The sequence below is a fragment of the Sebastes fasciatus genome, chromosome 15 (genome assembly GCF_043250625.1).
Source record: "Sebastes fasciatus isolate fSebFas1 chromosome 15, fSebFas1.pri, whole genome shotgun sequence".
NCBI lineage: Eukaryota > Metazoa > Chordata > Actinopteri > Perciformes > Sebastidae > Sebastes > Sebastes fasciatus.
The window spans coordinates 23,748,554-23,811,482 of record NC_133809.1 but is presented as its reverse complement, the minus strand read 5'-3'; the positions used below and the strand labels follow the sequence as shown (position 1 = coordinate 23,811,482).

General features: G+C 40.8%; 4 protein-coding genes across 7 annotated transcripts; all 4 read left to right on the top strand.

The window, feature by feature from the left end:
* Nucleotides 1-783: 783 nt before the first annotated feature.
* On the top strand, nucleotides 784-7,125 carry LOC141783114 (alcohol dehydrogenase 1-like). The gene is made up of 9 exons (XM_074660130.1): nucleotides 784-929; nucleotides 2,095-2,196; nucleotides 3,256-3,397; nucleotides 3,587-3,674; nucleotides 3,982-4,201; nucleotides 4,337-4,597; nucleotides 4,673-4,805; nucleotides 6,494-6,632; nucleotides 6,746-7,125. The coding sequence occupies exons 1-9, from the start codon at nucleotides 912-914 to the stop codon at nucleotides 6,777-6,779; spliced, it is 1,137 nt and encodes a 378-aa protein (XP_074516231.1). The 5' UTR covers nucleotides 784-911; the 3' UTR covers nucleotides 6,780-7,125.
* A 2,842-nt stretch (nucleotides 7,126-9,967) lies between these two features.
* On the top strand, nucleotides 9,968-17,321 carry LOC141783116 (alcohol dehydrogenase 1-like). The gene is made up of 9 exons (XM_074660133.1): nucleotides 9,968-10,114; nucleotides 12,504-12,605; nucleotides 13,399-13,540; nucleotides 14,846-14,933; nucleotides 15,307-15,520; nucleotides 16,043-16,303; nucleotides 16,548-16,680; nucleotides 16,807-16,945; nucleotides 17,045-17,321. The coding sequence occupies exons 1-9, from the start codon at nucleotides 10,097-10,099 to the stop codon at nucleotides 17,076-17,078; spliced, it is 1,131 nt and encodes a 376-aa protein (XP_074516234.1). The 5' UTR covers nucleotides 9,968-10,096; the 3' UTR covers nucleotides 17,079-17,321.
* A 2,414-nt stretch (nucleotides 17,322-19,735) lies between these two features.
* Nucleotides 19,736-44,256, top strand: LOC141783117 (alcohol dehydrogenase 1-like). Of its 3 annotated transcripts, none has more exons than XM_074660136.1 (10): nucleotides 19,736-19,804; nucleotides 19,915-20,114; nucleotides 21,481-21,582; nucleotides 23,618-23,759; nucleotides 24,167-24,254; nucleotides 24,486-24,681; nucleotides 24,942-25,202; nucleotides 25,428-25,560; nucleotides 43,491-43,629; nucleotides 43,725-44,256. In XM_074660136.1, the coding sequence occupies exons 2-10, from the start codon at nucleotides 20,097-20,099 to the stop codon at nucleotides 43,756-43,758; spliced, it is 1,113 nt and encodes a 370-aa protein (XP_074516237.1). In that variant the 5' UTR covers nucleotides 19,736-19,804; nucleotides 19,915-20,096; the 3' UTR covers nucleotides 43,759-44,256. The 3 variants fall into 3 exon arrangements, with proteins under 3 accessions (XP_074516237.1, XP_074516236.1, XP_074516235.1); XM_074660135.1 differs by lacking the exon at nucleotides 43,491-43,629 and adding an exon at nucleotides 26,930-27,068 and having other exon boundaries at nucleotides 19,787-19,804; XM_074660134.1 differs by lacking the exons at nucleotides 43,491-43,629; nucleotides 43,725-44,256 and adding exons at nucleotides 26,930-27,068; nucleotides 27,169-27,351 and having other exon boundaries at nucleotides 19,789-19,804.
* Nucleotides 44,257-51,719: 7,463 nt separating this feature from the next.
* On the top strand, nucleotides 51,720-57,626 carry LOC141783115 (alcohol dehydrogenase 1-like). Of its 2 annotated transcripts, none has more exons than XM_074660131.1 (9): nucleotides 51,720-51,957; nucleotides 53,791-53,892; nucleotides 55,148-55,289; nucleotides 55,392-55,479; nucleotides 55,731-55,950; nucleotides 56,170-56,430; nucleotides 56,590-56,722; nucleotides 56,861-56,999; nucleotides 57,095-57,626. In XM_074660131.1, exons 1-9 carry the CDS (start codon nucleotides 51,940-51,942, stop codon nucleotides 57,126-57,128), a joined length of 1,137 nt encoding a protein of 378 aa, XP_074516232.1. In that variant the 5' UTR covers nucleotides 51,720-51,939; the 3' UTR covers nucleotides 57,129-57,626. The 2 variants fall into 2 exon arrangements, with proteins under 2 accessions (XP_074516232.1, XP_074516233.1); XM_074660132.1 differs by lacking the exon at nucleotides 51,720-51,957 and adding an exon at nucleotides 52,032-52,084.
* The last annotated feature ends 5,303 nt before the right edge of the window (nucleotides 57,627-62,929 follow it).

The window sequence follows — 62,929 nt, the reverse complement described above, 5'->3', positions numbered from 1 at the left end:
GTCTAAAAAAACACAAAAGTCATGTAACTGGTTGATACCTACAGCACCATTTACATTACATTATACATATTGAGCATAATACAAGACAAGTTTCTCTTATTCTCAGGTATAACACCCAAAAAGGACACATGAAACAACTTATTTATGACAGATATGATTTTTTAAAGCCTGAAAACAGAGCCATGAGGAGGTGCAGAAGTCTAGTTTTCTCTCAAAACACTTGAATTACAATATGCTGAAAGGTTATTATGGAATTTTTGTCCAATGATGCCAAAAAATATTCTGCCTACTGCAGGTTTAAGTTAAGATAAGATAGGATAGGACACACCTGTGAGTTTAGGACTTGCTTATGTAATAGGAAGATCCTATCTTTAAAACTTAAATTAAACAGGGAAAGCAATTAGGGCATTTTTCTGTAATAAGGCCACAGGGTCGGAGTAGGTGGAGGGGACTTTTACCTTAGAGTTGAGGGTGGGTATAAAGTCATGAGAGTAATTTAATATTAATATAAAAATAATTAATAGTCATTGTTTTAATCAAGAAAATGTCATCTTAAAAGGGTATTTGTGTGATTTACAGGCATCATCTACAGTGATTGCTGTTTTTTAGTGCCAACTCATTTCTATACAGCCTCCACATACAGTATATACTGTATGTGGCCTAGTTTTGAGTGTCAAGAACTGGTAACATGGCTGCAAAAGGTATTTTTCTTCTTCTTTTTTTACAGTTATTGATAACCAATGACTCAAAGTACGACCAATCCCTGCCCATCAGGATGTTTGCATAACTGCCTTTTCTTCCAGCAGTATTTAAACCTCAAATCCAAGGTTTCTCCTCCCCACTCTTCGGTCTGGCAGCTCTTTGGTTCACGACTCCCTCCTCGCTTTCTGACAATCAGCTTTGCTGCAAAAATGGCCACAGTTGGTAAGGTAGGTAAATAATTCAATATGTGAGTACTCTTATGGACAAATGTGATGTTTTGATGAGTTTTTCAGAGTATAGTAGTATGGTCAAGTACTGTATAGACGGTATAGGAAAACAAAACATCAGACAACAATGCAACTAACTTTATAATAATATATTTTACTTGGATATTATGAGATTTTTAAGTGATTGTCAGCTATCAGCTTGATTTATTCCACCCATCCACATTATATGAAAACATTACAAAGTGTTTCAGACACATTATGTCCTGTATGAATCTAGAGAAAATCCTTTATACTACCTGGAGAAGAGTAAATTTTACAGTGTGTGGCCCCTTTTTGACATTTTTTGAGAAACCCACTACAGTAATCTCTGATTAGCCAGTAGTAGTATCTTCTTTTTATTTTATTTTATTTTATTTTTATTTATACAAAATTAGTATATTATATTTGTATTATTTCCTGACTTATTTGTAGATATTCTCCCTGTATTTTCTACAATTAGAATTTTATGTATCCATGATTGAGAATCAGTTGTCTTGTGTTGTGTTGTGTCACGGGTGAGTGTTGTTAAGAAAGAAAAAAAAAACATTCCCTGTATAGTGATATTATTTTTACTACAATAAAACATGTATAATAATGCAGTAAAATATTGTTCTCTTTCTGTCCTCATCTGCCTCAGTGAAATACTGCATGTCCTTTTTTGACCTGGTTCACAGTTCCAAACTTTCCAGACGTTTTTTGCGCAACTGTGGATATTGGCAAAGATGAGGGAGTAGTCAGCCAAAAAAGATCCCAGTGGAAATCCAAGAATTCATTGCGGTTCCACAATGGGACTTAAAAAAAACAGACCACAACGTTTATCAAGTGTGACAACAAGTGGTTTTCCAAAAACCTTGTGTGAACTTTATCAGAGAAATGGAAACCACCTGTGAACCTATGTGTAAACCCCTTTGTTAAGTTTGTTTTCCATGGTCAATTTGGTGCATCTAGATTAATGTTGGCCTTGAAATCATAGTACAGAGAATAGTAGCATTTAATCTATTGCTCAACCAGTCGTAGTGAAATACAGGGCTTGAAGGGGTTTCCGGGAACTGCCATAGCTCCTTTCCACGTAACTGTGGCAGTGCCCATTAATGTGAGTTTTCATCCTGGTGTCACTGCCCTGTAGGTCATCAAGTGCAAGGCAGCAGTGGCCTGGGAGCCCAACAAGCCTTTGGTGATGGAGGAGATTGAGGTAGCCCCACCCCAGGCCAACGAGGTCCGCATCAAGGTGAGAGGCGTCCACTTTCAAGACTTACACGTGTAAATATACAAGGGGTGTCTTACTCCACTTTAGAGTGAGGGATAGAGAATGAATGTAGTTTGTAGTAGTGAGAAGTTGATGATTTTTAGGACTTCACCAACCAGAAATCCATAGTGATATCATCTTCTGGATGTGCAGTGGAGAGGGTAAATAGGATGGCTCTCCAAAAGTGTTCATAACCGGCCCAAGTACAGCACTTCATAAGTGATCTTTATTTTTGTGTTTTTGGTCATAAACCTTAACAGCCATAACCTTAGCCAAGAAAATAATGGCTAAATGTAGGTAAACAAGTACTATTTAAGAGCTTAAAGGCATAATTTGTCGGTTAGGGTGCTCACCAGTGGTCGAAAGACAACCTCAGATTCATTCCCGTTTTGGAACGAGCTTTGTCCGCTTGCTGTTTTGCCTGTTTACGATCTGGCAACTGGTCGTTTTTCTGGAGGTTGACGCCCAAAAACATCCCAAACACAGGAAAATAAGAAAATTGTTCCAAGTCAATCTATTCCTAAACCTAACTAAGTAGTTTTATTTTGAAAAGACTGGAGCAAAAATTGACACGTGCGTCACATGCTGCACAAATCTCAGTCAGGTAAAAGGATCAATGAAGTCAGGCAGACTAGACTACCATATTCAACTAAACAACCCCTCTGCCCCTGCATGCTCTCTGCTATTAGGGCATGGAGAGTGGGGATGGCAGGTAAACAAGGGGGAGACGCATTTTGGGCATTTTGCTAACAGAAGGGATGGCATTCCATCCTCAAATCGCCGACTGGTTAGAGCAGATAACACACAGTTACATCTATTCCTTAAACTTTCGCTCTTGTTTTGGAAAGATATATCACCTTCCAAAGTTCCATAGAGAAAGAGGTTTTGCTTTCAATCAAGCTCCATGCCCACTGCTTCAGCATGTGGAGAAATCCAAAGCGTGACAGGCCTGCTGTGCCCACAGGCTGCTTTGCTATAATTTCAATACACAACTGTTCAAAAGAAACAGTGTTCATTGTGTGGTCGTTGTCTTCGGTGCAGATTGTGGCAACCGGCGTGTGCCACACGGACCTGTATCATCTGTTCGAGGGTATGCACAAAGACGGCTTCCCAGCAGTCCTCGGCCACGAGGGAGCCGGCATCGTAGAGAGCGTCGGGCCTGGAGTCACTGAGTTCCACATAGGTCAGTTAAAGCTTACAACCCAAACAGCTCATGTTTTTTTTCCCTGTCAGACTCCCTGTTGCAGCAATAGCAACGGGTACACCAAGGCATATTTGTGCCATTCATGACAACAAACCTGTTTTTACATTTGATTTTTTTAAGTTGGATTAAAATTCTTTTGATATAGCAACATTGTTTTTTGTCTTTCAGGTGACCATGTCATCCCTCTGTTCATCTCCCAGTGTGGAGAATGTCGCTTCTGTAAGAGTCCCAAAACCAACGAGTGTGACAAAGGATGGTGAGTTCATCTTAATTGAATCAATCCAAGATGTGTTCAGGTTCATTAGGTTATAGACCCATTAGAGGGTGCATTAACATTTTGTGTCTCTACGTTTGTCATAGTGCCCACATTGTCAGAAGAGCAACTTTAGGTGTTAGGTGTGATGATGACACAGAATAGATCGTTGGGGTCTTTGGTAATCTTTTGGAAAATTATTATGAATGAATACAACGAATGTCCGTTGCACCCTCTAACTAACAGAACAGGAGCAATGCAAAAATTGAGTGTCAAGTTCTATTCTCATTTGAATAAATCCTCCATCCAGGGCTGCTTCTGCTGCTGATGTGATGTCAGACCCAGACTCCAGGTTCACCTGTAAGGGGAAGAAGGTGCTGCAATTTATGGGAACCAGTACCTTCTCTGAGTACACTGTGGTTAACCAGATTGCCGTGGCTAAGATCGACAAGGCTGCACCTCTGGACAAAGTCTGTCTTCTTGGGTGTGGGGTCTGCACAGGATATGGAGCAGCAGTTAATACTGCTAAGGTGTGTATGTTTGACTGTTGGATAGTCCAACGTGTTTGGTTTGGGCTAATACTTGCTGGTATGAATTCACAGTATTTAGGGAGAAATAGTGTTTTAAGAATTGGGCCATTTTGACCAAAGCATGTTGTACTTTAGGTGGAACCGGGCTCCACATGTGCTGTGTTCGGCCTGGGAGCTGTGGGTTTGGCTGCAGTCATGGGCTGCAAGGCTGCAGGAGCCAAGAGGATTATCGCTGTTGACATCAATCCAGAGAAGTTTGAGAAGGCCAAGGTGTTCGGCGCGACCGAATTCGTCAACCCCAAGGATCACAGTAAACCCATCAACCAAGTGCTGTCTGACATGACCGGCGGAGGAGTGGACTTCTCCCTGGAATGTGTCGGGAATGTGGGAGTCATGGTGATTATTTTCTTTGCAGATTTGATACCCTATACATTTACAAGTCCACTGACTTTGTGCTGTTTCTCCATCTAGCGCAGTGCCTTGGAGTCTTGCGTGAAAGGTTGGGGTGTCAGCGTGCTGGTTGGTTGGACAGACATGCACGACGTTGCCACCCGACCCATTCAGCTCATCGGTGGACGTACTTGGAAGGGTTCCCTGTTTGGAGGTGAGACGCATGCCAGTCAAATATGACCATCCCTACTAACTAATGACACTACTATAACTGTCACAGTAACAGGTTGTCATTTGTGATTGGTTGTCAATCTCAAAAGGCCGGAACTTAATAGTAATAATATGTAGTAGTAGTAATATGAGCAACAAAGTGAGTCCATCTCAAAAGGGTTTCAGGTAAGGCCTGCATCCTTTTCTTGTTGACTGGCAACCAAAGGCATTTCTCGTATGTACGGCCTGTTAGTAGCTGGTACAGCCATAACTCATGATGCTAATTAAATCCCCTCATTTTACCACCATTACCTGTTACATGACCGTAACCAAAAGGCTGTACGCTTGATCTCTGCTATCGTTGCTAGACCTATGAAAAGTAATGCACTTTAATTAATATATATCCCATAAAATCAATTTGTATGTAATCCACGTAATCGTGAACCAGGAAGTATAAAGAATGACAAATTCTGCGTAGTGAGGTGGTTAGGGTGGATGGGTGGGTAAAAAAATACCGGACTTTCGCCCAGAAGACTGGTGTTCGTATCCTGTGTGAAATCAGAAGACAACATTGATTTATTTGTCACGTAACTTCCGTACTTACGTAATGCCACTAAAGTAGTTATTTTAACCGAAACGTTGATTTGTTTGTCACGTAACTTCCGTACTTAAGTACCGCCACTTATGTAGTTATTTTAACCCAAACGTTGATCATTTGTCACCTAACTTCCGTACTTAAGTAATGCCACTTACGTAATTATTTCAGCCCAGATGTTGATTTATTTGTCACATAAATACCATACTTCGGAAACACCACTTGCATTGTTATTTTAAGCCAAACGTTGATTTATTTATCACATAACTTCCTTACTTAAGTAATGCCACTTACGTAGTTATTTGAACCAAAACGTTGATTTATTTGTCACGTAACTTCCATACTAAGTAACGCAACTTACGCAGTTATTTTAAAAGGGACCTATGATGCTTATTTTCAAGTGCATACTTTATTTGGGGTTTCTACTACAGCATGTGTGCATGAGCTGCAGCACCCTCTGTCTGAAACGCTGTTTGAACTCCAGCCCCGCCCTCTCGGAAAGCCCAGTTTGCTTTGATAGGTCAGCTGGCCCACTGTTATGATCGGTCAACCGTATCAAACACTTTGGACTACGCTTCAGCTCCGCTAAAACTAGCTTCGTTTGAGGGCATGCCAAACTAGCTTTATGCAAATGTGTTACTTGGTGACATCACCGCATTACAGAAGAAAAGGCAGGACTTCAAGCAATGCATTTCAGGCAGTTCAGGAGCAGTGTTTCTGTGGAAAATCAACTCTGTTTGGCGTGGACTTTGTAACTTTGCAGACCTTTTACATGCACAAAAAATATATAACACACAAAAGACGATGCACAAAAGCATAATAGGTCCCCTTTAACCCAAACCATGATCTTTTCCTAAACCTAACTAAGTAGTATTGTTGACTAAACCTAACCAAATTGTTTCCTGTGAAGACGGAAGTTCAATTTGAATGCATGTAATGAGCGGAAATTGACACGTGTTGCTGGACATTTGTAGGAAAACACACAAAAAATGAGGAATAACTTTTCGTAAGATACCAACCGTTGTATGAGGAAACGTTGAATGAGATAAGACTCTATTTGATCTTATTTTATTATGTGTGTGTTCTCTGTGGCTCAGGATTTAAGAGTAAGGATGGCGTGCCTCGGATGGTTAGAGCCTACCAGGACAAGAAGGTGAAACTGGACGAGTTCATCACTCACAACATGACTTTGGCCCAGGTCAACGATGCCATTGAACTGATGAAGCGTGGCGAATGGTAGATTTACACTCCTATACTTTCTCCACCATTCATGATTTACTAACCAGCTACACAGATGAAGACTTAATCAGTGCAAATCCTCTAAATGTTGCTATGTTTTTGCTCCACAGCATCCGGACGGTCCTGAGTGTTTCTCCACAATAAGACTGCGATGACACAAGAATCAGTTAATGGCCGGCAGCTATGTTATACCCAATCTCAATACAGTATTCATACACACAATACAATGCACATAATAAAGAAATCTATCAAACTATACACACTATATGTGCTTGACCTTGAAGACTCAACACTAGTCAGTGGATTACATGCAGATTGTGAGAATCATGTGCGGTGTTCACATAAGCAGATGGGATATTTCACCTGCCCAGGGAGACTACAGATGGAAATTAGCTAGTACATCTGCTACAAAGCATCTTTTCTCTTTTTTGAGATTAATGTTTTTTTGTACGTGGTCCCTGATACATTTAATAAATTAAACTACACTAAACTTGTTTATGTTCTGCATTATGTCATTGTGTTGTTTGTCATTACTGTCTGAGCAGACGGTAACACACAGCCATACACTGCTACACAACATAGACTTTGAACAACTAAGCTAATAATCTACAGAATTGAATGATCAACTCCTATAAATAAATGTATATATGGTCAGTTTTTCCTTGGGTAACATATTTACAGTCCAACGCTATCATGTACTTTGCACTCTTAGTTATTCCTAGTCACATATTTCCATTACATTGTGCAAGAATGACTTGCATTTTGACTTGAGCAAAATGTTTACGTACAATCTGTTGCACTTGAATTCCCCCCCGTTCATCCTCGTCAATGTAAAAAAAAAAAAATAGCATCAGCAGTTTAACGGATTCAGTATTAATCAGATCACAGTGCTTTGTTTCAGATTGGGGCTGCGGGGATGTGTCACACTGACACCGAGAATCCCAAAACCAACACTCTACAAACACCAATTTATATTCTTTGGCAAGAATAAAGATTACAACGTTTTGGGACTTATATTCTAAATTATTAATTTAAAGATTGTTTTTAGTTATTATTAAAGGAAAAAAGAAAATGTAGTTGTGCCAGCAAACCCAACTGTTCTCCTCCTCCTTCGTAACATATTCACTGTAATTTATTGCAAAGTACTTTATGTTCCTTAGTAGTAGAAAGCTGGATAATCATCTTTCAGAGTGTAGCAGAGAGTTTGTATAATCATTAACCTTTAACCTTAAAATGGACTCTTTGTAACTTCTTACACTTACACTCTTATAAATCATTGCGGGTCGGTGTTTCCTATGCGAGAAGCTTCGCGTGTGGCTATGCTGTTCCAACACAAACTACACAGAAGCAGAAGAAGAACACGGTCGGGAGGCTGAAGCAGGACAACACAGTATCAGAATCGATTCATGGAGAGACCTTCCTCTGGTCAGCTAACATTACTGCTATGTAGGTTAAATATAGAGTGATATTGTGGTTAAAGCTGACGTGTGTCGCCTACCTGTGTTGATCAATGCTCGTTCATGTCGCGAGCAACAGGACGCTGACTTTCGTTGACTTAACGGCCACAGGTGTCGCTGTTAACAAACAATTTCTAATTCTTACACAGAGTCCCTTTAACCTTTTTCATTAACTGTTCAACGTATTCTCCAACAACGGCTCATATGATATCTTACGGAAAAATTATTCCTCCTTTTTCGTTTGTTTTCCAACGAATGTCCAGCAACACGTATCAGTTTCCGCTCATAACATGGATACAGTATTTTCAAAATAAACTTCCGTCTTTGCGGGAAACAACTTCATTAGGTTTAGGCAACAAAACTACTTCGTTTGGTTTAGAAAAAGATCGACTTGGTTAGGATTAGAATATGTGGTATATTTTCAGGTCTTGTACCGGACAAAGAGGCCCCTAATTGTAAACATATGTGAAAGAAGCAGGGCAAAGGTCAGGGGCTGAAAAATAACATGTAGGGAATACCTAAGGCATGAGTTCATATCTTAGCTCAGAGATTGGACGACCTGAACCCGATATAAGGGGGTGCGAGGGACCCAAAGGGCAGGACTTTCAGATTCGACTTGAGACCTCCGGGCGCTCTAGACGCCCGTATGACATGTGTGGCTTGTTTGTAATAAACTCTATTTTACCAGCAAGAACAGTGTCCTCGGAGCATCCTTCATCATCACTTCAACAGCACTGTCGCAGAAAAGATACGACAGCAACAAAACTACTTAGTTGGGTTTAGGAAAAGATCGTGGTTTGAAATAACTCTGGAATCACTACTTCTCTCTACTAAATAAATGAACTCATTTTCACCCATGTTACAAGAGTGATGGCAGAGTTCCCAAACTTGTGGAGAAGTACATGAACAAGAATCCGAGAGTGGATCAATTTGTGACTCACACTCGGCCCTTTGAGAATATCACTGATGGTTTTGATCACACAAAGACTGGAAAATGCCTCAACATTTTGAAGTTGTGTGTTACGTTAACGTGCGTCGTGGTCTAGTGTCCCTCAGCGTTCGGTCTGTAGCAGGCATTGTGCGTCGTCCCCGCTGCCCTCGGTCGAGGACAAAGCTGAGATATGATGAGAGGTGTGAGTCATGATTTTACAATCATTTGTAAAATAAATGCAACAACTGCAAATGGCTCGCTAGATTACCCGGTTCGAACCCGGATGCGCCCGAAGACAATGCAGGTTATGTAAAAGTTCACTTGTAGTCGAGAACAATAAACAAAGTAAGGCAAGGGTGAATGAAAGGCTGGAAAGTGATAAGAGAAAGTGAGACCGCGTGAGCTGGAAAGGGTTTACTGCGGGACATGAGGGAGTGGCTAAAGAGACAGTGAGCAAGTTTACAGAAGCAATACAACACCTCTCAAACACTGAGGCAATTCAGAATGCTTTACACAATACAAAAAAACATTTCAAAGACAATGAAAGGAAAATAAAACCGACTGGAAAAAATAAACGTCCTGTAATAAGACACTGACGAACAATGAGTCTGATCTAGACAAGATAATCTATAACGCTCTCACATCTGTACAGTATGTAGCAAGAGCCAGCAGCAAGAAAGTGGATGAGCATATTTCCCAACATGTCGAACTATTCCTTTAAAGCCTTTCTCTTCCACTTCTCTTTCAATAAGTCCATAAGTCTCAATAGCTAATTGAAGCATGAGGGTGTTTTGGAAGATTAGATAGAAAAAATTGTTTTGGTGTAAAAGGATATTTAAATTCAGTTATTGTGGTTGCTGCTTGTTTATTCCTCACATCAGGCTCCAGATCTGTTGGCTTGATTTTGGTACAAGGGAACTCAAGGAAGTCCATGCCCATTTTAATATCATACTGTTTACTGATGCAATATATAAACCAAAAGTCCAGGGTTGTCTCCTCCCCACTTCTGTCCTGTAGCCGCACTCCTCTCCTAGCTCCTTTCTCACTTGTTTACTTTGATCTTTGCAGCAAAAATGGCCACAGCTGGTAAGGTAAGTATAATCCAACATGTGGGATTCATCATATTTATGTGATGTTTCAATCGTTTTCTTGTTGTTGTTTTTTGCAATATGTACATTGATATGTCCTACGTCACATGATATGTTTGACACACCTGTGTATTTATGCACATACATTAAACTGAGGGCGCTATCCACGGTATTTAAACAAAACATCAAAAAGCAATGAAACAGTACCTCATTAATGTAGTTTATGATCATTTATCATGTGGATATTGTTCATTTGAATGTACTTCTGTATGGTGTGCAGTTCACATTTGTGTATATGTGGCTTATTCAGAGGTTGGAGTGTGCTTTCCTGTGCAATATTTGACTGCATATCTGGTTACAGATTTGTAATATACTGTATGTCAATGATTCTCAAAGTGGGGTCCGTTGCACTCTGTCAGGGGGGCCGCAAAATAATGAGCTATGAATTATAACATTCTGCTGTGTCATTAAGAAGTGCAGTAAAAAGTACTAAAAGTCAGCTTTAAACTGGTAAGTTTAAATATCTGGATTTATTCTGACTATGCCAGTCAGGCTACTGTTCCTTTTCTGAAAGTTTTTAAGATCAATCACTTGAAAAGTGCTGTCAGGTTGAGTCCAAATGCAATTTGAATAAAATGACCCTTTGTTTAAAAGTATGTATGTGATTAATAGAATTCAAATTGAAATGTGTTTCTCTTCATCACTATGAAACAGGTTTGAAGTATTTATGTTAAAAAGTTTCAGAATTCTAATAGTTCCAATGGCATTTAAGACTTCAAATGGTATAGCAAAATGCTTAATCAGTGTTACAATTAAGAGGGGTGTATGATAGAATGTGTGTGTTATTAGAAATCCGTAAGTGTGGCAGCAAACGCTTCAGGGTGTCGGGTCAGGACACTATTTAGTGCTCAGGTGTGATTTCAGATGAATAAGAGATGCAGTCCAAGTGTATGGTAATGGCTGTTTATCAGCAGATAAAGTAAACAAAACAATGGTTTCTGTGTGGTCTGTAACAACAAAAACACAACAGTACAGAGTGATTAGAATTACTAGTGTATAAACATTAGCAACAAAAAGTGAGCCTAAAATAACACAGGCATTTTACAAAGAAAAAGGCTTAAATACAGATTTACTAATTATTATTATGCCAGTCTAATATAAATACATTAAACATAACACAACTCACATTTTGCATGGACGCACACGAAAAAAGGAATGTCCAAAAGTCCAACTGTCCTCTCCTTAACTGTGTTTTACTCTGCCATGCTGTATTGGGGAGCCTGTTCAGTGCAGGCACACTGGTGACACATGCCCAGCGCATGATCGGGCACAGGTGATTGGAGGAGGAGACATTCACACTGGTGACACATGTACAGCGCATGCTCACGAACAGGAGATAGTAGGAGGAGGCATGCGCAGAGGCATGGCCTTTTTTACAAGGGGGTTCTTGGAAAATGTTCTCCCCTGTAAGGGGTCCCTGGCCCCAAAAAGTTTGAGAACCCCTGGTAGATGTAATAGCTATGTTTCAGGGTATATTCACCTTAAAACACCCTGTCTTTCCATGTCTTACTTTCTACCTCTATCTCTCTATCTGTCTCTCTGTCCTCTCTGCCTCAGTGACTTATCTCATCCTGTTTGACTTGGTGCACAGTTTGAAACTATCAAAGTAGTCCGTTTTGTGGAACTGTTGATATTGGCAACGCTGAGGGGACAGTGGAAGCCCGAGATTTAATCATATTTCCACCGTGGATTTCCAATTTGATTTATCAAAACTGAAACAACTGATTTATTCAGTGGTTTATTTGCTGACCCAACATGAACTGATACTGTTCGGATAAAAAAATAGATTTTTGTTCTTGTTTGTTCGTCAAATAACTCAAGAGTGGACTTTAAACTGTTACTTTTCATGTTTGCTTTTGCCAGGAGCTGCTGTATCAGAGCCATTTAAACCACCTCACTTGCTGTTAACATTCATAAGTAATAAAGTAATAAAAAAGAAATGCAGGGAAGATGTGAAACCCATTTCTTTGCTTGATATGAAACTATTTTAGCGTGGGTTTTCTCCAGGTTCTCCGGCTTCCTCCCACAGTCCACAGTCATGCAGGTTAGGCTCATTGTTGACTCTAGATGAGTGTTTGCGTTGAATTATAGTACAAAGGATTGCAGCATTATATCCCAGTTCTTGCTGATGTAGCATGTTGCCTTTTACAGTATAACAATATGTTGCTTCACTTATCCCCGTCTTCACTCAGAGTACATTAAGGGTTCAGAGTTCAACAAAGGCAATGTGGCTTTTTTTTTGAGAAACCCTTCCTAATATGGTTTAACAGTCCCCAGTAATATTTGTCATATCTCATGTTGGGTAATTCCATGTGGTGTCACTGCCCTCTAGGTCATCAAATGCAAGGCAGCAGTGGCCTGGGAGCCCAACCAGCCTTTGGTGATTGAGGACATCGAGGTAGCCCCGCCCCAGGAGAATGAGGTCCGCATCAAGGTCAGAGACGTCCACTATCACAACAAAACACCTGGACACACATGTCAGTGGAGCAAAATCTAATTAGAATCTAAGACATAAAATAGTGCAGTAGCTAAAATATAGGAACCGTGATGTAAACAGGCTGTTCAGTAATATAGTATGTACATACATAATGAGAACAGAAGTAATAAATATACATGTTGCAGGGCAAACTGCTGGCCATTGGAGTGCCCCAAGCGTAATTGCTTTGAGGTGCGTGAAACCATGATTAAGAGCTACAACTTAAACCTTAGACCTTAAATTCCTTGATCTAAACAAAACATAATCAATGATAGATCAATTAAAAATGCATACAAACCTATATACAAATTTGTTATGAAAATAAAACATTTCAATTGTCTTCTAAAATACCACTACTCTAAAGAAAAATCAGAGAAACACAAATTGCAATTGCATTGCAGCACACTGTACAGTTGCTTAAGCTACAAATAGATTTCAAAATGATGCAGATAGAATCCAGCAACAAAATGAAAGTTCAGTTTGTTATACATCTACATGAATGAAGTTATTCTACGGTACCACATCAGCTGGTTCATCATGACATTGCCACTCTCTCAGTCATATAAGATCCTGCTTAGTTGAACTTACAAGGTCCATTTAGTGATATGGTTGATCTTAACATTTAAAAAAGTGTCAATATAATGTGAAAGTGTTGCTGGTACTGCCAAACCCACTGAGAGTGAACCCTCTCCTTAGCCTGCCCCTTGCCCGTCTTCGTGTTTTCATTGTTTGGTTATTGTCTTTGGTGCAGATTGTGGCGACTGCTGTGTGCCATTCGGACCTGCACCACCTTTTGGAGAGAATGGATAAAGACGGCTTCCCAGTAGTCGTCGGCCACGAGGCAGCCGGCATCGTAGAGAGCGTCGGGCCTGGAGTCACTGAATATCAGCCAGGTCAGTTTCGATTGGTACAACAGTTTTGACTATACTGTATGCTTATTTGCTTTCTTTCCGAAAGTAAGATGAGGAGATTGGTATGTATCATCTCTGTGTGTTGAGTACGGAGCCGGGACGTGTTCGGCTTAGCTTAGCTTAGCGTAAAGACTGGAAACAGCTAGCGTAACCAGAGCCTAGTCCGGCACAGGGGCAGGGCAGACGGGCAAAATCGAAATAGCCGTCGGCGAGGGCAGGACTGCTCTGGAAGGCATCGGCGAAAGCAGAGGCGCAAAGGCGGAACCCCTCTCGAGGTTGAGCAGGAGGTTGGCCATAGAGACGGGACCCCTCAGGTGGATGATGACTGTGAAGGAACCACACTGGAACACGTCCACGGAGACTTGAGGCCAGAGAGGGCATCCAGCAACTGATGACCTAACTAGTAGGACCGTTGGAGAGCAGAACAGGGACAGGGGGCTGCTGTGGCCCTGCAGGAACAGGTGTCGACCGGATCCCCAACAGGATACGTCGAGCAGGTGTTGTCTGGACCGCTGACAGGGAACCAAGAGATGGGGTCGGCCGGACCCCCGACAGGACAAGTGGAGCTCAGGTCGGTCGGACCAGCGATAGAGAACCAGGAGCTGGGATTGGCTGGACCGCCGTCAGGGGACGAGGAACAAGTGTTGGCCAGACCGCTGACGGGACACAAGGTGCAGGGGTCGGCCGGACCGCCGACAGGATACGTGGAGCAGGGGTTGGCCGGATTGATGAGGTCAGCTGGGACCCCCGACACAGGAACATGCTTGGCGTCAGCCTGGACCCCCTACTCAAGAACAGACTTGAAGTTGGCTGAGACCCCCAACACAGAAACTGGCGAGACGTCGGCTAGGCCACAGGGCAGCTGAGGCTCGGCATCTCTGGGCAGCTTAAGGGACCCACGCTTCCTTCTGGGGACCACAATCCCAAGAAGCCTCGGGGAGATAGCAATGTGAGTTCCCCAGAAAGGGGACTGTTCAAAGTGTGAGCCAAACCGGGACATAGTGACCAATATGACTGTCACATTTGATTCAAAATTCTAACTTTTTGAGTTTTTGGAAAAGTGACAGCCCTAGTGACCAAAACCTCTCAAGCTCACTACTAAGAAGTTGTATCTTGTTAATTTAATCAGTACACTAACAGAACACACATAAACGTCAATTTGGGGTATTTGGGATGTAAACTGAGGCCTATGTGTGCCATTTCGCCAATATTTCTCTTTACACCATTATAAAAGTGGGCCTAAATTAATTTGACTGTGACATGGCAACACTGTTTTTTTTCTTTCAGGAGACAGTGTTATCCCTCTGTTCTTCCCCCAGTGTAGAGAATGTCGCTTCTGTAAGAGCCCGAAGACACACCAGTGTGAAAAAATAATGTGAGCTCGATAAACCCTCATATTCTGTCTTCCACTCCATTTTCTCTTCAGCCTTTTGATTTCATTCCTCTTGAGTGTGTTCATACAGTTATAAACAGAAACATAGTATTCAATTTGTATTTTGTGTCTGACAATACCACAGTGCAGATAATTTAGACCTTTGCTTTTTTTTCTCATTCTAAGCATATTGCTAGTATTCAGTAAACCCTCTAATGTGATAAAAGTAGCGCTTCAATTTTGATTCTGGATTTTAACGTACAAAAACGTTGTTTTTTAATTCTTACAAATATTTGTTCCACCCTCTACAAAACAATGCAAAATTCAAAAATTAAGTCTGACGTTTTATTTTCATTTCAATAAATTCTCTATTCAGGGACCCTGATCGTCTCAAAGTGTCAGAAAAATCCAGGCTCACCTGTAAGGGGAAGAAGTTGCTGCAGTTTATGGGAACCAGTACCTTCTCTGAGTACACTGTGGTTAACCAGATTTCTGTGGCTAAGATCGACCCCGCTGCACCTCTGGACAAAGTCTGTCTCCTTGGGTGTGGGATCTGCACAGGATATGGAGCAGCGGTTAACACTGCTAAGGTGTGTATGTTTGACTGTTGTAGATTGCCTACATCATTATTTTAGGAATGAGACATTTTTTCTTAAAGGCAGGGTTGGTGAACATTTTAGAAACACTTTTGTTATATTAGTTTAATTCTCATCAGTAGCAGGACTGTCATTAACCCATCCAAATCATGTCATTCAGCCCGAATGTCATGATTGGATGAGCTACCTGCTTGTCTACCTTCGTGCACTCTGTCATCGGAGTCTTCCATTATGATAATATTGGGGGAGTGGCTATTGGTTGGATCATTTTTTAAAAATCTATTGTACTCTTGCTGGTTTCTCAAGATCACCAACCCTGTTTTTAAGTGCCTATAAATTTGACAATTTCCATGACACAAAAGTCCATTAAAATTCTTGCCCAGATTGCAAAACCTCTGAAAGAGTAATCAGTTCACTCATTGTGGGACACTAAACTTTTCCATTGGTTATTACTGTATAGAGCATTAACAAGTCTGACCTAAAGAGCCATGTTGACCAAAGCGTGTTGTACTTTAGGTGGAACCGGGCTCCACATGTGCTGTGTTCGGCCTTGGAGCTGTGGGTATGGCTGCACTCATGGGCTGCAAGGCTGCAGGAGCCAAGAGGATTATCGCTGTTGACATCAATCCAGAGAAGTTTGAGAAGGCCAAGGTGTTCGGTGCGACGGAATTCGTGAACCCCAAGGATCACAGTAAACCCATCAACCAGGTGCTGTCTGACATGACCGGAGGCGGAGTGGACTTCTCCCTGGAATGTGTCGGGAGTGTGACAGTCATGGTAGGGAGATTTCATTTAATCTGGTTCAAGAATATAATGAAGAGGTGGGACCTAACTAGTAAAACAATGACCTTTAATCTGAACAATGTCAACTGAGCTCACTTGCTCTTTCTCAGCAGTAGTTATTGGAGAAGAGCTGAGTGTCATTCGATAAATTACCCAACCTTAATTTCCCTCAGCTAGTCCAGAGGTTTGGACCCTTCTGGTTACAAGCCCACTGACTTTGTGCTGTTTCTCCATCTAGCGCAGTGCCTTGGAGTCCTGTGTGATGGGTTGGGGTGTCAGTGTGCTGGTTGGCTGGTCAACAATGTACGACGTTGCTACCCGACCCATTCAGCTCATGAGTGGACGCACATGGACGGGCTCAACGTTTGGAGGTGAGACACCACTGACTAATGAATCTCTGGTAACTAAATGGTTGTGGGTGTATGTTCTGAAACTCTCTAGCTAGTTGTATTCTGGATGAAGACTCCATGCTCTTATTATGTGATTTTGTGGCTCAGGCTTTAAGGGTAGGGATGACGTGCCTCAGATGGTTAAAGCCTACATGGACAAGAAGTTGATGGTGGACGAGTTCATCACTCACAACATGACTTTGGACCAGGTCAATGATGCCATTGAGCTAATGAAGCATGGAAAATGGTAGATTAACACTCCTTTACCTTCTCCACCATTCATGACTCAACGACAACAACATAGATAAATTAATATGCTCATTTCTCTTTTACTTTTGTTTCACAGCATCCGGACGGTCCTGCATGTTTCTCCACAATAAGGCTGCTGTGTTGCTTTCAATGACCACAAAGCAATTGAATAATTCACCAGTATGTTTTATAAAATCTCAGGATATTACTGACACAATTAATACAATGCACATAATACAGAGATCACTCAAAACGACACTCAATACAATTCAGTGGATTACGTGCAGATTGTGAGAATCATCTGCAGTGTTCGTATAAGCGAAAGCTATACATGCTGAACGTGTTTATAGAGCAAAATAAATGGTCTCAACAGATGCGGTCTGTGGTTTACTTGTTTGTGTTGTGATTTTGTTATGTTGTGTCATTTATGTATTTCACTGTGTTTAGTGGGACAAAAGAGTTTTAGGTCAGATTTAAGCTGGGTACACACTGTACGATTTTAGCCCGTTTCTGACCCGAATTTTGAGTCCCACGACTCAATTTAGAGTCGTACTGAATTTCAGCTTCGCTGGCGTCATTTTCCATGCAGTGTACAGACATGTCAGAAATTGTAGCTACCAAGATAACAATGTACAATAGATATAGTAATACCTCCAGTTCTCTCTGCAAAATGGACAAGCCATACTTTCCGTGTCTTCCTAACCACCTGCGAGTCTATATACGCCAACGCCTCTTTTTTTAAATGTTTCAGCAGGCAGGATGGCTCAGATGATCAAGGCAGCACATATCTGCCTTGTTAGCATTGCAACCCATACAGACCTCTGCTTGCAAGCAAACTTTACCTGCCTCCGAGCTTTCAAACAAATCTCTGTTGACAACTGTCAACAGCCAGAACGACGCGCAGGGGCTGCGTACAGTGTGAGCACTCAGGTCGTGGCTGACGATCGGACCGTACAATGTGAGCACAAGCTTTGGTTTTACATCGCAAACTTGTATACCCAGCTTTACTCATTCCAGCTTAGTTGTATCGATTTTTCAATTGCTAAAACCCTAAATTGACACATAAAGCACACTTATTGAAACTGTCACTCAGAGAGTAAAACCTCTTTCTGCTTTGCACCCAATTTGCAATTCAACATGGCACGTTTTGCAACATACTGCGCACGGTTCTCTACATAAGACACAGGACATCTGACATAAATTCAGTTGTTTGCCATTTCAAAACACTACCATTCAAAATGACACACCCATGGACCAATTGGCCAATGCATGTGCCACCTGGCCGAACACCTAATTGCTTGATTGTCGGCTCATCAATCAGAATATAAGCACTACAAAAAGACAACAGCCACTCCCTCCTGTCCTTCAATAAACCCAGTCTAACTTTCCCTTATCACTTTACTGTTCTCCCTACCTGACCTAGGTTTTTGATCACGACTACATGTAAACTTTTACATAACCGTTACAGAACAAAATGGTAATCTCCATATCCTTTGACCACCAGTGGTTGTATACTGCTGCTGAGCAGCACTCCAGTTCGCTTGTGCCATTTTTCTCCAGTAGGCCTACAATTCCAATCCACCCCCCTACACCTGCCTACCCACTTCCACTCCGTTTGCACGTTCACATAGAGGGTCCGCCATATTACGTGTCATCCCAAACCAATAACAGTAGCGGGGAGCGGAAGTGGGTTATAAAACCCTCCAACAGCGAGCCTGCATCGATGCCTACTTAACCAGCTGACCTTACTGACGATGTGCAACGCCATTTTTTATGTTCGTCATGGAACATGCTCCAATGTCAGTTCCGTGCGACTACTGGTACAAACATTTACTCATAAACTGCTCAAACTAAGATAGACATTTAATTTATTCTACTTCATTGTCATACAGACATTATAAAGTTGAAATAAATAGATTGTAGGATCAAATATACTCAAATATACTCTATACAAATATACTGAGCGTTGTATATTTATACATACATACAACATATTTATTATTTTTTTATCCCTATCAGCAGCTATAACCCCATCATTTATAATATCATCAACTGTGCAATACTGACTTAACAGTGCAATAATTTTGTGCGATAATTCAGCTGTGCAATAATCTGGTTTACTCTGGCATTAACACTGCATTTATTTATGCAGTACATTTAAATGAACATTTTTACACACTTAATGATAGATCCTATTTTTCAGCATTATGCATTAATATTTACGCTGTTATACTTATTTCTTATCTATTAATTTTAAATTATAATAATATAAGATATAATTAAAAAATAAAATAATAATGAAAAATAAATAAAAAAAATAACATTATGTAATTTTTTTATTATGATTTTTTTTTTTTATAAAATTATTATAAAAATAAATAAAACAAATAACATAATTTATATATATGTATATATATATATATATATGTATATATATATATACATATATATATATATATAAATATAAATGTTATTTTTTTATTTATTTGTATTATAATTTTATTTTTATAAATATATATATATATATATATATTTTTTTAGATTCAGATTTTTATTTATAGTTTCCTTGCCAGAGAGAGGGAAGTTCGTCCTGAAGTGGCCACTATACCTACACCTTAAAGAAGGGTGCTTCATTGAGCTGTGAGTCTGACTACAAATTGAGCTTACTCCATCACGGAGTGGGAGGGTGTAGGTGCCAAATTGGAATTGGGCCGTAGATTTGCCTCCCACTTCTCAACCTGACCTCTCAGCTCCCTCCTCCCAGATCTCAGATCCCTCCTCCCACCTCACTCCTCCCACCTCTTAGCTCCCAGCCCTGCCCACTCTAGGAGCTGTTTTCATCTTCTCGTCTAACTCAGTAAGAAACTGAATAACACAGTAAGTCACTTGAAAATGATTGTTTAATCAAAAAGGTGTAAAAAGAGATTTCAGTTGCGGTTGTGGTTGCTGCTTGTTTATTCAACACAGGCTCCAGATCTGTTGAAGAGATTTGCTTATCTGGGAACTCAAGGAAGTGAAAGCAAGTCCCCGCCCTTCTGAATGTCAACTGAATCATGAGTCCAGGGTTGTCTCCTCCCCACTCCCGTCCTGCAGCGGCACTCCTCTCTTAACTCCTCTCTCGCTTCTTTATTCTGATCTTTGCAGCAAAAATGGCCACAGCTGGTAAGGTAAATAACCTAATATGTGGACACTCATATTAATGTGTTTTTCTTCTTCTTCTTCTTCTTGTTTAAGAATATTGTCTATATGTCACATGGTGACAAATATGTGTAAATGCACACACACACACTAGAAAATGAAAGTGCTGGACACAATAGTGAAACAAAACATCAATGAAACAGTATCCCATTAATGTAGTTAATGACAATTTATTACATGAATATTATTCATTTGAATGTGCTTCTGTACAATGTGCAGTTCCTGTTTTTCTGTATACTGTATGAGGCTGATTCAGTGAGACACTATAAATAAGTGTTCCAATGCTTTCCTTTGCTGTATTATACTGCTGCAATACACTGATAATCACATGCAGTTTGGGGCAAGTCATAGTAAAGTCAGCACACTGACACACCATGTCCATGTTATGATTTGAGCATATTTTTTTATGCTAAATGCACTACCTATGAAGGTTTCTGAACAATATTTGTAATTTTTTTCTGTTTTGTTAATTGATTTACAATAAGAAATATATACATACATTTGCAGAAAGCAACCATATTTGCCCACTTCCATGTTGTTGGTGTACAATTCATTATTTTGATAATAAATAACAATTCACTAAATTTATATCTATGTATTTATTTAAGTTAGGAAAGCAATGTTTAAGCCAAGCCGGATGTTGCCTTACACATAACAAAATGAGCCCGGTCACTTCCACACAGTGAGGCATACAGCTTATTAATTAAAGACTGGTATCGGATCGGGACTTGATATCGGCTGATACCGAAAATCCCAGGTATCGCTAACGGTATTGGGACTGAAAAAGTCGGATCGGTGCATCCCTATAAAAAATACTCATGAATTCAAGACAAACCATTTGATCTATCAAAACTGAAACAACTGATTTTTACTCAGTGGTTTATTTACTGACCCTAAATTAACTTTTACTGATCTAATAATAAAAATTTGTTTTTGTGGACTTTAAACCATTGTTCTTCATGTTTGCTTTTGCCAGGAGCAGCTGTATCAGAGATATAGAAACCACTTGCTGTTAACCACTAATAAAGTAATAAAAAAATGTAGGGAGGATGTGAACCGCATTTGTTTGCTTAATATGATACTCTCTTGCGATGTGGCAGTCAGTCGATTTGACATTGAAATGGGCCTCTAGATGAGTATTTGCCTTGAATTATAGCACAAAGGATTGCAACATTATATCTTGCTAATGTAGCATGTTGCCTTTTTTATGTTAAGTGTTCAAAGTTCAACAAAGGGTTGTGGCACTGCGGCTCTTCCCTATATGGTTTAACAGTCCCCAGTAGTATTTGTTATATCTCATGCTGGGTAATTTCATGTGGTGTCACTGCCCTGTAGATCATTAAGTGCAAGGCAGCAGTGGCCTGGGAGCCCAACCAGCCTTTGGTGATTGAGGACATTGAGGTAGCCCCGCCCCAGGAGGACGAGGTCCGCATCAAGGTGAGAGACGTCCACTATCACAACACACACCTGGACACACACGGTTCAAGTTAAGGTTATTTTATTTATTAGTTTGTTAGGGACAATTCTAAAAACATTCTAACAGGTGATACATGAAACATATGTGTTGCATATAGGAAGGCTAACTTGCGACCCCTATCCCTGGTTTGGCTTTTCTGCTTAAAGTGGTCATAACATCATCATCACTGCCAAGAGTATTATCTATTTAATAAGTTAAATTGGGCACATAATAAATAGTGACATTCTCATGACATGATCATATAAAAATGTAAATACTCACATCACATTACAATAATTGTACATGTGTTGGATATGTGTATGTAATTTATGGCAATATGTGTGGATGTGCATAATTTATGTGTGTGTCCGTGTGCATGTATGCACGTTGTCTTTATGAGTGTGTTTGTATGTTTAGCCATGTGTGCCTGTGTGTATAGGTGTTGTTGGAGAAATTATCTAATAAACAGTCTCTGGTCATTAAGTTAAGAAGCAAATACCATTTATTAAGCAAATGCATTTGGGTTCATACAACAGACAAGTCAGTGTACAAAGACCAAGAGCTCCCTCACTACATCATTCTTTATAATCTTGGTTTAGCCTTCCCCCCTTGTAGCCCACACCTTCCACCCTGCTTCTGAGTGAAAGCATTGTCTATTGTTAAAAAGAGTGACCTGTGATTAGCTAGTTTTAGCAGAGTGCAGAGGCGAGGATGATAAGTAATGTATCTAAACTAGTACAGTATCTACTAGTCTGTGCTTTCCCAGGGTATTCAGATTTATATGAGTACACAAATTCTACACAAAGGGACATGGTATTTTCTCTCACAGTGTGCACAACTGCATGATGAGAGATCAGTGATCGCAGGTTTGGTATTGTTTCAACCAGTGCTTCACCTTTTCATTAATCATGTTCAGATCAGTTTGTGTTTTTTGATTTCCGTTGGTAGGGTATTCCAAAAATGCATTCCTTTTACTGCGAATGACTGACCAAAAGTAGATTTGTGCTGTGCCACCCTGTAGTTGCAGTTTGCCGATCCCCTCTATGTAGGCTGTCTCATCGCTGTTGGTGTTGGTGATCAAGCCGATGACGGTCGTGTTGTCAGCAAACTTAATGATGGTGTTGGAGCTGTGGGTGGCCACACAATTATGCTTGAACATGGAGTACAGAAGAGGGCTGAGGACGCAGCCCTGAGGTGCGCCAGTTTTCAAAGTCAGGATGGAGGATGTGGTGGTGCCTGTCATCACAGCCTGGTGTCTGCCCATCAGGAAATTCAGGACCCGGTCACATAGTGTTGATTCCCAGGTCTCTGAGCTTGATGACGAGCTTGGAGGGCACTATGGTACTGAATGCTGAACTATAGTCAATGAACAGCATTCTCCCAGGTGGCAGAAGGCAGTGTGGAGGGCCATTCCCACTCCCATTACTTTGGAGCGCATACTTGGACTTCCTGTATTCGTCCAAATCGCCAAAGTTGTAAGCATCAGTCCATGCTTTAAATTTGGTACGGACATCCCCATTAACCCAGAGATTCTGATTTGGGAATGTCCGTACAGTAATTGTTGGTACAACCTTATCGATGTATTTGCAGATGTAGCCCAATGACCGCATCCATGTACTGTTTGTGCTAATGTTGTTGTCCTGAAACACATGCTACTCCATAGTGCTGAAGCAGTGAGCGCTCAATGTTCCTTGTAAAATGTGTTTCATATACCTATAGGCAGGCAGAAGCTGAAGAATATTATCGTACAGACACGATAATTATCATACATTTGGCAACGCTGGTTACTACCAATGTGTGACAAAGGTTCAGCTGCTGCAGAAGTGTATTGTTACATACAAATTCTCCTTAGTGCTTAACTAATAAGATCCATTTATTGATTTGTTTAACACTAAATAAAAGTATCAATATACTATGAAAGCATTGCTAGTACTGCTGAACCCACTGAGAGTGAACACAACCAGTCCCCTTAATCGTCTTTCAGCTTTCATTGTTTGGTTACTTTCTTTGGTACAGATTGTGGCGACTGCGGTGTGCCACACGGACCTGTACCAGCTGTTTGAGAACACTCAAAAAGACAACTTCCCAGTAGTCCTTGGACACGAGGGAGCCGGCATTGTAGAGAGCGTCGGGCCTGGAGTCACTGAATACCAGCCAGGTCAGTTTCGATTGGTACAACATGTCTGTGTATTGAGTAGCCTACGGAGCTGGGAAGTACTTAGTTTAGCTAAGCTTAGCGAAAAGAATGGACACAGCTAGCCTGGCTCTGTCCAAAGTTCAGAATTATGGCTGTCACTTTTTATTCGAAATTCACATTTTTTGACTTTTTGGAAAGTGACATCCCCAGTGACCAAAACCTCTAAAGCTCAGTACTAACAAGTTGTGTCTTCTTAACTTAATCTGTGCATGAACAGAAATGTAGAAACGACTATTTGGGGAATTAGTCAAGGTGTTTGAGGGATGTAAACTCTGCGCCATTCAGCGAATATTTATTTTTGCACCATTACAAAAGTTTACCAAAGATTAGTGTGACTGTCACATGGTAACATTGTTTTTGTCTTTCAGGAGACAAGGTCATCCCTCTGACCATCGGCCAGTGTAGAGAATGTCGCTTCTGTAAGAGTCCAAAGACGAACCAATGTGACAAAGGATGGTGAGCTTAATAAACGCTCATATCCTTCCTTCCACTCCATTGTCTCAACTTTTCGTTTCATTCAACACTTCCTTATCAGTGTAGCAACTTTTGGTGCTGTCTGACGACACCACAGGACAGAATGTTTAGATAAATAGTATATTGCAAGTTTTTGGTGAACCCTCTAATAGGACAAGAGCAGCACTCATATATAGTTTCAGGTTTCTTATGTCTTATGATTATCTTGTTCAGGTTACCCCCAGTATCCAGGTTTACCTGTAAGGGGAAGAAGGTGCTCCAGTTTGTAGGAACCAGTACCTTCTCTGAGTACACTGTGGTTAACCAGTTGGCTGTGGCTAAGATCGACCCCGCTGCCCCTCTGGACAAAGTCTGTCTCATTGGCTGTGGGATCTGCACAGGATATGGAGCAGCAGTTAATAATGCTAAGGTGTGTATGTGTGACTGTTGTAGATTGCTTACATCATTATACTAGATTAAAACAATGGAATGAGACATTCAGGGTTAAATGCCTATAAATTTGACAATTTGTATGACTTTTTCACTTAATATTCTTGCCCAGATGGGAAAGCCTTTGAAAGAGTTATCACTCATTATGGGACGCAATACTTTTCCATTGATTATTACTAAATAGAGCATCATCAATTCTGACCTTAAGAGCCACGTTGACCAAAGTCTTTTGTACTTTAGGTGGAACCGGGTTCCACATGTGCTGTGTTCGGCCTTGGAGCTGTGGGTTTGGCTGCAGTCATGGGCTGTAAGGATGCAGGAGCCAAGAGGATTATCGCTGTTGACACCAATCCAGAGAAGTTTGAGAAAGCCAAGGAGTTCGGCGCGACAGAATTCGTGAACCCCAAGGATCACAGTAAACCCATCAGCGAAGTGCTGTCTGACATGACTGACGGAGGAGTGGACTTCTCCCTGGAATGTGTCGGGAATGTGGAAGTCATGGTAGGGAAATTTAATTTAATCTGGTTCAAGAATATAATGAAGAGGTGGGACCTAACTAGTAAAACAATGACCTTTAATCTGAATAATGTCAACTGAGCTCACTTGTATTGGAGAAGAGCTGAGTGTCATTCATTAAGTTTCCCAGCCTTCATTTCCTCTGCTAGTCTAGAAATTTGGACCCTTCTGATAACAAGCCCACTGACTTTGTGTTGTTTCTCCATCTAGCGCAGTGCCTTGGAGTCTTGTGTGAAAGGTTGGGGCGTCAGCGTGATTGTCGGCTGGACAGAATTGGAAGACTTTTCTGCTCGACCCGTTCAGCTCATCGCTGGACGCACATGGAAGGGCTCTGTGTTTGGAGGTGAGACAAATATGGCCATCACCACTAACTAATGAATCTATGGTAACTTAAGGGCTTATGTAGGACTGGGCGATAAAACAGTCTTGATAACGATAACGATGATAAATTCATGCGATATATTTTTCGCTAAAGTTATTTTTTTATCTTTTTTCCTCGAGCTACAAACACTATGAACGGCCAATATATCATACTGCAACTGTTGCGGCTGTAAAACGGTAGTTAAATTGTTCTGAGTGAGTGAAATGACTTGTTTCACAATCAGCATTTGGTCAATTTGGTTGGATAAGATTTGGAAAGTTTAAAAGAGCTGCACAATGGAATTATCTATCTATCCATTATCTGTAACCGCTTATCCTATTCAGGGTCGTGTGGGGCGGGAGGGGGGGGCTGGAGCCGATCCCAGCAGACATTGGGCAAAGGCGGGGTACACCCGGGACAGGTCGCCAGACTATCACAGGGCTGATACATAGAGACAGACCATTCACGCTCACATTCACACCAAGGGCAATTTAGAGCCAATAACTAACCTGACCTGCATGTCTTTGGACTGTGGGAAGAGACCTGAGAACCCGGAGAAAACCCACGCTAACACAGGGAGAACATGCAAAAACTCCACACAGAAGAGCCCCAAGCCAGATTTGAACCTAAAACCCTCTTGCCGTGCTAACCTCTGCACCACCGTGCCGCCACTTGATTGAATTATCTTATCCCAATTCAAATCAGCATAGGTCTAACCGGAAGTTAGCCAGCTTGGTTGGCGGAAGTCTCTGGTGCGCATGCTCAATAGTAGCGTGCAGCAGTGAGAAGGCCAACAAGAAGTATCATACTGTAGATACTGTACATAATCAACCCGCAACAACCTGATTGATCCATTCTCATAAAATATAATTGTATATTATAAACTATAATTAACCTTCTGGTGTGTTTAGGAGTAAACTATTAAAACTGTAAACCACAACATTTATTTTTGTGTGTTCATCCCATGTCACTGTGTGACTGTAAATGTATTTACATTTATAATGCATATATGATTACCTTAGTGAATACATGTAGCTGTGTTATGTATTGTCAACACAATATTTCAGTTATTTTCATATGTAATGTCTCCTCCATAATGAATGCAAAAGTGGGACAAAAAGGTAAACCAATAAAATTGTTGTCACAAAAAAAAACTCTAAATTGAGCATGATTATTATTATTATTTTTAATGAATATATATTGTGATAATTATCGACATCGATCAATATAAAAAAACATATTGTGATAACGTTTTTTATCGTCCAGCCCTAGGCGTATGTTCTACAACTCTCTAGCTAGTTGTATTCTGGATGAAGACTCCATGCTCTTTTTATGTGATTTTGTGGCTCAGGATATAAGGGTAGGGATGCCGTGCCTCAGATGGTTAAAGCCTACCTGGACAAGAAGTTGAAGGTGGACGAGTTCATCACTCACAACATGACTTTGGACCAGGTCAATGATGCCATTGAACTGATGAAGCATGGGAAATGGTAGATTTACACACCTATACTTTCTCCACCATTCATAACTCAACAACAACAACACAGATAAATTGCTCTGCTAATTTCTATTTTATATTTGTTTTTACAGCATCCGGACGGTCCTGAATGTCTCTCCAAAATAACACCACTGTGTTGCTACACTCAAATAATGCAATGCACATACTAAAGAGATCTTTCAAATGATGCACACTGTACATGCTGAACAGTGTTCATATGAGCAAAAGCTAAACACGTCAGGTGTTTACAGAGCAAAATAAATGGTCTCAACAGACTTCTTTGTGTTGTGATTTTGTTGTGTTGTATGTCACTGGAACTGCAAAACTATCTATGAGAATCAAAAAAACATATATTGCTAAGAAGTGAATTCAAGTCAATTGTTCATTCCATTGCAACGTCAGCCATTTACAGTCCAAATTGGCCACCGCAGCGCCATCTAGCGGCCATTGTCAAAAAAGCAAAGTATTTCACAGAGTATTTCTGGCTGCAGGACGGTGTATGTGGGGTTGAGTCAAAATCGACTATGTGTGTTCCCGGTAATGAAGGATCATGTCAACCAATGCAACAGTGTGTCTGTCATGATCTGCCCTTTGTGTCGTGTCATTCATTCATGTTTCCTGTTTTATTTTGTTACTCACCTCTCCTCTCACTTCAGATCACTTCACTTCCTGTCTTTGTGTGTTTTCCCGCCAGTTTTGATTGTGTGCTCCGCCCTGATTAGTTTCACCTGTCCCTCATTAGTCGCCTCACGTCCTGCTCACCTGTTCTCACTTCACCCAATCAGTCATACATACACTATATATACCAGTCCAGTTCCTTTGTTTCTTGCCAGTTTGTTGTTGTTGTTTTTGGCCTCCGGTGTTTAGCATTCCAGCCTTTCTAGCGTGGGTAAGTAAGAACAAATTAATGCTGAACATTTCTAAAAACAAAACGGATGGTGACCTAGACATATGATGGTCAGTGATCCTCAACTAGGCTCATCACTTGGCGGAAAGCCAGTAAAACAAGTTAAAAAGACTAAGCATTGTGTTGGATGCCAGACTTAGGTGGACTGAACACATTGATAATATCGTAACTAAAATGGGTAAGAGCATTGCTGTGACCAGGAAATGATCTGAGTATGTAACATCAAGCACTCTGAACCAGGTGATCCAAGCTTTAGTTTTGTCACACCTTTACTGTCCAGTCATTTGGTCATCCGCATCTAAGAAAGATCTTAAAAAAAACTCAAAATTGCCCAAAGCGGAGCCACCAGATTAGTTCTCCATTGTTCAATGCACACAAATGTTTTTCAAATACACTGTAATCTCTCATGGTTTCCTGTACAGAACAGATTTCAATACAGTCTTCTGATCTTCTTCAGGAATGTTTTGCATGATAGGAAGCCACATTGATTTACTGACCAAGTAGTGTACACCAGTGGAGAACATAATTATCTGATAAGACAGGCCAGTGCAGGATATCTCTTACCACCTAGACCAAGGGTCTGCAACCTGCAGCTCCGTAGCCACATGTGGCTGTTTAGCCCCTCTCCAGTGGCTCCCTGTGGATTTTTAAAAATAGAAATGAATAACTGTTTATTGTTTACATTTTCATTTCATTGTTGTAGATCTATGGTACGACGGAGTATTAGGGCCACATTGAGGAAAAAAAATAAATCTGATTTTTTAAGAATAAAGTCATATTACGAGACAAAAGTCTTAGGTTTACGAGAAGAAGTCGGAATATTATGAGAATAAAGTCAGAAGTTTGAGAAAAAAGTCATATGAGAATAAAGTCATATTATAAAGTAGTCATTTTATGTGATTCTTTTTTTTCTCGTAAAGTTATGACTTGATTCTCGTAATATTACGACTTTTATTCTCGTAATATTATGACTTTATTCTGGAAATCTCCAATTTTCTTTTCCCTCAATGTGGCCCTAATACTCCATAGTACATTTGCACTTTGGCCCTCACTGCATTAGACTTATATACTATATACTTAAACTATAAACTGTGTTACCTTGTCAATGTTTTCAATCAAATGTTTTGTGGCTCCAGACGGATTTCTTTTCTTTTTTTTTGCCTAAAATGGCTCTTTTGAGAGTAAAGGTTGCTGACCCCTGACCTAGACTGACAACAAATCTCCAGAGGCATGTACTACAAAGGGAGTTCGACATACCCCAGGGTATCTTCTCGTTATCTGTCTTCACTAACCCAACTGAGATCCCGCTAAACGGTCCTACGACAGCGCTTATCAACTCTGTGAAAACAACACAGGGTTTCTCAACCTGGCTACGAGCGCATTCACATGAACGGGGCGGTGTTTGCAGCATATGATTAATCACAAACATGGACAAGTCTACTGACTTGCAGACGGGCAGGCAAAGCGGCACATTTTACAAAGGAAGAGCAGACTATATTAGACAAATACAAAGAAGTTAAACACATAATCCAGACTAAAATTAACACAGTTGAAGTTGTCAAATGCAGGAAGAACAGCTGGCAAAAGAAAAAACTCCAGATGTGTGAATGTGTAGATAAAAAAAAAAAAAAAAAGTCAGATAAAGTCATCTAGATAAAAGCACAAAGCTTGAGAGTATTATACTTCATTATGTCCTTTAACAAGAGATGTGGCGTGTATGAATATTTCAACCTCGTTTCAGCTGCGTCCCCGTCTCTGGCGGTGTGAAATGGACTCAAGAGCAAGTAAAAAAATAAATATAAAAACACAGTTCAAAGCAGTAAACAACCCACAGCATAAATCCAGCTGTCCTTCCTGCATTTGTCAGTTTAAACTGTGTTGTTTTTAGCCTGGATTATGACTGTAACTTCTTCATATGTGTGTAATATTATAAAACGATCCGCGCACCGAGCTCTGATTGGTCAATAGGCGGTGCTTTTATACGAGTTGATGTCTTATCTGGAACATGCCCTGCTGCAGGGCAGGTTAGCTGTTCAGCATAAGTTACCGTGGCGATCTACCCCGGTAAGAAGTGAACCACTGTTGTAGGATGGAAAACCCTGAGTTAACCCTGAAGTTACCTCGCTACCTCCAAATCCTGCTTTGAAGTACAGGCCCCTGTTTCTGTACAGAGCTATTACAGGATGGAACTCTTTACCAAATCAAGTTACTTAAACAAATACTGAAATATTTATACATGTATACCTCACTGCATGGAATTTGCTAGCATCATTTTTAAATAAGATAATGTGGGGACAGGGATTTTTTTTTTATGTAATGGGATGCTGGAATGAGGGCTGTATTGTGGTGCAGTGTTTAGCACTGCTGCCTCACAGCAAGAGGGTCACAGGTTCAAACCTGGCTTGAGGCCCTTCTGTGTGGAGTTTGCATGTTCTCCCTGTATTAGCGTGTGTTTGCTCCGGGTTCTTCGGCTTCCTCCCACAACAATGACATGCAGGTTAGGTTAATTGTTGACTCTAAATTGCCCGTAGGTGTGGATGTGAGAGTTGTCTGACTCTATGTGTCTGTGTTTTCGCCCAGTGTCAGCTGGGATCAGCTCCAGCCCCACCGCGACCCTGAATAGGATAAGCGGTTACAGATAATGGATGGATGATATTGAAATGCATTTAATGTATAGAATTGTTTATGATTTCTTTGTCAACCCCCAGGAAAATTAGCTGATGTCATGGCGTCAGTTAATGGGGATCCTAATAGACCAAACTGTTGAGGACAAAGCTGATATGCGATAGGAGGTGTGAGATGAGATTGTGTAATGATTTGCCCTCTGAGGACATTTCTTTTCAAAGACAAGTACAAGTTGTGTCAGAAATGTATGACAAGTTAGAGTGGAATAAATCTTCTCATCTAAATCTCAGCAAGGAATAAACATGCAGGAAATATTTTCCCACGGTTACCGCTAACCAATGGTATTCTCAAAGTAAAGGCAAAGAAATTCGAAGTCCCTGCCCATCTGAATGTTTGCCAAACTGGTTTCTACGGACACAAAATAAAACCAGATGTCAAGTACCTCTTGTTTTCTCCTCCCTAATCCCGTCCTGCTGCAGCTGTACTCCTCTCTTAACTCCTCTCTCGCTTGTTTACTCAGATTTTTGCAGCAAAAATGGCCACAGCTGGAAAGGTAAGTATAATTCAACATGCGGTCATTGATATTTATGTGATGTTTTCATTAGTTTCATTGCAATATGTGCATGTGCATGAATATTGCCTATGTCACATGACACATCTTTGTATTTATGCACACACACACACACACACATTAAAAATTACTGGAACAAAACATCAAAAAGAAATTTAACAATATCACATTAATTTACATGAATTTGAGATTATTGTGTGCTCCTGTATTGTGTGCTGTTCACGTTAGTGCATGTGAAGCTGATTCAGGGGTGTAACAGAAAGTTGATACCTGAAATAAGCATGTATATGGTTTAAGATATGCAGGAACATTAACTATTTCACCTAAACAAAGTGAAATATCTTCATTTTACTGCAATAAAATGTGCAATTGTTATGTAATTGCTAAGTTTTAGGGTAGTTTAACCTGAAAATACTCCCTCTGTCTGTTACTTTCTATTCCCCCCCCACCCCTCTTGTCTCTGTAAAATGTCTCTTGTTCTGTTTTGACTTGGTGCACAATTTGACACTATCCAGACAGTTTTGTGTAACTGTTGATATTGGAAACGATGAGGGGATTGTAAGCTAAAATAAACAAAAGATGATAGTGGGATAATTCATCATGGGGCTGCTGTGGCTCAGAGGTAGAGCGGCTGGCCCATCAATCTGAAGGTCGGTGGTTCGATCTCCGGCTCCTACCGTCCACATGTTGAAGTGTCCTGCCATCAGTGTATGAATGTGTGTGTGTGTGAATGCTGACATGTAGTGTCACAGCCTGGCTCTCAGGGCCATGGCAAATATGGAGACACACTCTGATAAATGTTTAAATCAATTCATTTATTTAACAAAAGAGAATGAAATATGCAAAAAAGAACTGTGTATATCAGCAGAATCATGGATGTAAGGTCTGGGTCTGGGTCTGGGTATCATCGGATATTCCGTTTTTCCTTTGGAATTCAGAAAGGAAAAAACGTTTTTTTATTTTTTCGTTTTAAACCAGAACACGGCCGTTTTCTCGTTTTTCGTTTCTGAATCAAAAAATGAAAAACGAACCCAAACCGGGCCGTTTTTGCGAATTCCTTTTCTCATTATTCGTTTTTAATTGAAGAACGGAAGTCACGTGGGTTTTTTCGTTTTTTCGTTTTAAACCACAAACGAAAAACGGAATCACGTGGTGCTCTGTTTGTTTTTTGTTTCCAAACGAAAAACGAAAAAAACAAATAAAAAAAAAACGATCCGATTTAGTTTCTTCAAGTTTCTTTCTGTCATTTTCTCTTCTGAATCGAGGAGCGGAGAACGGCAGTCACGTGACCAGGAAGTGAAGGCAAACATGTCAAAATAAAAGCCAAGAAGATAGTGTGGTCATATTATAAAAGTGTAACATTATTTAAGCACATGATTGAGGTAACAGTAGAAGATAAATAAGCTAAATAAATACATACTGTACCTAAAAAAGCCTAATTATATATCCTAGACACCTACACTGTGCCAAAATCATGGAAATTCACAATAATTAGGCCTGTGCTAAAAAAGCCAGGTACAAGTAAGCCAAATGATCTTTGGCCCATCGCAATAACCTCCATATTGTGTAAAACCATGGAACGAGTTCTTGCCAGCCACCTGACCAGCACAGTGGCTACTAAGCTAGATCTGCTCCAGTTCGCTTAAATAAGAGCGACAGAGTCCCAGACGACGCTGTGCTGACTGCTTAACACCGTCCACAAAACACCTTATGCATCCTAAAGGTTATGCCAGAGCTTTATTTGTGGATTTTAGCTCAGCTTTTAACTCAACGAAGACGCATATTCTCCTGAAAAGGCTCCTTGATCTCAACATCAACACAGGGTTAGTTGTGTGGATCAGAGGGTCTGTGTCAGGGAGAACATGTCAGACAGGCTGCCCACAAGGCTGTGTTCTTTCCTCTGTGCTATTCTCTCTTTTTACTAATGAATTTATGACCAATGAGAAACATTTTAGACTGTTTAAGTATGTGGATGACATGGCCTTAGTTGGCCTTTTACAGGAAACAGGCCCACTAGGTGAAGTTGCCTATCTGGCCCACACTACAGCCCTTCAGACACGGTGTCACACTAGCCAGCTAGAAATCAATGTGGCCGAGACGAAAGAATTAATCATGTGCTGCACAAAACAACATTTGATCACAGAGCCAGTTTCACTTGATGGCCAACATGTTGAAACTGTGGAACACTTTAAATACCTCGGTACAGTCCTGGACACCCAGGTGAGCTTCTCTGAAAATACAGAGTATATCTTCAAGAGATGCTCACAGCGACTTTATCTTCGAAGGAAACTTAGTGGCCTCGGTGTCAGTCGGCAGATTTTAGAATTAGTGTACAAAACTATTGTTGAGAGGATTTTAACCTTTAACCTTCCTGCCTGGTACGGTCACCTACAATGTAGATAGAAGAATAAACTGTCTAGGATTGTGTCAATGGCAGGCAAAATAGGTGGTAAACCCCAAAAGCCCTTGACTCAACTTTTTACAGAAAGGACGAGGAAGAAAGCGAGGAGCATCCTGGCAGATAGCTCCCATCCTCTCTGCAGCCAGTCGGGAGGCGCTATAGAGCCCCTCTGGCAACTAAACATGTGTTTAAAAAGTCTTTCATCCCAAATGCCATCAATACTCTTAACTCAACACAGTGACTGAGCAGATCTGAGCCACAGACACTGACATGAACTGTTTTTAATGTGTAACATAACCTGTCTCTGTTTTTTACTAACTGCTGTCTGTTGTTTTCTGTGTTTTGTGAGCCGAAGAGAAAAATCCACCCTGGTGGACAATAAAGTTTGATTGTATTGATCAGTTCATATTGAGGGGCCGTCAGCTTTACAATTTAGTTTGGAGGGAGATTCGGTACCAGTGAAGTCAGTGCATTTTATGAGTGGGCCTTCTGTGACGTTACCCACCGTAGGGGTCAGAGGTCACCACTCCTCAATCCCCAAGGATTTTCTTTTCAGTCAAATTTTCAATTTTGACGCATTTATAGATGAAAAGTCAAGTCAATAAACATGATCAATGATAGATAAGTATGGTTGATCAGCATGTTTGCCAACCTTCAGACATCATAGTCTAATATGAGGATTAATCAGCCTGAGTTCTGAAGGAACTGGCCTTCTACCTCCAAGAGGTCAGGGCACAGTTACGTGTTGGTTAATCTTGTGTGACAAAGATTTTCCAAACAGACGGGTTAAAGCATAATAATACAATTTATTCCGAACAATTAATGTTGCATAAGTAAGATAACAGAGTTTACAGAATTCTGGATCCAATCAACGTGTCCCTGACAACATACAATGCATGGGTCAGTTCGCGAAGTCTGAACCCCGAGCTATCCCTGATCCAGCGTTTTTATGGTTTACACAATATCAATAGTCATGAGCTTATGGCACGTGATGTTTTTGCTGCATATCTTCTTTTTTGTTTCTTCTTCTGACTCCATCCTCCCGTGACCTTGTGAAAAGAACAGAACATGCAGTCCCGTGTGCCTCCCCCCTGTCCTCGCCCTTGAGTAGTTCAAAGCCTCTCCAAATGCTGCCGGAGATTATTACAATGTGACTATATAGAAATCTACAGTCACCGAATCACCTCCTCAAGGAACAAAACAGTGCAACAACAACTGAACAGCCCCAAGTCCTTCATTCCTTCACCCTGAGTTATGCCCTTAGAAGTTAATAATTGAGAGACAGTTATTGAGCAATCATGAAACAATACAACAGTTTTCAGCTTCCCTTATAAGCAGGTTATTTCAGGTCATTGTAAGCACTTTTGTACATAATAAATCCAACAGTTCACTAAAAAACTGAAATCATTAACTTTCTGTATTCTGTTTGGTGGTTTATGAGGCTTTTCAATAATTTCTAGTCTATTTGGTATAATATGTAATTTAGTTAATTTGTTCGACATCATGATAAGGCTGATTTTTCAACCAGTGGTTATGACATTAATGCCAGCTAGACAGAATAAAGCTCTGTCTGTCATGACAATAGAACTGTACTGAAAGCCTTTCCTTTACTCGGGTGACTCTTTACAGCCGTCTGAAGACAGCAGGTATCTGTTAAATCTACAGTATCTAGAGTGATGGAGTGGCCTTCAGTCCAGTACAGTATTGTCATGACAGACAGAGCTTTATTCTGTCTAGCTGGCATTAATGTCATAATCGCTGGTTGAAAAATCATCATTATCATGATATAGAACTACTCGGCTACAGTCTTCCTAATGGAGTGCAGGGGATCAGGTGGAAGTGTCAGGTGTGTTGAAAGGATTAGCCACATAGTGCTTCTCACCTGCCGACATAAAGAAACAGCCCATAGTAAGGGTGTGAGAGAGAAAAGTGTCAATTATGTGAGAATTCTGTATAACATCTGTAGAGACCCTCCCTGTAATTTATCACACACTTTTTGGATAAAAGACATTCATGTGTTAATGAAAAGAACAAAACAAAAAAATATCTATGTATGTATTTATTTGTGTATTTATTTAGCCTATTTATCTTCTACTGTTACTTTGATCATGTGCTTAAATAATGTTACACTTTTATAATATGACCACACTATCTTCTTGGCTTTTATTTTGACATGTTTGCCTTCACTTCCTGGTCACGTGACTGCCGTTCTCCGCTCCTCGATTCAGAAGAGAAAATGACAGAAAGAAACTTAAAGAAACTAAATCGGATCGTTTTTTTAATTTGGTTTTTTCGTTTTTCGTTTGGAAACAAAAAACAAACAGAGCACCACATGATTCCGTTTTTCGTTTGTGGTTTAAAACGAAAAAACTAAAAACCCACGTGACTTCCGTTCTTCAATTCAAAACGAATAATGAGAAAAGGAATTCGCAAAAACAAACAAACGGGGTCTGGGTATAATCGGATATTCCGTTTTTCCTTTGGAATTCAGAAAGGAAAAAACTTTTTTTTATTTTTTCGTTTTAAACCAAAAACCAGAAAACGGCCGTTTTCTCGTTTTTCGTTTCTGAATCAAAAAATGAAAAACGAACCCAAACCGGGCCGTTTTTTTGTTTTTGCGAATTCCTTTTCTCATTATTCGTTTTGAATTGAAGAACGGAAGTCACGTGGGTTTTTCGTTTTTTCGTTTTAAACCACAAACGAAAAACGGAATCACGTGGTGCTCTGTTTGTTTTTTGTTTCCAAACGAAAAACGAAAAAAACAAATTAAAAAAACGATCCGATTTAGTTTCTTCAAGTTTCTTTCTGTCATTTTCTCTTTTGAATCGAAGTGCGGAGAACGGCAGTCACGTGACCAGGAAGTGAAGGCAAACATGTCAAAATAAAAGCCAAGAAGATAGTTTGGTCATTCTATAAAAGTGTAACATTATTTAAGCACAGGATCAAAGTAACAGTAGAAGATAAATAGGCTAAATAAATACACAAATAAGTACATACATAGATATTTTTTTGTTTTGTTCTTTTCATTAACACATGAATGTCTTTTATCCAAAAAGTGTGTGATAAATTACAGGGAGGGTCTCTACAGATGTTATACAGAATTCTCACATAATTGACACTTTTCTCTCTCACACCCTTACTATGGGCTGTTTCTTTATGTCGGCAGGTGAGAAGCACTATGTGGCTAATCCTTTCAACACACCTGACACTTCCACCTGATCCCTTGCACTCCATTAGGAAGACTGTAGCCGAGTAGTTCTATATCATGATAATGATGATTTTTCAACCAGCGATTATGACATTAATGCCAGCTAGACAGAATAAAGCTCTGTCTGTCATGACAATACTGTACTGGACTGAAGGCCACTCCATCACTCTAGATACTGTAGATTTAACAGATACCTGCTGTCTTCAGACGGCTGTAAAGAGTCACCCGAGTAAAGGAAAGGCTTTCAGTACAGTTCTATTGTCATGACAGACAGAGCTTTATTCTGTCTAGCTGGCATTAATGTCATAACCACTGGTTGAAAAATCAGCCTTATCATGATGTCGAACAAATTAACTAAATTACATGTTATACCAAATAGACTAGAAATTATTGAAAAGCCTCATAAACCACCAAACAGAATACAGAAAGTTAATGATTTCAGTTTTTTAGTGAACTGTTGGATTTATTATGTACAAAAGTGCTTACAATGACCTGAAATAACCTGCTTATAAGGGAAGCTGAAAACTGTTGTATTGTTTCATGATTGCTCAATAACTGTCTCTCAATTATTAGCTTCTAAGGGCATAACTCAGGGTGAAGGAATGAAGGACTTTGGGCTGTTCAGTTGTTGTTGCACTGTTTTGTTCCTTGAGGAGGTGATTCGGTGACTGTAGATTTCTATATAGTCACATTGTAATAATCTCCGGCAGCATTTGGAGAGGCTTTGAACTACTCAAGGGCGAGGACAGGGGGGAGGCACACGGGACTGCATGTTCTGTTCTTTTCACAAGGTCACGGGAGGATGGAGTCAGAAGAAGAAACAAAAAAGAAGATATGCAGCAAAAACATCACGTGCCATAAGCTCATGACTATTGATATTGTGTAAACCATAAAAACGCTGGATCAGGGATAGCTCGGGGTTCAGACTTCGCGAACTGACCCATGCATTGTATGTTGTCAGGGACACGTTGATTGGATCCAAAATTCTGTAAACTCTGTTATCTTACTTATGCAACATTAATTGTTCGGAATAAATTGTATTATTATGCTTTAACCCGTCTGTTTGGAAAATCTCTTTGTCACACAAGATTAACCAACACGTAACTGTGCCCTGACCTCTTGGAGGTAGAGGGCCGGTTCCTTCAGAACTCAGGCTGATTAATCCTCATATTAGACTATGATGTCTGAAGGTTGGCAAACATGCTGATCAACCATACTTATCTATCATTGATCATGTTTATTGACTTGACTTTTCATCTATAAATGCGTCAAAATTGAAAATTTGACTGAAAAGAAAATCCTTGGGGATTGAGGAGTGGTGACCTCTGACCCCTACGGTGGGTAACGTCACAGAAGGCCCACTCATAAAATGCACTGACTTCACTGGTACCGAATCTCCCTCCAAACTAAATTGTAAAGCTGACGGCCCCTCAATATGAACTGATCAATACAATCAAACTTTATTGTCCACCAGGGTGGATTTTTCTCTTCGGCTCACAAAACACAGAAAACAACAGACAGCAGTTAGTAAAAAACAGAGACAGGTTATGTTACACATTAAAAACAGTTCATGTCAGTGTCTGTGGCTCAGATCTGCTCAGTCACTGTGTTGAGTTAAGAGTATTGATGGCATTTGGGATGAAAGACTTTTTAAACACATGTTTAGTTGCCAGAGGGGCTCTATAGCCCCTCCCGACTGGCTGCAGAGAGGATGGGAGCTATCTGCCAGGATGCTCCTCGCTTTCTTCCTCGTCCTTTCTGTAAAAAGTTGAGTCAAGGGCTTTTGGGGTTTACCACCTATTTTGCCTGCCATTGACACAATCCTAGACAGTTTATTCTTCTATCTACATTGTAGGTGACCGTACCAGGCAGGAAGGTTAAAGGTTAAAATCCTCTCAACAATAGTTTTGTACACTAATTCTAAAATCTGCCGGCTGACACCGAGGCCACTAAGTTTCCTTCGAAGATAAAGTCGCTGTGAGCATCTCTTGAAGATATACTCTGTATTTTCAGAGAAGCTCACCTGGGTGTCCAGGACTGTACCGAGGTATTTAAAGTGTTCCACAGTTTCAACATGTTGGCCATCAAGTGAAACTGGCTCTGTGATCAAATGTTGTTTTGTGCAGCACATGATTAATTCTTTCGTCTCGGCCACATTGATTTCTAGCTGGCTAGTGTGACACCGTGTCTGAAGGGCTGTAGTGTGGGCCAGATAGGCAGCTTCACCTAGTGGGCCTGTTTCCTGTAAAAGGCCAACTAAGGCCATGTCATCCACATACTTAAACAGTCTAAAATGTTTCTCATTGGTCATAAATTCATTAGTAAAAAGAGAGAATAGCACAGAGGAAAGAACACAGCCTTGTGGGCAGCCTGTCTGACATGTTCTCCCTGACACAGACCCTCTGATCCACACAACTAACCCTGTGTTGATGTTGAGATCAAGGAGCCTTTTCAGGAGAATATGCGTCTTCATTGAGTTAAAAGCTGAGCTAAAATCCACAAATAAAGCTCTGGCATAACCTTTAGGATGCATAAGGTGTTTTGTGGACTGTGTTAAGCAGAGTCAGCACAGCGTCGTCTGGGACTCTGTCGCTCTTATTTAAGCGAACTGGAGCAGATCTAGCTTAGTAGCCACTGTGCTGGTCAGGTGGCTGGCAAGAACTCGTTCCATGGTTTTACACAATATGGAGGTTATTGCGATGGGCCAAAGATCATTTGGCTTACTTGCGCCTGGCTTTTTTAGCACAGGCCTAATTATTGTGAATTTCCATGATTTTGGCACAGTGTAGGTGTCTAGGATATATAATTAATTAGGCTTTTTTAGGTACAGTATGTATTTATTTAGCCTATTTATCTTCTACTGTTACCTCGATCATGTGCTTAAATAATGTTACACTTTTATAATATGACCACACTATCTTCTTGGCTTTTATTTTGACATGTTTGCCTTCACTTCCTGGTCACGTGACTGCCGTTCTCCGCACTTCGATTCAAAAGAGAAAATGACAGAAAGAAACTTGAAGAAACTAAATCGGGTCGTTTTTTTAATTTGTTTTTTTCGTTTTTCGTTTGGAAACAAAAAACAAACAGAGCACCACGTGATTCCGTTTTTCGTTTGTGGTTTAAAACGAAAAAAACGAAAAACCCACGTGACTTCCGTTCTTCAATTAAAAACGAATAATGAGAAAAGGAATTCGCAAAAACAAACAAACGGCCCGGTTTGGGTTCGTTTTTCATTTTTTGATTCAGAAACGAAAAACGAGAAAACGGCCGTTTTCTGGTTTTTGGTTTAAAACGAAAAAATAAAAAAACGTTTTTTCCTTTACATTGTGGGGACTCGCCTTCCAAAACTAATTTCATGTGGTGTCACTGCCCTGTAGGTCATCAAGTGCAAGGCAGCAGTGGCCTGGGAACCCAACAAGCCTTTGGTGATTGAGGAGGTTGAGGTGGCCCCGCCCCAGGCCAATGAGATACGCATGAAGGTGAGAGACGTCCGCTATTAGAACACACAGCTGGACAGTTACTGTAGTCGAGGCATTTCACCTAAAATGCGGGTCAACCACACCTCATACAAATTGCGACAAAAACTAACTCAATGTATTTTGTGTCCTCAATATGTTCTAAATGAGAGAAAAAGGAATTGTATGATGGAAAAGTTTTGAAAGTCATCTAAATATTAACATACCAAAAACACCTTTTCAGACATATTTTGATGACTGTACAAGCCTACATCGTTGTGCCTGCTAGATTTGACCATGCTGCATTTTTTCCTCGGAGCGCAAAAATAAATGAATTATTATGAACATTGGTCTGGTCTGATTCTACCCAGATCTTCCCTGTCAAATACAAATATCCCAAAGTAATTGTATTTCAAATACAAGTAACTACGAAATACTGCCCATCTCTGATTGTAACCTTTTCAAATATGAAATAATTATTGCCACTTGTGCGGATGGTGGCCATTTTTTAATTTCCTGGATTTCAAGATTGTCCCTCCGGATTATTCACCCTTTCTGTATGTCGAAGAGGATGCCTTTAGGGGTACATTACAAGTAATATAGTTTTTGTTGCAATTGATGTGAGGTCAATTTATATTATTCCTGGACTACTGCACTTGTTTTTGTCAGCCTCACTCTGTTGTGCACTGGTAGTCACAAAAGTGTATCATTATATAAAAATACTACTTAGCCATACCATTTAGTGATATGTTTGATATTAACGCTAAATGTGAGAAGGATACCAACCACAGAATAATCGTGACTGATATTCACAACAATATAAAAGTGTCAATATAATGTGAAAGTGTTGCTAGTACTTACATTACAACGCATATCTCCAGGAGTAGAAGAGATTCTTTGCGTAGACCAGGCCGGTTTCCGCAAGGGCCGCAGCACAGGAGAACAAGTACTGGCCCTAACCACCTTCATCGAAAATGGTTTCGAGCGCAAACTGAAGACAGGAACAGTATTCCTCGACCTCACAGCTGCCTACGATACTGTTTGGCACAAAGGCCTCCTGCTAAAACTCACAAAAGCACTCCCTGCCTGGGCAACAGCAACTATTAAAACTCTGCTAACTAACCGGAGGTTCAGAGTTCACCTTGGACAGAATAAGAGTGCATAGAGAAAACAGTCAAACGGGCTCCCACAAGGGTCAGTCCTCGCCCCAACCCTGTTTAACCTTTACACAAATGACCTACCACCACTAAATCCCGTAAATTCATCTACGCTGATGACATCTGTCTGGCAACCCAAGCACCAGACTTTGACTCTCTGGAACAGGTGCTCACGGAAGACCTCGCAAAGCTGGACCAGTACTGCAAAACCTGGCGCCTAAAACCAAGCCCCGCTAAAACAGTCTCCAGTGTATTCCACCTCAACAACGCAAAAGCTGCTTCAGAGCTAAATATCCAACTCAGCGGACTTAAGCTGAAGCACGCCCTCAACCCAACTTACCTGGGAGTGACACTTGACAGGACCCTATCCTTCAAGGAACACCTGAAAGGAACGGCAGCTAAGGTGAAGACTAGAAACAACCTGCTCTGTAAGCTCGCTGGCTCTAAATGGGGGGCAGCAGCCCCCACATTGCGCACCTCGGCACTGGCCCTTGCTTACTCTGCAGCAGAATACTGTGCCCCTGTTTGGTCCAGGTCACCCCATACACACCATGTGGACACCCAGCTCAACACAACCATGCGAATCATAAGCGGGACTATTCGTTCAACACCACTCCCCTGGCTCCCTGTCCTATCCAATATAACCCCCCCACATATCCGGCGAGTAGCATCTACTCAAAGGATGCTTCAAAAGGTCAAAGACTCTCCCCATCTACCAATCCATGCAGACATCTTCAACCCACCCACTGCCCGTCTTCCATCTAGACGACCGATATGGAAGAATACCCCACCAGCCGACTTCACCACCCAATCAGCTTGGGAAAAGGAATGGGAGTCCAAGGATGTCCCAAACAAACATCTGGTGTCAGACCCCACCCAACAGGTCCCTGGCACCAACCTGCCAAGGATACAGTGGTCAACTCTTAATAGATTCAGGTCCGGACATGGCCCCTGCTTGGCCAGCCTTCACAAATGGGGCAGCAGCCCAAGCCCATTGTGTGCCTGTGGAGAGGTGCAAACAATGGAACACATCATTGAAGCTTACCCGCTCCACAGTCTAAAAGGAGGGTTAGACACCCTCCATACAGCAGACCAGGAGGCAACTGCATGGCTCAAGGACTTTGCATTCGCTAAATAAAAATAAACTGCTGAACCCCCTGACAGTGAACACTCTAGTCAGCCTGTCCCCTTAATTGTCTTCGTGTTTTCATTGTTTGGTTACTGTCTTTGGTGCAGATTGTGGCGACTGCAGTGTGCCATTCGGACTTGTACCACCTTTTTGAAAGGATGCATAAAGACGGCTTCCCAGTAGTCCTCGGCCACGAGGCAGCCGGCATCGTAGAGAGCGTCGGGCCTGGAGTCACTGAATATCAGCCAGGTCAGTTTCAATTGGTACAACATGTCTGTGTATTGAGTAGCCTACGTAGCTGGGATGTGCTTAGTTTAGCTAAGTTTAGCGTAAAGAATGGACACAGCTAGCCTGGTTCTGTCCAAAGTGAACAATATGGCTGTCACATTTCATTCAAAATTCCATCTTCTTGACTTTTTAAAAAACAATCAGCTCTTGTGATCAAAACTTCTAAAGATCACTGCTAATTAATTAAGTTGTGTCTTGTTAATTTAATCCGTACATTGACAGAAAATGTAAAAATGACAATTTGGGGTCGAAGTGTATAAGGGATGTAAACTGAGGCCTCTCTGTGTAAGAGATAATATTATTTTACACACATCTAAAAGTTGGCCTAAATTCCTTTGGCTTTCACATGGCAATTTTGTCTTTCAGGAGACAAGGTTATCCCTCTGTTCCTCACCCAGTGTAGAGAATGTCGCTTCTGTAAGAGTCTTGTGTTAAAGGTTGGGGTGTTAGTGTGCTGGTTGGCTGGACAGACCTGTACGATGTTGCTACTCGGCCCATTCAACTAATCGGTGGACGGACATGGAAGGGCTCCACATTTGGAGGTGAGACAAATATGACCATCGCCACTGACTAATGAATCTCTGGTAACTAAATGGTTGTGGGCGTATGTTCTGCAACTCTCTAGCTAGTTGTATTCTGGATGAAGACTCCATGCTCTTTTGTGGCTCAGGCTTTAAGGGTAGGGATGGCGTGCCTCAGATGGTTAAAGCCTATCTGGACAAGAAGGTGAAGCTGGATGAATTCATCACTCACAACATGACTTTGGACCAGGTCAATGATGCCATTGAGCTGATGAAGCGTGGTGAATGGTATATTAACACTCCTATACTTTCTCCACAATTCATGATTCAACGACAACACAAATATATAAATCTGATCATTTCACTTTCCTCTTGTTCCACAGCATCCGGACGGTCCTGAATGTTTCTCCACAATAAGACCGCTGTGTCGCTTTTAGTGACACTCAACACTATTCAGTGGATTATCATCAGTTTTCATATAACAAAAGCTGTTGAAATTACTATTCCAATATACAGTAAGTCCAACTATAATAAAATTGCACTTTTGTGTGCTACAGCATATCAGCTCTATAAATCAATTGTCGAAACCAAAAGGGAGAAATTTATATTTTCTTTTGGTTTCATGATGGCGCCCTGTAGTTTTGCATTAACAACACAGATAAATGAATCTGCTCATTTCTCTTTTATTTTGGTTCCACAGCATCCGGACGGTCCTGAATGTTTCTCCACAATGAGACCGCTGTGTTGCTTTCAATGACACCAAAGTACTTCAGTAATTTACCACGGTATCCTACAAAATCTCACAAATAATGCACATAATAAAGCAATCTTTCAAATGATGCACACTACGATTTTTTTACATGCATATTGCTCACAAGCTGAACATGTCAAAATAAAATAAATGATTTAAACCGATGGGGTTTGTTTTCTGGTTTTATTGTGTTGTGTGTCACAGATACAGCATTTACGTGTCTACAGCGTTGTCTGTCATGTCTCTGAACGCTCTATTTAAAGTGTCAGTCAAGTAGTTTTCCCCTTAAATTGACTCAGACCATCCAAATTATATCAGTGTTTGTTTAACTTGGCAGACAGCGCTGTAATGGGCTCCAGCATTTGTCCCTGAGCAGTGCTTCTGCCTGTTTTTTTAAGAATTTTTAATAAAGGATACAATATTGCAGTTAAACAACAGGCACACTAAATTAAATGATACCATACCATATAAGAACATATAATAACAGTTGATGTTTGGCACTGTGAGATTTTATGGAGAAGAAATTACAGTTCATGATTGCTCTCTGATTTTTCCTACGGAAGCTGAGAGCTGCCATGGTTGGATCGAATTATTCATCATTATCATGATCTTGGGAAAACAAAAGCTCATTAAGCAGCATCCTTGTTTAGGTACTAGATGTGCTGTGTTTAATCCTGATTCAATCTTTCAATCTGACAATATGTACAAATGACCTTGGTCACTCTTGGCCTCTATAGGTTTCAAAACTGAAATCACAAATTACAGGTATCCTTAACTGAACCACACTTTGTCAACGTTTCAGAATAAAATGTAACGTTATTTTGACTGTTGATTCTTGACAACTACTACAAAATTTAGGCAAAAAATTTGAATTGACCCTTCCCTAAATCCCACCCCTCGAACACAGACTGGCCAATCATAGTGAAACACGGGACACGAACAGTGTCGAAAACTAATGAAAAATCCTAAACTATAATTTTTGATCCTAAACTGTTTACTGAATCTGTTAAACTAAATGGCACATCCTCAACATGGGATTTAATAGATATTATAATAGAAACAAACAAATGAGGTTTTCATGAAATGTATGTCTTATACACTTGTCATATAAATAAACGTGCCTTGCCTTGCCTTGGCCACTGTCTTTCTCTGTTTAATCAGTGGAGGGAGGAAATGAGCATTGTAGAAAGTGGAAAGATCAGCAGAAAGTGTTTGGACACGCCCCACAACCCACACAGGCAGGGCCCGTCTTTGTGATTGGTCTAAACTGTGATAAAACCTGCTCTCACCTAACCTCGTGAATGAGTATCTGGTTGTTAAACAGCATGGCAACTGCAGGGAAGGTAAGCACGTCGACCTCTTCTCACATGCAATTATACAGTATCATAATAATGAATATCTGTAAAAGTCTGAATGGATTTGAGCTGTTCTACACATATAAACGCTGCTAGGATTGCCAGGACTTCCCCTCGGCTCAGTCAAGTGTTTGTGTTAACAGAAGGATTGCGTACAGTATGAGAGGACATTGGAGAGTTTTGTGTGTCTCTTGTTGGACTCTTTTGTTGAGGTTTCCTGTTGTCGCAACATGTCAGCACAATGGGTGAAAAAAAGGTTAAAGTTTGCTTTGAGGACAGTTGTTTATGGGTCTGTTGTATTCAGCCTGTTGAGAAACAGAGTAGAAGAACTGATGGTGAACTGACTCTGATTCCAAAGAAAGTTGCAATGTGTTTTCCACATATAAGTCCAACTATAATAAAATTGCATTGATTTGTGTGCTGCAGCATATCGGCTCTATAAATCAATTGTCAAAACCAAAAGGGAGAAATTAATATTTTTTTGGTTTCATGAAGCCCTGTAGTTTTGCATTAATTTGACGGAATCTCTCGTCTACGTTAATGGAGACCGTATTTCAATACAGCCAATCAAATCTTACATAAAGCAGTAACGTCAGCGTTCTATCACACTGAGCCTTATAAACATTAACCGGGGAAAAGTGCACTGCTAACGTCAGTTTGCAGGCTGGATAACCGATTAGCTGCTCAGCTGCAGCACATCAGCATGTAAACTGTTATAGTAAATGGACTTGCATTTATACAGTACATGTCAGCTGCCATGCAAGGTGCCAACTTTGCCCATCAGGATCTATGGCTAAGTCTTCGACATGTGACCAAAGCAGCCGGGTATCGAACCACCGACTTCCCGATTGGTGGACGACCTGCTCTACCCTCTGAGCCACAGACACATCCAGTAACACTTTACAATAAGAAACACAAAAATGCGAGTAGTTAACTGGAGAACGAATGAGGAACTAACTGCTAGGGAACATTAGTTAATGAGTCCAACTCCAAATCAATTGTTATAGAGTAGGTAATGATTTGTCAATGATTAGTTATTGATTACGTAATTAAAAAGCGAAGGAGGATCTAAATTCTTGGGACTAAAGCGATGTGCTTTTGTGCTGGCATGTTCAACTTCCTAATATTCATGGATGTGAATACTGATGTATATGTTGTCTGAATATGATGAATAAAACATCTGCTAAAAATCCTGCTGTCTGTAATTTCTTAAAGGGACTATTTGTAACTTTGTACGCGCATAAATGTAGCGGGTCGTCACACATGCGCGCTCGCATATGCGCGTTCGCGTGTAGCCACTGTACCCTCCTCCTCTGCCTGCTCGCCTTCACTCAGACAGCTCAGCTCGCTCCACCTCTAGACGTGAACGCGCGCTCACTCCACACTGCAGAAGAGTTAGTTTAGCTCTGAGAATATCTAGTGAATGTACAGGGGACGTTTGTGCAGAAATAACTGCTGCAGCTCCTCCAAACCAACAGAGGTTTTCCGTGTCTTGTGAAGTGACGGAGCTCTACAGAGATTTACGTTGTCTTCTCGTTACCGACCGGGTGCCGGTGTCTCCTCTGCTCTCTCCGGCTGCGGGCGGAGAGAGCAGGGAGACACGCTGGAGAGCCCTGCTGCCTCAGCCTGCACTTAGGCAGGAAAAGCCAACACTAGGATCAGATCTAAATCATGTTCATGGAGAGACCTTCGTCTGGTCAGCTAACATTACTGCCAAGCAGCTGAAATATAGAGTGATATTGTGGTTTTAGCTGACTTGTGTCACCTCACTGTTTTGAGTGATGCTCGTTCAGGTGTATTGAGAGCGAGCGACGCTGACTTTCGTTGATTTCACGGCCACAGGTGTCGCTGTTAAGAAGCATTTCTGAAAGTTACAAATAGTCCCTTTAAGGAATTCATTGTAAAGTTAATGATGAAGTAATGAAGGACTCCTCAGTAACTACTCCGTTTTATGTTTCACTTTACTGGGGGGAGGGGGGGGTTACACACAAGTAAGTACGTAATCAGTAATTAAGGAGTCGTAACTATTTTTTTTGCCGCTCAGCAGCTGATTCAGAGTTAATCAGGAACGACTGATAAAAGTGGTCAGTATGATCAAGTCACATATATTCATGAACTAATGAACTAAATTAATATAGGATTTCCCAGTCTGTTCTCTAATAACTCATTATCTATAGTCCTCCATTGGTAATTATTACAGAAGTACTCATTAACGATCCATCAATTATCAAGTCGTGATTCGTTCCTCACTCATTTTATAATCATTAGCTACTCTAAAATTTGACTGGGAGTTACTCATTAGCTAGTAGTTCACTAGCAGTTCCTTCTTCATTCGTTCCCCATCAACTACTCACATGTTTGTGTCCCTGGTGTGGCCTTTACTCTTCAATACCACTAACAACACACTCTCTGCCACCGACAACCCTCTAGCGGCTGAGATGAAAAGGAACATTTCTTAATTTGTTTGTAAAATGACGTAAAATAAAGAAAACTGAAACTAGAGACCATCTTGCGATGGGATCACACCTGCCGCAACGCTAAATCGGTCCAGGTGCGTAAAGTGAGGGGGCCAAAGGCTTCCCCATTTCCTACCTCCCTACTTCGGGCACCCTTGCTCAGATCACACCCATCTTCAAAGTCAGACTTCATTTTGATCTCAGCTACACACCTGTAAAGTTTTGTGACTGCAACTTGCACAGTTGTGCCAAAATCTGTCCACAGACATAAAAAAGTTAAACACTTGACAAAGTCAATGATTGGAACCACTGTAAAAGCCCCCTGAGGACGTAATTGAGGTGACTCAACGAATACAGCTCGATACGAACGAGGGGTGCAGAGCCGTTTAGATAGCCGCTCACCTTCACCCACAATTCCCTCGCAGGTGTTATTAGATCAGGAGGACGAGAATAAAGGTGAAATAAATAAATTAGACCTCAACCACAGTCTTTGGAAATGTGAATAGGGTTTTTGTCCACACCTCCTGCTATGATATAACTCCACATAGAAGGAACCTGGGACCCTCTTGCTATGAGTGCTAAACTATCTCACCACCGTGCCACCCTAAATTCAAGATGAGTCATGAAAAATATGTTTGCATTTTACAGGAAGAGGAAAGAGATGATATTAAAATAAATAATTCTCAAATATGTTTTATTTATTTCAAATATTTTGCATTTAAAAAGAGATAAATGAACACAGGTACACAAGATTACATGCTTGCACCATCGAATAACGCCGCAGGTGGGTCTACATTGGAGTTAGTTGACAGCCCGGTTTGTCACATACTGTTGCAAAAGGATGCCTCTGTGCGTTGATTTCCGATGCTGAGTGCACTTACCAAACCTACCAGCATGAACCCTTATTATTTTGCAGACAATGCAAAGGCAGAGTACCTTAACTCACAAATAAGGGTCAAAGGTCAAGTTAGAGCTCCAGATTTTTTTTTTTTAGATAAATAACTTTAATAAAAGAAGAAGAATTGCCGCATTTCCAATATTCTGCCTACAATTCATTTGGCTGGACAACAAAAAAAAACTTGTTTAAGTATTTTGCCTTTGTAGGGCAGTATAGTTGCCATATTTTCCACACTGCTGACACTTGAGTGTCCCATACATTCGTGACTGTATATGTAATTTACTAACTCAAAAAGGTGAATTTAGTGGTTGCTCTTTAATGTTTGTTCCCATGTCTACACATCATAATTCTTTCAGTTTACTCTTTCCACAAAGAAAATATTCAGACTGTTTAACTAAACCTTCCCCTGGCAATAAATGGATTGAATCAGTTAACAGGGTTGTTATGTTGAGTGATTCCAGACCAGCTGAAGCTCCTGGATGTTGTGTTATGGGCGCACCAGTCCAGAGGTGCGGTAGCATAAGAAGGTTGGGAATCCCCCATGGTGGAGGAAGTGGAGGTGCAAGTTTATGAATTGTTTCACATTCACTAATCAGATAAGAGTTTGTGAGTTCACCAATGAAGTTGGAACATGTTAAACTCCTCAAGTTCACTCCATGTTTACGTTATACCAGATTCCTTACACTGTAAAATAAATATATTAAGTCAGCTCTTCTTTTTTATTATTTATTTTGAACAAGTTAACAATACAATAATACAAATGAACAGTAATATTTCAAATTTAAAAGATCCTTTTCTCATTAACTCAATGTAATTAAATGGTAATTAAGTGTGCCAGTTTAAAGTCAGGTCAACAGCCAGCGTCATCGTCGTAGTTGCAGCTGATAGCTTGGCTAGCTGGTATCTTAGATGTCAGGGTTTGGCAATGTTTATGTAAATAATATTTATGTAAAATATAATTTTTCTCCGGTTTCCTCCCACAGTCCAAAGACATGCAGGTTAGGTTCATTGTTGACTCTAAATTGCCCGTAAGTGTGAATGTTCAAGATTCAAGAGTTTTATTTGTCACGTACTCATACAGGATGTGCAGTGAAATGCAAAGTGGCAGTGCTCACAGGATTGCGCAAAGAACAACTATACAAATATATTTAAAATGTAATACAAATTGAAGGGACAAAGGTATTATATTTACAATAGGAGGGGTCAGTATGCAATGTGGAATATAAATATACAGTGCCTTCAGAAAGTATTCAGACCCCTTCCCTTTTTTCACATTTTGTTATGTTGCAGCCTTATGCTAAAATCAATAAAATATGTTTTTCCTTCATCAATCTACACTCAATACATCATAATGACAAAGTGGAAACAGAATTTTAGAATTTTTTGCAAATTTATTAAAAAGGACAAACTGAAATATCACATTGACATAAGTATTCAGACCCTTTACTCAGTACTTAGTTGAAGCACCTTTGGCAGAGATTACAGCATTGAGTCTTCTTGGTTTTGGATTTGGGGGAGTTTCTGCCATTCTTCTCTGCAGATCCTCTCCAGCTCTGTCAGGTTGGATGGGAACCGTTGGTGCACAGCCATTTTCAGGTCTCTCCAGAGATGTTCGATTGGGTTCAAGTCAGGACTCTGGCTGGGCCACTCACGGACATTCTCAGAGTTGTCCCTAAGCCACTCCTCTGTTATCTTGGCTGTGTGCTTAGGGTAGTTGTCCTGTTGGAAAATGAACCTTCGCCCCAGTCTGAGGTCCAGAGCGCTCTGGAGCAGGTTTTCAACAAGGATGATTCAGGCCACTGTGCTCATTGGGTCCTTCAATGCTGCAGAAATTTTTCTGTACCCTTCCCCAGATCTGTGCCTCAATACAATCCTGTCTCGGAGGTCTACAGACAATTCCTTAGACTTCAAGGCTTGGTTTGTGCTCTGACATGCACTGTCAACTGTGGGACCTTATATAGACAGGTGTGTGCCTTTCCAAATCATGTCCAATCAACTGAAATTACAACAAGTGGACTCCAATCAAGTTGTAGAAACATCTCAAGGATGATCAGTGGAAACAGGATGCACCTGAGCTAAATTTTGAGTGTCATGGCACAGGCTGTGAATACTTATGTACATGTGAACTTTTCGTTTTTTATTTTTAATAAATTTTCAAAAACTTAAAAAAAACTTTTTTCACGTTATCATTATGGTGTATTGTGTGTAGAATGAAGCCTGGGGAAAGAAACTCCCTCTCAGTCTTTCTGTTTTGGCAGCGTGGCTGCGGAGGCGCTTGCCTGACCGTAGCAGCTGGGACTGTCCATTGTTTGGGTGGTGAGGATCCTTCATAATCCTACAGGCTCTGGTTCTACACCTCCTGGTGTACAAGTCCTACAGGAGGGGTAGTGTGGTTCCAGTAGTGCGTTCGGCCCAACGCACTACTCTCTGCAGAGCCCTCCTGTCCTGCGCGGAGCTGTTGCCAAACCAGGCAGTGATGCTTCCTGTCAGGATGCTCTCTACAGCTCCAGAGTAGTAGTAATTTCTTCAGCTGTCAGCGGTGGTAAAGGCGCTGCCTTGCCTTTCTTACCAGAGTGTCTGTGTGAAGACCATGTCAGATCCTCCGTGATGTGGACTCCCAGGTATTTGTAGCTGCTCACCCTCTCCATAGTAGTCACCATCCTCAGCGGCTTGTACGTCAGTTGTTGTGCTCTCCTAAAGTCCACAATCAGCTCCTTAGCCTTTGTGACGTTCAAGAGGAGGCTATTGTCCTGGCACCAGAGTGACAGGTTCAGCCACCTCCTCCAGGTAGGCCTTCTCATTGTTGTCGGAGATCAGACCCATCACCACCACTGTGTCGTCCGCAAACTTTATGATGGAGTTGGAGCTGAACCTGGCCAAACAGTCATGTTTGCACAGTAGGGGGCTGAGGACGCAACCCTGGTGGGGATCCTGTGTTGTAACTGTGATCCAGTTACCCCTAACCAATGGTAGTCTCAAAGTAATGTCACACCATTCAAAGTCCCTGCCCATCTGAATGTTTGCCAAACTGGTTTCTACTGGCACAATATAAAAACAGATGTCAAGGACCTCTTGTTCTCTCCTCCCTAATCCCGTCCTGCTGCAGCTGTACTCCTCTCATAACTCCTCTCTGCAAAAATGGCCACAGCTGGTAAGGTAAGTATATAATCCAACATGTGGACATTCATATTTTGAGGTGTTTTTTAGTTTTTTCTTTAACCCTCATCCTACCGACTGGGGTCACCGCAGACCCCGGAGGTCTACTTTTTGTCATATCTCACAGGTGCTTTATTTTATCAAATGCAATTTTTCATGACTTTGTAAATGTATTTGTTCCTAATGACTTCATATCATTGTTTTCTGTTTCTGTTTTAATTAATGTTTTTAAAAGACCAATGTATTGCAGTTAAAATGCATAAAATAGAATAGATGGTCCAAATGTATGGGTCTTAATTTAAAGTATCACAGACTATCAGGGGGTAGGGACACTCAGTCAGTCATTGTGAAGAAGACGGACACAAATTTCATTATATAACTAATAATGTTTTGAGAAGAAATAAGTTAACATTTAGCTATGATGGTTGTTTCTTACGGTAGTTTATTCTTGGGGTCCCCAGGGACCCCAGTCGATAGTCCTTGTACATTAAATAGGTTGGTAGGATAAGGGTTAAATATGTGCTGGAATATTGCGTACACAAATATTATTCATTTGAGATTCTTGTGTGCTCCTGTATTGTGTGGAGAAAAAAAAGACAAATACATCTGATTGACAAAGAGCTTTGACACTGTTTACACAAAAGAAGTTGGTAAACTTTTCAAGTAAAGGCGTGGACTGGCTGTCCACCTCAAGGTGTGACTGTCTGTCTTTATAGCTTGAGCACTTGGTGTGGAAGTTAGTATTTACACAGACCGTTCTCAGTGGACTTTTCAGTGCGGTACAGTGCATGTGTCAACCTGTCCCTTTTCTTCGTGACAAAAAAAAACAAAGGAAAGGAGGGAATGACATCATTACACAAATACGTTTGAATAAAAAGGGGAAGAGAAACTAAGTGCTGAGAGTGATGCAGAGGTCAAATTTCATGTACGTACCTGTATGTATATGTATATATACATGTATATGATGATTCTAGTAAAGGTTTTTTTAAGATTTGAAAGAAACGTTTAAGGGTAGATAAACATTAAAATATTCCCTCTTTCTCTTACTTTCTATCTTTGTCTCTCTGTCCTCTCTGCCTCAGTAAAATGTCTCTGTTTTGACTTTGAGGTTGGGGTGGATGGTGGGGTCAAAAAACATGCACTTTCACCCAGGAGGCTGGTGTTCATGTCCCGTGTGAAATCACAAGTCAAAGTTGATTTATTTGTCACATAACTTCCGTACTTAAGTCACGCCACTTCCGATTTTATTCAAACCCAAACCGCAATCTTTTCCTCAAGCTAACTAAGTAGTTTTATTTTGAAAAGACTGGAGCGGAAATTGACACGTGTCACGTAGGAAAACGCACAAAAAATATGTTGTTGAATGTCGAGCTGAGCATCACGTCTATGTACACGAATCAAATGTACACGAATCAAAGAGATTCATGTGATGTTTGCTTTTGGAGGAGCAGCTTTACCAGAGCCACTGAAACCGCTAGCTGTTAACATGTAATTCAAAATGTAGGGAGGATGTGAACCACATTTGTTTTCCTGATGTGATACTATTTTACAATGTGTCAGTCAGTCGATTTGACATTGAAATGGGCCTCTAGATGAGTGTTTACCTTGAATTGTAGCACAAAGGATTGCAACATTATATCCCGGTTCTTGCTAATGTAGCATGTTGCCTTTTACAGTCAATGTGAAAAGCTGACTCTGAGCAAGGACATTAAGTGTTCAAAGTTCAACAAAGGGTCGCGGCAGTGTGGCTCTTTCATATATGGTTTAACAGTCCCCAGTAGTATTTGTTATATCTCATGTTGGGTAATTCCATGTGGTGTCACTGTCCTCTAGGTCATCAAGTGCAAGGCAGCAGTGGTCTGGGAGCCCAACCAGCCTTTGGTGATTGAGGACATCGAGGTCGCACCGCCCCAGGAAAACGAGGTCCGCATCAAGGTGAGAGACATTCACCATCACAACACACACCTGGACACACACAGTGTTATACTGCAACGTATCCTCATACAGCGGTGCGTTTTCCTACAAATGTCCAACACGTGACGCACGTGTCCATTTCCGCTCCAGTCTTTTCAAAATAAACTTCCGTCTTCACAGGAAACACATCGGTTAGGTTTAGTCCACAAGACTACTTTGTTAGGTTTAGGAAAAGATTGACTTGGTTAAGTTTAGGCAACAAAACTACTTAGTTAGGTTTAGGTCACAAAACTACTTAGTTAGGTGTAGGCAACAAAATCACTTAGTTGGGTGTAGGCAACAAAATCACTAAGTTAGGTTTAGGCAACAAAACTACTAAGTTAGGTTAAGGCCACAAAACTACTTAGTTAGGTTTAGGGAAAGATCGTGGTTTGGTTTAAAATAACACTGGAAGTGGTGTAACTTAAGTACAGGAATTACATGACAAATATATCAATGTTGACTTTTTCTAGTTTCACACTAGGTACAAACAGCGGTGTCTGGGTGGAATTCTGGTGTTTTTTTGACCCACCCATCCTCCCTGACCTCCTCCCTATGCGGCGTTTGTCGCTCTTTAGACTTCCTGGTTCACAATTATGTGGATTACATACAAATTGATTTTGTGGGATATATATGACTTACTGTACATTACTTTTCATAGGTAAATCCACAAACGGTGTATGAGAACAACCACTACTGCACTTATTTCTGTCAAACTCACTTTGTTGCGCACTGGTAGTCACAGAAGTGTTTTGTTATATAAAAAATCCGGCTTAGTGCAACTCATAAGGTCCATTTGGTGATATGTTTGATATTAACTAAATATGTTATAGAATGTGTTACATTCCATTGTGAGAAACTCTGACGATTTGTAGCAGCGGGTTCACTCCCTGGCCCACCCTCTGTGCTCCGTTCTTATCTACTCTCACGTAATCTACCCGCTCAAGCTTGATGTAACAAGTTTGAGTTTCATTAAACCCCAGGATATTGACTGAACTTAGTTTTGTGTCACTTCGTTCTCTGATCACTTGTCACTGCTTTCAGAATCAGCTCACAAGGGTCAAGTCAGTAGATAACAAACCAGAAGGATACCAACCGCAGAATAATCGTGACTGATTGTTCACAACAAAATAAAAGTGTCAATATAATCTGAACCCACTGAGAAGTAACACTCTCATCAGCCTGTCCCTTTAATTGTCTTCATGTTTTCACTGTTTGGTTACTGTCTTTGGTGCAGATTGTGGCGACCTCGATGTGCCACACAGACCTGCACTACCTTTTGGAGGGAATGCATAAAGACACCTACCCAGTAGTCCTCGGACACGAGGCAGCCGGCATCGTAGAGAGCGTCGGACCTGGAGTCACTGAATTTCAGCCAGGTCAGTTTCAATTGTTACATTTTGGAATGTATGCTTATTTGCTCTAAAAGTTGGCCTAAATTCCTTTGGCCGTCACATGGCAACATTGTTTTTGTCTTTCAGGAGACAAGGTCATCCCTCTGTCCGTCGCCCAGTGTAGAGAATGTCGCTTCTGTAAGAGTCCAAAGTCGAACCTGTGTGAGAATGGATGGTGAGCTCAATAACAACTCATATCCTGCCTTCCACTCCATTGTCTCCTCAGTCTCAACTTTTCTTATCATTCCTCCTGAAACATTGTATTCAACACATCTCTACCAGTCTAGCAAGTTTTTTATGCTGCCTAACGATACCACAGGACAGATAATTTAGATCTTTGTTTTTTTTTTCATTTTAAAAAATTGCAGTTATTCAGTAAACCCTTTAATACGATGTTTTTCATATCAAAAAAATTATCTTCTTCAGGTCCACTGAACGTGTCAGAGCGATGTCACCGTTAGACTCCAGGTTCACCTGTAAGGGCAAGAAGGTGCTGCAGTTTATGGGAACCAGTACCTTCTCTGAGTACACTGTGGTTAACCAGATTTGTGTGGCTAAGATCGACCCGGCTGCACCTCTGGACAAAGTCTGTCTTCTTGGGTGTGGGGTCTGCACAGGATATGGAGCAGCAGTTAATACTGCTAAGGTGTGTACATGTAACTGTTGGGGATAGTCCAACATGTGTGGTTGAGGGCTAATACCTACTGTAATGAATTCCCCCCACACCGCTCTGTTAAACATTAGACATTTGAAATGAAACATACTAACTGTTAGTAGCACTACAGTATTTCAGGGGAACTAGTGTTTTAAGAATTAAGAAGTCCAACCGAAAGAGCCATGTCGACCAAACTGTGTTGTACTTTAGGTGGAACCGGGCTCCACATGTGCTGTGTTCGGCCTGGGAGCTGTGGGTTTGGCTGCAGTCATGGGCTGCAAGGCTGCAGGAGCCAAGAGGATTATCGCTGTTGACACCAATCCAGAGAAGTTTGAGAAAGCCGAGGAGTTCGGTGCGACTGACTTTGTGAACCCCAAAGATCACAGTAAACCCATCAACCAGGTGCTGTCTGACATGACCAACGGAGGAGTGGACTTCTCCCTGGAATGTGTTGGGAATGTGGGAGTCATGGTGAGGCAGATAGAGAGGTTTGCAAAAGATTTGATGTAAATTGGCTCAAGAAGGCTCATTATATTTAAGTTTCTTTCCCAAGAGGAGGTGTTTTCTAACTATTAAAGCTCGAACCCTATACTTTTACAAGCCCTGACTTTGTGCTGTTTCTCCATCTAGCGCAGTGCCTTGGAGTCTTGTGTTAAAGGTTGGGGTGTCAGCGTGATTGTCGGCTGGACAGTCATGCACGAAGTTTCTACCCTACCCATTGAGCTCATATATGGACGCACATGGAAGGGCTCCATGTTTGGAGGTGAGACAAATATGACCATCACCACTGACTAATGAATCTCTGGTAACTAAATGGTTGTGGGTGTATGTTCTGCAACTCTCTAGCTAGTTGTATTCTGGATAAGACTCAATGCTCTTATTATGTGATTTTGTGGCTCAGGATTTAAGAGTAAGGATGGCGTGCCTCAGATGGTTAAAGCCTACCTGGACAAGAAGGTGAAGCTGGACGAGTTCATCACTCACAACATGACTTTGGACCAGGTCAATGATGCCATTGAGCTGATGAAGCGTGGTGAATGGTATATTAACACTCCTATACTTTCTCCACAATTCATGATTCAACGACAACACAAATATATAAATCTGCTCATTTCTCTTTCCTCTTGTTCCACAGCATCCGGACGGTCCTGAATGTTTCTCCACAATAAGACCACTGTGTTGTTTTTAGTGACCCTCAACACTATTCAGTGGATTATCATCAGTTTTCATATAACAAAAGCTGTTGACATTTTTATTCCAATATACAGTAAGTCCAACTATAATAAAATTGCATTTTTGTGTGCTACAGCATATCGGCTCTATAAATCAATTGTCGAAACCAAATGGGAGAAATTTATATTTTCTTTTGGTTTCATGATGGCGCCCTGTAGTTTTGCATTAACAACACAGATAAATGAATCTGCTCATTTCTCTTTTATTTTGGTTCCACAGCATCCGGACGGTCCTGAATGTTTCTCCACAATGAGACCGCTGTGTTGCTTTCAATGACACCAAAGTACTTCAGTAATTTACCACGGTATCCTACAAAATCTCACAAATAATGCACATAATAAAGCAATCTTTCAAATGATGCACACTACGATTTTTTTACATGCATATTGCTCACAAGCTGAACATGTCAAAATAAAATAAATGATTTAAACCGATGGGGTTTGTTTTCTGGTTTTATTGTGTTGTGTGTCACAGATACAGCATTTACGTGTCTACAGCGTTGTCTGTCATGTCTCTGAACGCTCTATTTAAAGTGTCAGTCAAGTAGTTTTCCCCTTAAATTGACTCAGACCATCCAAATTATATCAGTGTTTGTTTAACTTGGCAGACAGCGCTGTAATGGGCTCCAGCATTTGTCCCTGAGCAGTGCTTCTGCCTGTTTTTTTAAGAATTTTTAATAAAGGATACAATATTGCAGTTAAACAACAGGCACACTAAATTAAATGATACCATACCATATAAGAACATATAATAACAGTTGATGTTTGGCACTGTGAGATTTTATGGAGAAGAAATTACAGTTCATGATTGCTCTCTGTTTTTCCTACGGACGCTGAGAGCTGCCATGATTGGACCCAATTATTCATTATTATCATGATCTTGGGAACACAAAAGCTGATCAAGCAGCATCCTTGTTTAGGTACTAGATGTACTGTGTTTAATCCTGATTCAATCTTTCAATCTGACAATATGTACAAATGACCTTGGTCACTCTTGGCCTCTATAGGTTTCAAAACTGAAATCTCAAATTACAGGTATCCTTAACTGAACCACACTTTGTCAACGTTTCAGAATAAAATGTAACGTTATTTTGACTGTTGATTCTTGACAACTACTACAAAATTTAGGCAAAAAATTTGAATTGACCCTTCCCTAAATCCCGCCCCTCGAACACAGACTGGCCAATCATAGTGAAACACGGGACACGAACAGTGTCGAAAACTAATGAAAAATCCTAAACTATAATTTTTGATCCTAAACTGTTTACTGAATCTGTTAAACTAAATGGCACATCCTCAACATGGGATTTAATAGATATTATAATAGAAACAAACAAATGAGGTTTTCATGAAATGTATGTCTTATACACTTGTCATATAAATAAACGTGCCTTGCCTTGCCTTGGCCACTGTCTTTCTCTGTTTAATCAGTGGAGGGAGGAAATGAGCATTGTAGAAAGTGGAAAGATCAGCAGAAAGTGTTTGGACACGCCCCACAACCCACACAGGCAGGGCCCGTCTTTGTGATTGGTCTAAACTGTGATAAAACCTGCTCTCACCTAACCTCGTGAATGAGTATCTGGTTGTTAAACAGCATGGCAACTGCAGGGAAGGTAAGCACGTCGACCTCTTCTCACATGCAATTATACAGTATCATAATAATGAATATCTGTAAAAGTCTGAATGGATTTGAGCTGTTCTACACATATAAACGCTGCTAGGATTGCCAGGACTTCCCCTCGGCTCAGTCAAGTGTTTGTGTTAACAGAAGGATTGCGTACAGTATGAGAGGACATTGGAGAGTTTTGTGTGTCTCTTGTTGGACTCTTTTGTTGAGGTTTCCTGTTGTCGCAACATGTCAGCACAATGGGTGAAAAAAAGGTTAAAGTTTGCTTTGAGGACAGTTGTTTATGGGTCTGTTGTATTCAGCCTGTTGAGAAACAGAGTAGAAGAACTGATGGTGAACTGACTCTGATTCCAAAGAAAGTTGCAATGTGTTTTCCACATATAAGTCCAACTATAATAAAATTGCATTGATTTGTGTGCTGCAGCATATCGGCTCTATAAATCAATTGTCAAAACCAAAAGGGAGAAATTAATATTTTTTTGGTTTCATGAAGCCCTGTAGTTTTGCATTAATTTGACGGAATCTCTCGTCTACGTTAATGGAGACCGTATTTCAATACAGCCAATCAAATCTTACATAAAGCAGTAACGTCAGCGTTCTATCACACTGAGCCTTATAAACATTAACCGGGGAAAAGTGCACTGCTAACGTCAGTTTGCAGGCTGGATAACCGATTAGCTGCTCAGCTGCAGCACATCAGCATGTAAACTGTTATAGTAAATGGACTTGCATTTATACAGTACATGTCAGCTGCCATGCAAGGTGCCAACTTTGCCCATCAGGATCTATGGCTAAGTCTTCGACATGTGACCAAAGCAGCCGGGTATCGAACCACCGACTTCCCGATTGGTGGACGACCTGCTCTACCCTCTGAGCCACAGACACATCCAGTAACACTTTACAATAAGAAACACAAAAATGCGAGTAGTTAACTGGAGAACGAATGAGGAACTAACTGCTAGGGAACATTAGTTAATGAGTCCAACTCCAAATCAATTGTTATAGAGTAGGTAATGATTTGTCAATGATTAGTTATTGATTACGTAATTAAAAAGCGAAGGAGGATCTAAATTCTTGGGACTAAAGCGATGTGCTTTTGTGCTGGCATGTTCAACTTCCTAATATTCATGGATGTGAATACTGATGTATATGTTGTCTGAATATGATGAATAAAACATCTGCTAAAAATCCTGCTGTCTGTAATTTCTTAAAGGGACTATTTGTAACTTTGTACGCGCATAAATGTAGCGGGTCGTCACACATGCGCGCTCGCATATGCGCGTTCGCGTGTAGCCACTGTACCCTCCTCCTCTGCCTGCTCGCCTTCACTCAGACAGCTCAGCTCGCTCCACCTCTAGACGTGAACGCGCGCTCACTCCACACTGCAGAAGAGTTAGTTTAGCTCTGAGAATATCTAGTGAATGTACAGGGGACGTTTGTGCAGAAATAACTGCTGCAGCTCCTCCAAACCAACAGAGGTTTTCCGTGTCTTGTGAAGTGACGGAGCTCTACAGAGATTTACGTTGTCTTCTCGTTACCGACCGGGTGCCGGTGTCTCCTCTGCTCTCTCCGGCTGCGGGCGGAGAGAGCAGGGAGACACGCTGGAGAGCCCTGCTGCCTCAGCCTGCACTTAGGCAGGAAAAGCCAACACTAGGATCAGATCTAAATCATGTTCATGGAGAGACCTTCGTCTGGTCAGCTAACATTACTGCCAAGCAGCTGAAATATAGAGTGATATTGTGGTTTTAGCTGACTTGTGTCACCTCACTGTTTTGAGTGATGCTCGTTCAGGTGTATTGAGAGCGAGCGACGCTGACTTTCGTTGATTTCACGGCCACAGGTGTCGCTGTTAAGAAGCATTTCTGAAAGTTACAAATAGTCCCTTTAAGGAATTCATTGTAAAGTTAATGATGAAGTAATGAAGGACTCCTCAGTAACTACTCCGTTTTATGTTTCACTTTACTGGGGGGAGGGGGGGGGTTACACACAAGTAAGTAAGTAATCAGTAATTAAGGAGTCGTAACTATTTTTTTTGCCGCTCAGCAGCTGATTCAGAGTTAATCAGGAACGACTGATAAAAGTGGTCAGTATGATCAAGTCACATATATTCATGAACTAAATTAATATAGGATTTCCCAGTCTGTTCTCTAATAACTCATTATCTATAGTCCTCCATTGGTAATTATTACAGAAGTACTCATTAACGATCCATCAATTATCAAGTCGTGATTCGTTCCTCACTCATTTTATAATCATTAGCTACTCTAAAATTTGACTGGGAGTTACTCATTAGCTAGTAGTTCACTAGCAGTTCCTTCTTCATTCGTTCCCCATCAACTACTCACATGTTTGTGTCCCTGGTGTGGCCTTTACTCTTCAATACCACTAACAACACACTCTCTGCCACCGACAACCCTCTAGCGGCTGAGATGAAAAGGAACATTTCTTAATTTGTTTGTAAAATGACGTAAAATAAAGAAAACTGAAACTAGAGACCATCTTGCGATGGGATCACACCTGCCGCAACGCTAAATCGGTCCAGGTGCGTAAAGTGAGGGGGCCAAAGGCTTCCCCATTTCCTACCTCCCTACTTCGGGCACCCTTGCTCAGATCACACCCATCTTCAAAGTCAGACTTCATTTTGATCTCAGCTACACACCTGTAAAGTTTTGTGACTGCAACTTGCACAGTTGTGCCAAAATCTGTCCACAGACATAAAAAAGTTAAACACTTGACAAAGTCAATGATTGGAACCACTGTAAAAGCCCCCTGAGGACGTAATTGAGGTGACTCAACGAATACAGCTCGATACGAACGAGGGGTGCAGAGCCGTTTAGATAGCCGCTCACCTTCACCCACAATTCCCTCGCAGGTGTTATTAGATCAGGAGGACGAGAATAAAGGTGAAATAAATAAATTAGACCTCAACCACAGTCTTTGGAAATGTGAATAGGGTTTTTGTCCACACCTCCTGCTATGATATAACTCCACATAGAAGGAACCTGGGACCCTCTTGCTATGAGTGCTAAACTATCTCACCACCGTGCCACCCTAAATTCAAGATGAGTCATGAAAAATATGTTTGCATTTTACAGGAAGAGGAAAGAGATGATATTAAAATAAATAATTCTCAAATATGTTTTATTTATTTCAAATATTTTGCATTTAAAAAGAGATAAATGAACACAGGTACACAAGATTACATGCTTGCACCATCGAATAACGCCGCAGGTGGGTCTACATTGGAGTTAGTTGACAGCCCGGTTTGTCACATACTGTTGCAAAAGGATGCCTCTGTGCGTTGATTTCCGATGCTGAGTGCACTTACCAAACCTACCAGCATGAACCCTTATTATTTTGCAGACAATGCAAAGGCAGAGTACCTTAACTCACAAATAAGGGTCAAAGGTCAAGTTAGAGCTCCAGATTTTTTTTTTTTAGATAAATAACTTTAATAAAAGAAGAAGAATTGCCGCATTTCCAATATTCTGCCTACAATTCATTTGGCTGGACAACAAAAAAAAACTTGTTTAAGTATTTTGCCTTTGTAGGGCAGTATAGTTGCCATATTTTCCACACTGCTGACACTTGAGTGTCCCATACATTCGTGACTGTATATGTAATTTACTAACTCAAAAAGGTGAATTTAGTGGTTGCTCTTTAATGTTTGTTCCCATGTCTACACATCATAATTCTTTCAGTTTACTCTTTCCACAAAGAAAATATTCAGACTGTTTAACTAAACCTTCCCCTGGCAATAAATGGATTGAATCAGTTAACAGGGTTGTTATGTTGAGTGATTCCAGACCAGCTGAAGCTCCTGGATGTTGTGTTATGGGCGCACCAGTCCAGAGGTGCAGTAGCATAAGAAGGTTGGGAATCCCCCATGGTGGAGGAAGTGGAGGTGCAAGTTTATGAATTGTTTCACATTCACTAATCAGATAAGAGTTTGTGAGTTCACCAATGAAGTTGGAACATGTTAAACTCCTCAAGTTCACTCCATGTTTACGTTATACCAGATTCCTTACACTGTAAAATAAATATATTAAGTCAGCTCTTCTTTTTTATTATTTATTTTGAACAAGTTAACAATACAATAATACAAATGAAC

Coding starts and splice junctions, on each gene's coding strand:
- LOC141783117 (XM_074660136.1), top strand. Junction 25,203..25,427: donor TCGGGAATGTGGAAGTCATG/GTAGGGAAATTT, acceptor TTCTCCATCTAG/CGCAGTGCCTTGGAGTCTTG. Junction 43,630..43,724: donor CTGATGAAGCGTGGTGAATG/GTATATTAACAC, acceptor CTTGTTCCACAG/CATCCGGACGGTCCTGAATG.
- LOC141783114 (XM_074660130.1), top strand. Junction 3,398..3,586: donor AGTCACTGAGTTCCACATAG/GTCAGTTAAAGC, acceptor TTTGTCTTTCAG/GTGACCATGTCATCCCTCTG. Junction 3,675..3,981: donor AACGAGTGTGACAAAGGATG/GTGAGTTCATCT, acceptor TCCTCCATCCAG/GGCTGCTTCTGCTGCTGATG.
- LOC141783116 (XM_074660133.1), top strand. Junction 15,521..16,042: donor CAGCGGTTAACACTGCTAAG/GTGTGTATGTTT, acceptor GTTGTACTTTAG/GTGGAACCGGGCTCCACATG. Junction 16,304..16,547: donor TCGGGAGTGTGACAGTCATG/GTAGGGAGATTT, acceptor TTCTCCATCTAG/CGCAGTGCCTTGGAGTCCTG.
- LOC141783115 (XM_074660131.1), top strand. Junction 55,290..55,391: donor AGTCACTGAATTTCAGCCAG/GTCAGTTTCAAT, acceptor TTTGTCTTTCAG/GAGACAAGGTCATCCCTCTG. Junction 56,723..56,860: donor GAAGGGCTCCATGTTTGGAG/GTGAGACAAATA, acceptor TTTGTGGCTCAG/GATTTAAGAGTAAGGATGGC.